This window comes from Henckelia pumila, chromosome 2, assembly GCF_033568475.1.
Source record: "Henckelia pumila isolate YLH828 chromosome 2, ASM3356847v2, whole genome shotgun sequence".
NCBI classification, from domain to species: domain Eukaryota; kingdom Viridiplantae; phylum Streptophyta; class Magnoliopsida; order Lamiales; family Gesneriaceae; genus Henckelia; species Henckelia pumila.
In genome coordinates, this window is record NC_133121.1 from 7,117,116 (window position 1) to 7,178,063 (window position 60,948).

Genomic DNA, 60,948 nt, shown 5'->3' on the forward strand with positions numbered 1-60,948 from the left:
TTTTGGGAAGAAAAACCATGAGTTGAGTAGAAAGAGAGAAAACGTGGAGCAATTTTCTTGAAACGTAGAGCAGAAGAGATGGATAAAATATTAAAGAAATAGAAAATTAATTGTGAAGAAAAAGGTAAAATCGGAAGAAAAGACAGTGTCCTCGCACTATCTGTTTTTATCAGCCTCTCAATTATTATAAAATAGTAAATATATATACTAAAGATTATATATAGTAGAGATAACAACTAAAGTTAGAAGAAAAAAAATTAGTCGAAGAAGAGAATTTTAAATTTTAATTTTCAAATTAAATAGTCCTCAATATTGGGACTCGATTAAACAGAATGGCGTACCCTTCCGATTTGCATTAAAAAAATAAAAATAAAATCTTGCTCTCTAAATTTTAGTATCTTAAGCACGTGATTACCTGTTCATGTCCACTGTTGATGCTCTTGGTTTTGTGTATTTTGAGGAATTAAATCAGCTCGAATTAAATAATTCAGGCATATTATTGGATGATCGAGAATTTCCTTAAGCAAAAAATTCCAAAACAATTAAGAATGCCCAATTTGTTTTTATGTTTTTCACACAAATATGTCCTCTTGCATTTGAATTCCTCAGAGTCATCGCTTTGGTACTAAATTAAAATTCAACTCCCTTGTCTTCACTTGATTCACCCTATATGCTTACTTCAAGATTCTTCTAATTAATATTCATTACATACTCAGAGTTTTAATTAGATTCCTAATTCTTTACAAATTTGGACCATTTATATTAAGGACAAGATGGACAACGAAATAAGTCGAGCTTGATATATATACTACGTACGTTTTAGGACATTTTCAATGAATTAGAGCCATAAAATAAATTGATCATAGAATAATATATCTTGAATTTTAATATAGTTAATATTTACTCAAAATATAGATTTATGATTTATCTTAAAAAATTTCGTTTTTTTTTAAACCATTTTATGTAACGTTTTATATCTTGGTATTTTTGAATTTTAAATTTATTAAACGAATGTGGAACAAACTGAATATGCTGGAGATCGCGTTAGAGTTGTTGTTTTCTCGATGTCCTTAGAAATTAATTTATGGCAAAACTTTCACTATCTTAAATAGTTGTTCGTTTTTGGCAAGTTGTGAATTTGATACACAATTAAAGGGTGCTGGGTAAAGGTTACCCCAAGTGATTGCATATTTTTATGGAAAATTTTAAAATCGTCCCACAAGTTGTTGGCTCAATACAATAAAATGGTTTTCTTTCCCCACTTGTATTCATTTTTCGTAACAATTGTTATTATACACACGATATTACTGAGATGTCCAACGTCATGTCCGTATTCTAACGAAAAAAAAAACTAAAAATACGTCTCGACATACATCATTTTCTTATGAATATGCGCACACACATATATACATGCATGATATTAAAGGGTTTTGGGCTAAGTCCCATATATCGATCGAGTTGTCTATTTTCGAGGTGGGGGTGGAGGGGGCAAACACCATATTTAATATAAAAACTTACGTATCAGTAGATGAAACAAAATAAAATAGAACAAAAGATTAAAAAGAAAAAGGCGAGAGTGTCACATGTGGGAGGTGCGATAAGATCCAAACAGAGAATGATAAAAAATGGATTGCATATGGACCCTTTTGATATGATCCATATTACGGAGTGTGATCTTCACATGTTACTCCACATTTGCAATTCTCTTCCGTCGCTTGCATGCCAGGTTTCTTCCCCCTGTCTCGTGGATATCATTGGATATATATAAAAGTTTTTTATGCACATTTTTGGATACTTGTACTTGGTTGTGTTGCTCGTTACTAGCTATCCTGGATCAAACACACACACACATACAGAGTTTTTTCCTGCTAGAATCGAATTAAAACATGCAAAACTTTGCTCCTATGATGTGTCAAAATTTGGCGTCAATAAATGCAATAAATTGGGATTTTTCCTTTTTATCTCAAGTGCTGACATGCCGTCGGATATGTTATATCAGCTCAAAATCGGATAAATATAAGGTTGAAAGTTTTAAACGAGGTTCAAACCATAATTTTCATCAGTAAATCAGATATATGTATATACATATGTAGTACACTACAAGTGGGAATATTTGTGAATATTAAAAGGAGTATGGAATTCATGAATCAGAGGGCCCGTACTCAATTGTTAAATTGACATGGAAAAAGACCATTCTTTCCTAATGTTGATTGCATGCAGCACAAATATTTGGCTGCGTATTGAGTCATCCGAGGGTCCCTCGATTGTGAAAACCTAACATGCAACTACTCCTTATTTAATTTTACTTCCTCACTCTCATTGTTCTTGGAGATGCAACATTTCTATACAATATTTAATTACTCCATATCATGTCACCTTTAGGGTTCACAAGCTTATCTATTGTCTCAAAGTGTGTACAATTAATGGATCATTAGCTAGACACGTAAAATTTTGTGAGCTAGACACATAAAATTTTGTGAGTTTCTTTTCTTTTCTTTTTTTGCCCCTTCATATCTATGTGTGTGTATATATGTAGCCTACCTACGCTTTGGTACTGTACATATCAATCATTTGCCATGGCGAAACAAAAAAGGCAAATATATATGTTCGCTCACACCATCAAGTAATTTATCAGAAATTTCAATATGTGTTTCCTTTTCTAAAATAAAACTTCAATTTTCGCAACATAAATTTGTTATCTTATTTTTGGAGTGTAAGTCGTTCCTGAGATATTCGAAACTCGATTCGATAAAAACTCGTTCGAACTTGTTTAACGAGGTTTTTTAAGATAAACGAACCAAGCTCATTCTTTATATTTTCGGCTCATTAGCTCGTGAACACACTCATTAGTAGACTTGTGAGTCAGCTCTTAGAAGAAAAAAAATAATATTTTTGATATTTGATTTATAGATTTTATATTTTTACTTTATGACAAATATGTAAAAATGTATTATATTAAAATAAAATTACAAGTTTTAATAAGAATATTGTTAATTTTTTTTTTCTAAATATAGATTTAAGATTTTAATTAATTCAATGAATATTTAAATTTATAATTTATATGTATTAAATTCGTTTATGCTCGATAAAAGTTTGAATAAGTTTTTAAGCCGTTAATATATTTGTTAAATAAAGCTCGAGCTCGATTCGATTATAAACGAGTCAAATTCAAACATTCAAGATCGTACTTTGGCTCAACTTGACTCGATTACATCTCTTACCCTCATAAAAAAAATCTTGAGGTGCCGTTCCTGAATGATTCAAAGGAGTAGTCCGTAGCTAGAATCTACCGCTATACACAATCGATGCATGAGTGGACAAATGAATAAGTATCGATCACACACACAAAATTGCAAGAAATCAAATAAACAAGCTGTCCAATGACAGAAAAATCATAGCCACATCAAAAGAGTATAAATAATGTTGCGATGCTGAAGTACTGTTCAATTAACAATTTGTCCCCACCTCACCCAAAGAATATATGACACAAATATAGAGGAAAAGGGCAATTCTTGAAGTAGGTGTACGCAGTTAACAGCATAAGTTTTGGGATTTTAATATTATTCGTAATCCTCAACAAAAATGATTTGTGCATGATGAGTCTATACATATAGCCCGTGAGTAAGCCAAAGCTTTACTGCATTCAGCCTTTACTGTTACGTGACAAATTACAAGTCCCATATGTTGACAAAAACTCAATAACTCATGCCTGCCCTCCCACCTCACATGTCCCTCGTCCGCCTAGTGGAATTCATCTTGCCTCCTAAAATCAAAATTTTAAATTATATTTATATGATATCTTTTTTCAAAAAGAATGCACATAAATATAAATTTTTTTTATATCTAGTTTTTTTTTAAAAGTAAATCATGGAGTTAGTGAGAGTTTTTAGTGGAGTAGTGGATAAAAAAAAGTAATAATTAAGAAGGAGAAAGGTAAAACGAGAAGAAAAGAAGGTGTCATCATACAGTTAATTTTTATAAGCCTCTCAGGTATTATAAAATAGTAGATATGTGTGTCACTGTGTGTAACTAATATGTATATATATTTAATTGATAAATATAATAGATTGATCAATCAAAGTCTACAAACTTGGGAAAGACGGCTGGATTTTACAAAGATATAAAGGGTGATTGAATTGGAGATATGCCCAATTGATGCTTTTATGTGTAATAATTCTTCTTTTTAAATAATAATTTCAATAAAAAATTCTGATAAAATACTCATTTCATTGATTTTTATTTAATATTTTCACACACATAATGCGTGTATGAAATCGCCAACATAAAATTTCAAAATATCAAAAGAAACAAATTAAAACCCTACTCACAACGACATATATGTTGCGTATTGAGAATGACTTGATCTAGACCATAATTAAATGTAAGTATTTAATTCTAATAATTAGAAAAAAACAAAACTTACATTTTAAAAAGGTAATCTTTTCTTGGCCGCTCCTCCTCCTCCTCCTTTCTCCGTTTGCACCTTCTCCTCTATATTACACCCTTTTCTGATTTCAATCTCCCCCTTTTCTCTGGTTTTTAAATATGCACATACCACTATAGTACTAGCCTTGGAAAAAAAAAGTCTCCACTTTTATTTCTTTGTTTTCTTGAATAAGTCACTTTACAAGTTACAATATATATGTTGAAAAAGTATTAATTTCCCTAAACTTGCTTGATTAAAACCAAGATTCTATCAATTACCCTTTGAAAGATCCCACAAAGAGAAATGATTTGAACCCCTTTTTGGAAAAGTTGAAGAGTCGATTTCCATTTGATTCATTTGCAGAATTTTCCTTCAAAAATAAAAAGAGATAATGGATCGTTTCGCAATTCCCAATTGTCAGGTACCACTTCCAGTCTAGTCCCTTTCTCTCTTTCTGTCCTCCTTTCGGTTCTTGCTGAATTCCCTTTCTTTGTTCCTCCAAATTCCCTTTTCATCAATATATATAAATCTTTCTTTTTTTTCTTGTCATAACAATAATTAATCTTTTTCTGGTTTTTGATCTAATATTCCCAATGGTGCAATTCACCGAAATATTACCCCAAATATTGAACCAAATCCCTCCATTCCCATCTCTTCCGATGAACAAGAACCAGCTGTTCCGTGCCCGGCCCTGGCCGGGATTCCCGACGCCGAAATCCGTCGGAAACTTCGGGGACGCGAATTGCATGGAACAGCTCCTGATTCACTGCGCAAACGCCCTGGAAAACAACGACGCCACTCTCGCTCAACAAATCTTGTGGGTTCTCAACAATATCGCCCCTCCCGACGGGGACTCCAATCAGCGCCTGGCTTGCGGCTTCCTCCGCGCTCTCATCGCACGCGCCGCCAAGATCGGAACTTGCAAACTCCTCACCGCCATGGCTAATGTCCAAGCAAATCATCTCGCCATGAACAATCACAAATTCTCCATCATAGAGCTCGCGGGCTTCGTCGACTTGACTCCGTGGCACAGGTTCGGTTTCACCGCCGCTAACGCGGCGGTTCTTGAAGCCGTCGAAGGGTACTCGGTGGTTCATATCGTTGACTTGAGCTTAACACATTGCATGCAAATCCCCACACTCATTGATTCCATCTCCACGCGGCTCGATCCGCCGCCGCTGATCAAGCTTACGGTAGCCGGGACCATGGAGGATTTCCCACCCATGTTGGATCTCTCTTACGACGAACTGGGCATGAAATTAGTCAATTTCGCAAGATCCCGCAATATCATGATGGACTTTAGAGTCATTCCCTCGAGTTCGAAAGATGGGTTCTCTACTTTGATCGAGGAACTCAAAATGCAACATTTCGTACGTGCCGAAAATGGGGAGGCACTGGTCATAAACTGTCACATGATGCTTCACTACATCCCAGAAGAAACCCTATCATCCAACATTATTAATCCAAATCAACCTCAAATTTCGACCCGAACCTTGTTCCTCGAGTCCATACGCGGTTTGGATCCCACGGTCGTCGTGTTAGTCGACGAAGACGCGGATTTCACGTCGAGCAGCCTGGTGAACAGGTTGAGATCGGCTTACAATTATCTTTGGATACCTTATGATACCATGGACACTTTTCTGCCGCGGGGAAGCAAGCAGAGAGTTTGGTATGAAGCGGACATTTGTTGGAAGATAGAGAACGTGATTTCGAACGAGGGGCCTCAGAGAGTGGAGAGGCTGGAACCGAAGAGCAAATGGGTGCAAAGAATGAGGGATGCGTGCTTTCGAGGCGTCGGATTCAGCGACGATGCGATTATGGAGGTGAAGAGTATGTTGGACGAGCATGCAGCTGGTTGGGGAGTGAAGAAAGAAGAGGAAGATCATGTTGTGCTTACATGGAAAGGACACAATGTAGTTTTTGCTACTGCTTGGTTGCCTGTTTGATAGATGGTCGCCATTAATTGTATTGTTTGAGGAATTTTTATTACAATATTTCCTGCCTAGATGATCAAGATCTTGATTGTTATAATTCTTAATATCATGGATAGAAATTATTCATTTCAGCTAGTTACGACGATCCCCCTCTAGGGGCCGGAAATCTCCGGCAGAGCTTTGGTCGTGCATGGTGTTTGATTGAGCTAAAGTAGGTTTCAAAGCTTGAGTTATTATATTTTCTACTTAAAATTTCGGAAAAATTGCAAATTTGGTTTTGTATGTTTGTTATTTTACGATTTTGGTCATCTATATTTTTATATTTCAGTTTTAGTCCTACATATTTCGATTTTTGGCAATTTCGGTCCTTTTTATTCAAAAATGCTTGCGTGACACTATACACGTCAACTCCACATCAGCACTGAATTTGTGTCACGTCAGTTCCATGTCGAAAAAATGACTAAAATTGCCAAAAAAATAAAGATAGCAGACTAAAACTGAAATCTGAAAATATATAGGACTGAAATCGCAAGTGACAAACATATAGGACCAAAAAACAATTTTTCCTAAACTTTTCATGAAGCACATTTTTAATTTTAGCACCTCATTTACAATAATAAAGAGCATTTCCAAGAAAAAACTTAAATCTCGATAATATAACTGGGTCATTTTTCATTTTTAACTTGGTTTTTATTTCCGATTTTTTAACTCCCGAATCTTTCATCGTAGGGTCGACGTGATACTAAAATATGAGATTCTTAGGCTCTTATAAGCTAGATCTTCTACTCATGGCGAGGTTAACTTGTAAAATAAGAGGGAATCATGTGATATATCTAATGTTTATACACCGTTGGATCCCACGAGAATTTATATATGTGGCTGTATGTTTGATTTGGAAGATGAGATTATTGAATGATAAATAATAATAAAAAAAAAAGATTGATGTATAAATATAATGTAGAATGATAAAAAATATTATGCTTGGCGTGATTTTTGCGTGCAGGATAGATTAAGAGTTTTTTTGTAACTTTGAACCAAAATTACCCTTCATTCATAATAAAATACCAGGTGAGAGAAAATATTATTGGGTAGTTTTTTGGGTGTAGGAAAAGGGATAAAGTTGAAAATAAGAAAATTATTATAAAAGGGATAGATAGTATTAGGTGAGATAAGGTATTATTTTGTATGACTTAATAGAGGCTTATCTTTCGTACACATGATTGAGCCAATTTATTTAAAATTATACCAAACAGATTATTTTGTATGACTTGATAGAGGTTTATCCATCGTGCAGATGATTTGAGTCAATTTATTTAAAATCGTATCAAACACTAGTTTAACCAATGTGACAAATAATAATCCAGTGTAATCCTTTGTACCAAACTGGTTGTTAGCGCTTTGTTTCTTCTCATCTCAGATGTCGCCTTGTGAGGAAAAAAATAAACCAAAACGAACTTGGACCTTTTTCCACAAATGAAACTCGATGCTCAATTCCTTATAATATCCGCGAGACAAAATACGATTACAGTTGAAATATCTCGACATTTGATGTTACACACAAGTATTTTATTTCATATACTAATGTATATGAACGACAGTCGACAATGGAACAAATTTGTAATTTTATTTCTTACAGAATACTATCAATATAAGTATTCAATTATAAATGGTTAATTAAATCTTCCACAATCGAAGCGGATATTTCCGTTCCTCCCAGACTTGACTCCGACCCGGCCCAACTTAGTTATAGCCTCAACAAAAGCATTGTTGAAAGTGAGTGGCCTTTTGGCCCAAGTATTCACGGTTAGCCTGGACCTTCGGTCCGTGAACAAAATCTGGTCCGATGTGAACAGGCCCTTTCCATTTTGAAGGTTTAAGAAGTAGGCGTTGTCAAATTTTCTTGGTGTTGTTGGGTCCATATCAATGGCTATTGTTGGGTCCACTTTTCTTGGGCACATCGACTGTAATTGGGCCGCATATTGTTTGTTGAGAGTTGGGTCCACTGGATTTCGACGGCTGAAACTGTATATTCTGTTGGAAAATTTGCTGCAGTGGGAGAAGCCTACGGTGTGGCATGCTGTAGACGATCAAGAAAATTGGAGTAAGATATTCTCAATTTTTATGATTTTATATTTAAAATCTTATTAGATGATATGTAGCTTAATGTTATTTAATAAAATTGGAGTAAGATATTCTCAAAAAATTTTACACTTGATTTTAAGAAAATAAATATTTTAAAAAAGTTTTCAAAAGGGAATCCATCATATGAAAAATGTGATTGCAATTAAAATGTACCTGAGAGAGCAATCATGTCATTCTGAGTGAGGTTTTGACGGGAGAACATGGCGTTAAGTTGGTTCAAGTTGAAAGTGGGCTGCGGTAAGTTCCCATTTACATCAGCAGCATTGGACCTTAGCCCATCAAGTCTACCCAATTCCACTGCATATGAAGGCCCACCCGCCTGCATCCATCATTTTTTTTATGTATTAATGTTGATTTTTATTTATCTATATCTATATATAATATATAGATACAGACACATCACACACACACATAAAATGCACATGCATTATACACCCTATATTTGATTAATATGTGCGATCGAGGATCTTGATTGATACCACTTTAATGTGTACGAATAAAAAAGTAGCTTTCATGCATGTTTCACTATAATATTTACACACACGAATATAGAAAGTATGCTTTTTTAAAAAAAAATGAAAAAGGAAAAAGAGAAGGTGTGAGTAAATATTAAATTAAGAGTGATGCTACATGTACACGGAAGGTTACACGTTGGGTTACATGTTACACTTGACATTACATAAATATCCTTGATGTATTTTGGAAAGAATTTTTTCAAATAAAGTGAAGGATAATTTTGTAATTTCATGTAGAATGTGTAACCCAATGTGTAACCTTCTATGTACATATAGCATTTTTCTTAAATTAAAGAGAAAAATATACAAACCAGAGCAATGACATCTCGAGTAGCCATTGCAAGAATATCAGCACAAGAAACCCTATTTTTGCAACTTGGAATCTGATCCACTGCTGCTTTGGCTTTGATCACAGTATCAAATCCATCTCCGGCCAACGATAAATTATCTGGATGGTCCTTTTCAGCTTTGTTCCCCGGCGTCGATGCCACTATCACCGATGCATCGCAACCCTTCATTATTTCATACCAACTCATATATATTTTTTTTTTCTAAAAAAAATAAATAAGAATGTATAAATTGATGAAAAAATGTTACGTACTTGAACAAAGCAATCGTGGAAGAAGAGACGAATGACAGACGGGACAGTAACAAAAGTTTGTTGGAATTTTAGGGTGACGGCTTGTCGAACGATGTTCTCCACGTTAGGGCATACGTTTGCGTAGTAATTTTTTTTGAGCTGTGCACTAGTCGAGCTCGAACACGAAAACATAATACATATAAAGAGAGATAATATGGTTAGGGGACGACCCATTTTTAATTTTTGAAGGAAATGTGGTGGAGAAAGATGGAGATTAGCGAGGTTTAGTGAAATTTATATATGTCGACTTTTGAATAAATCATTGACTTTTAAAGATATTAAAAAGATGTGATGTGGTGTGTGATCTAAGTGCCAGTTGGCGGCGAAGAATCAATCTGTGTATATGTACAACGAGGAAAGCATATTATATGTAAAAAGTTTAATGATATATTGGATGATTGAAAGGGACATATTTCGCATCACATGGAATATGATTTGGTGTCTAAATCATACATGTGCACAACTAGGATTTCAGGGGAATGACAATTTCAGATGAGGAATGATTCAATAAATAAATTTAACTAAAGATGATTATCAAAATTATTATTATTATTATTATTAAATTCGAACTTTGAGAGTGTGGAGAAGAGGATTTGATTAAAATATGTAGCTAGTAATAAATATGAAGTCAAACATAATAATAAATAGTACACATACAATAAGACTAATTAAGTATAAATCAAGAGCATCTTCGCTTGGGCCACTCCATGTGAAAATAAGGAGAAGTCTATTCATGAATATTAGAAGCGTGTTCGAGTTGATAATGTATGTGAGTATTTGATTAACAGTTATGATTTCGATTTATGTTACTAGCATCTTTTTTTTTGACTAATTTATTGCATAGAGTTTGTATAACTTGGTTTACGTGATTAACATTATTTGTATGCCATTTCATTAACACGAAATTTTGTCAAGTACACGTCAAAGGATAACATGCACGAAATCCAAATATAACAAAATATAAGAAGAAAAGTCTATATATTCAAAATATAAAAAATATCATTTATATATATATATATATATATATATATATACCAGCAGAAGTACTTGCCTCCTTAAATTGCACTCTAGCTAAAACAATATTTTAGTGAAGTTAGGACGTCTATAATCCGTAAATTTATGGGACGAGTATAAATCTTCTCTGCTTCGAATTTATTCCAAATATACCTATTATTTTTTTACCATTTCCTTTTATTTATATTAATATCTATTTATAAATAAATCAAAATTTCTAGATATTAATTTTTTTTAATTTCTGTAAACAATCATTCTATTATATTTATATTAATTGAGTGTTATGGTAAATGTTATATTATGCATAAATAATCTTAGCATAGTATTAAATACTTCAAAGTTCAAATAATTCCTTATGTGGCTATCGTTTTATTTGGAACATATTTAAATAGTATTTGGGAGAGCTTCTAAGAAACATTTCTCAACTTTTTCTTTGCAAAATTTTGAAATTTGATAAATTTTGAAAAGAAAAAGTTGAGAAGTGTTTCTTAAAACTCTCTCAAATACTACCTTAATTTTATTAACCGTTTTTGTTCTATTAAAATTATTATTGTGCGTCCGCTACGAAATAAAATAATATTTAATTCTATACACAATATGTTTTCGTAAGTTTTCGTTTTCTAAATTTTATCTTGATTAATTAAATTTATGACAGGGCCCATCCATGCTTGATGTTCCAGTCTAGCATTCGATGTAAACATTTGGAAGATTACAGATAACCGGATAGCTAATAAAATTATATTTTTTTAATTGGATTTTATTAATTAGTGGCACGATCACGGCACTCGGACAAATAATGGAAGCCACTCAAAGTTAGTTTTAATTGTTTAATAATGATTGATGTTTGAATTCTAAATTTATTAATTCATAATTTAATTTCTAAGAGTGCCGTTTGGTCACGGAAGCCAACCAAAGAAAATCACTTATTTTTTTAAAAAAGTGTTTTTCTTAAAAATTTAGGTGTTTGGTTACAATAGCAGTTATTAAAAAAAACACTTATTTAAGCCCAAATAAATGCTTTTTTTAAAAGCCGGAAATTTTGACTTTTTGGCTTTGGCTTTGGCTTTGGCTTCTGATTTTATTTAAAAAAATCACTTTTTCAACATTTATCCAAACGCTAAAACATCTTCTGCTTTAAAAAAAAAATAAATAAAAGCACTTTAAAAAGCTGGACTTTTTTAAGTGTTTATTTAAGCCAATGAATTTTGTATCCAAACCAGCCCTAATTAAATTAATAAGATATATTAATACTATATTTCATTTTTCCCCAAATATATAGACTTTTATCATATTTATTATTTTTTTTTTACTATTTTACTAATATACCAATGTCAATTTAATATTGGAAAACGTGTAAGAATTTTATGAATAAATTAAATAAGGATAAAATAAAATTTGTATATGTAAATTTATTTTTTCAATAATTTTTCTTAATATGTTTGTTTATACAATTGAAACGAAAATAATATTGTTTTTTAATGTCATAAAAAGCCTTTTTGTAAACGTTCCACGTGTAAAAGGCCGTTTATTATCAATTAACTCAGTAGGAACCTATCTAGTTAGAGGTGTTATCGGACCAGATTAAACAGGTCCCGAATTGTGGGATATATGAAATTAGACTAATCTTACATGATAAAAGATTGGATTTATCGGATGAAAAATGCAACTCAATTACTTAAAAAAATGTAACTCAATTTGAAGCTAGAATATAATTGAAAAATATTGGGAGGAAATCGTTCAAAAAACTCGATCCAATTCGATATTCGTGTTAGATTTGATTTAAGTAGTGTTTGAGATTGTTTTTAAAAAACACATGAGTTTTTTCTTCATAAAATTTCATAAATTTGGAACCAATTTAATTAGTGTCGGTTGAACCGATTAAATCAAACTATCATGTATTTTGATACCAAATTCAACCGTCCCTATGCCGGGGTAGTAAAATCAATGTCACCACTCACCACTTAACTAGCTAAGGTCTGTCAATTCGGCGCGGGCTGGCCCGAATTGACGGCGAGTTGAAAATACTTCAATTCAACATAACTCAACCTGTCATAGGTTATAGGTTAGACGGGCCAACTTTTCAAAAATAATAAAAAATTCAAAAAAATTCAAAAAAATTAAAAAAATCATACATAAATAATAATAAATGATATACATAATTAAAAACTCATTAAAAATAAATAAAACATTATAAATAATATAAAATTTTAAAATTAAACAATTAAATATAAATTATGATATAAATCATTTATAGCTTTTAATCATTTATAAAATATTTCAAATAATATAAATTGTCCAAAAGTCAAAACTCATCAAACATACATAAAATATTTAAAATATTAATTATAAGATAATTTTAAAAAACAAAATAAAATTGATGGGCTGACAAAATCATGACTCAACTCGTCTTTTTTTAATGACGAAGTGGGTTAACCCGAAAGACCTAACACGAATTGACGGGTCTACATTTAACCCGGAATGGAACACAAAATAGTCACCAAAACGGGTACTAATTAAAGGCATAAGCCCAACTATACTTTCTTGAATTTGGGCTGAACAGCTATGTTGTCACCATCTACGGGTTTTTTTTTTTGCATGAATAGAAGGGCCGGCCCAGAAGTACAATATTGAATCCCAATATTTCCTAGTTATTCGGTATGCTATTTTTTATTTATGAAAACATAAATATTAATCGGTTAACATTGTTATTACTTATTATACAATAAATATGAATTCTAAAGAGTATATATCAACATGGTTTTTTATTTTCTTAAAAAAACAAATCATCCGCACAAATTGCAGTTAAATTCCCCGTTACATTAGTAAATAATTGTCACGTGTTGAGTTTTTATTCATTTCACAATTTTTTAAACATAATAAGGTAGTGTTTGGGAGAGCTTCTAAGAAGCATTTCTCAACTTTTCATTAACAAAATTTTACAAAATTTTAAATTTTTGTTAACGAAAAAGTTGAGAAATGCTTCTAAAAACTCTTCCAAACACTACCTAAATTAGACACATGACAATCCATATACAGCGAGTGAAAATCAATAGTTAATGTAACATAATTGTTGAAGAAGATATTTTCCTCTCTGTACGCTACTTTGGGTGAATTTCGCCATAGATGTTATGGTAAACATTCCGCACGTGAAATCAGATATTAGGACAACCAGACAGATAAGTACACGCCTACATTTTAGGAAAGTGCTATGATCCATCGGGTGAAATACATATAAGTACACGCCTATATTTTAGGGAAGTGTTATGATCCATCGGGTGAATTCACCCGGTGGATCTGGGCCATTCATGGGGCCGGCCCCATGAACGGCCCAAATCCAATTATGTGGGGCCCGGGCTGTTTGGACGATCCATTTCTTCAATAATAGATAGATTTGTGAAATAGGTCGTTCTCGTCATATCTACCATAAAATGTAATATTTTTAGCGTAAAAAAAATGATATTATTAATTGGTCGAACTGAATAAAAGAATCGTCTAGCGAAATTAACTATGAAAACATTTAATATGATTTTTTGTGTTTTTTTAATCGTTAAGATATGAAAATAAAAACACTAAAAGCCATTTCACAATTAAATCAATATTTTTTTTTTCATTTTCGTGGATCAAGAACCTTGTTCGAGCAACTTGCGATAGGGCATGCATCCGTGTCAGCATTTGTCCTTCATGGAAATTTGAAAAGAATTTCAGAAGCTTCAATCATGTGTGTTTGTGTGTGTGTGTGTGTGTTTTTTTTTTTTTTTTTTAATATATCGAGATCATCAATCTTCACAAACAAAACCCCTTTTGGAATCCTTTTTATATTTTATACACTCTTTGTTTTAGGGTTGCCCAGCTTGCATGAATCCCAAGTTTTAGAATTTCAAGTTTAAAATGCAGGAAAAAAAGAAAACAGCATGTTTGCCCCTTTTATAGTATTAATCAGCAGCAAACTCAAGAGAAAATGAATTAAATCAAGAAATGATTAACATAATGGCTGAAGATGAAGGAATTATGTGGTGATTGAGTTCGAAAATGGAGCCATCAGCCACGCCTGTGCTTAAAATTCAGGCTCATCTGCATTGGGAATGTAGCCCCTACCTCCCTAGCTAGCTAGCTAGGGATAAATAAGGAAAACCACAACATATTTAAAGTACTAATAAATTACTTGATGGAGAATGATCATGCACTTGTTGAAAGTTAATTTTAATTAGATGATACAATACTATATTGTATTTTTTTTAGTATATAGAACCATATTAATTGATCAAACAATGTTTATAATATAAATCGCATTAGGCATACCTAAGACTATATGACTGCATCATCATAGTAGATAACTAGATACCATTTGGAAACAAACATATATATGATTTATTTTTCTCTAGTAAATGTATAAAATGGTATGAAAAAATATCCTTAAATTATTTTTAAATATTCAATAGTCATCGTATAAGACATGACAATGATATATCTGTTATGGATTATGCCGAAATGATCATGACGATAATAATAATTGCGGAATAAAACAATCAACAAGAACACCAAGATTTACGTGGTTCACCCAATATAGGCTACGTCCACGGAGCTGCTGCAATATTTATGACCGGAGAAATATTACAAGTGTATACAAAACACTATATCTCTCACTATCCCACTCGCCGAGTATTACCGAGAAATAATTCTCTAACTCACACAAGAAAGAACACTCAAGAAACTCTTTGTTTCTTTTCCTCACTTGCTATTTGCTTCTCTCGAATTTGGGATGATAGAAACAGAGAATGGGGAGCTCTATTTATAGAGCTCCCAAACCGTGTGAATTAAATGCATCACCTCCCCACTTCCCAACTACTAGCTCCTATCTGTCAACCTCCACCAATTAGCTGCCACCTAACAAATCTCCCACTTGAAGACTTGATTTCAATCATGGCTTCACACAATCAATGCAGCAACTCATGTTTTCTCTTTCATACTTGCAGTCCGACTGAAGTCGAGCATAACTTCAGTTTGTCAGTGGTCACCGCCTTTGTGAACATATCAGCTGGATTTTTACTTCCAGGAATCTTCTCAAGCATCAAGATTCCATCTTCCAGAACAGATCTGATGAAATGGTACCGAACCTGTATATGTTTCGTCCTAGCATGATAAACAGGATTCTTTGCCAAATGAATAGCACTCTGACTGTCACAATGTAATGTGCTATCCTCAAGCTTCTGACCCAATTCCTCAAGGAATGATCTCAACCATATCATCTCCTTGCTAGCTTCTGTCACTGCAACATACTCAGCTTCAGTGGTCGAAAGTGCAACAATCTTTTGCAACTTGGACACCCAGCTTACTGCCGTACCACCTAATGTGAACACATATCCAGTAGTACTCTTCCTGCCGTCTAAGTCACCACCCATGTCGGAATCTACAAAACCCTGTAAGCCTGAATTTGACTTTCTGAAGCACAGAGATGAACTAACAGTACCTTTCAAATATCTGAGAATCCACTTCACTGCTTCCCAATGTTGTTTCCCTGGATTGCTCATAAACCTGCTCACAACTCCCACTGCATGTGCTATGTCTGATCTGGTGCACACCATTGCATACATGAGGCTTCCGACAGCAGATGCATAAGGAACCTTATTCATATAAGCATGCTCCTGCTCCGTCGATGGTGATTGGGCTTTGGTTAGTTTGAAATGACTAGCCAAAGGAGTACTCACAGGTTTAGCTTCATCCATGTTGAATTTGCTAAGCACCTTTTTCACGTACTCTGCCTGAGATAGCTTCAAGACTCCGTTCACCCTATCTCTCAAGATCCTCATACCAAGAATTTGTTTTGCAGCTCCCAAATCCTTCATATCAAATTCTTTTGATAACTCTCTCTTGAGCTTATCAATCTCCTCCAGACACGCTCCTGCTATTAACATGTCATCCACATATAGCAGTAGAATGATATATGAACCATCAATCTTCTTCACATAACAACAGTGATCTGCCTGGCACCTCAGGAAACCGTTGTTATTCATGAATCCGTCAAACTTCTTGTACCACTGTCTTGGAGCTTGTTTGAGACCGTACAAGCTCTTCTGAAGTTTGCATACCATTTTCTCCTTCCCTCGTACTTCAAATCCCTGTGGCTGCTTCATATAAATTTCTTCATCCAAATCACCATGAAGAAACGCCGTCTTTACATCCAACTGCTCCAGATGTAAATCTTCCTTAGCCACTAGTCCAAGTACTGTTCTGATAGTGGTTAACTTAACCACTGGAGAGAAAATCTCGGTGTAATCAACTCCTTCTCTTTGTTGAAAGCCTTTTACAACAAGTCTTGCTTTGTACCGTTTGCTGCCATCAACTTCTTCTTTGATCCGGTACACCCACTTGTTGTGTAATGCTTTCTTGCCTTCCGGAAGTTTCGTCAACTTCCAAGTATGATTGGATGACAGTGAATCCAACTCATCTTCCATGGCTAACTCCCACTTGGTTGAATCATCATTTTGCATTGCTTCTTCAAAGGTTTCCGGTTCACCTTTATCAGTCAGCAAAATATAGTGAAGTGCAGGGGAGTATTTCTGAGGTGGTCTGATTGTTCTCGACGATCTCCTGAGTTCAATCACCGGAGTTCGTGGATCAGCTTCTTGTGCAGTTTCTTCTTCATGGTTACTATCCTCCGACTCATTCATAGGAATATCTATCAATGGCACTTCATTTGACTTCTGGACTTCAGGACATTTATCTCCTGCTGCAATGTCTGACTTGTCCTTGTACAAAACTTGTTCATTGAAAATGACATCTCTGCTCCGAACGATCTTTCGATTTTGGTCATCCCAGAACCGATAACCAAACTCATTATCTCCATAACCAATAAAGAAACACTTCTTTGATTTCGGATCAAGTTTCGTTCTGTTGGTTGAATCGATGTGAATATATGAGAGACAACCAAACACTTTCAAGAACGAAAGGTTTACTCCTTTGCCGCTCCAGACCTCCTCTGGTATTCTGCAATCAAGTGGTACCGAAGGTCCTCTGTTGATCAGATAAGCTGCAGTGTTAACTGCATCAGCCCAGAATGATTTTGGCAGTCCAGCGTGCAATCTCATGCTCCTGGCACGTTCATTCAGGGTTCTGTTCATTCTTTCAGCCACACCATTCTGTTGAGGAGTACCAGGAATGGTTTTCTCCATCTTGATCCCGTTCTGTGCACAATATTTCTTGAATTTAAAATCTTCATATTCTCCACCATTATCAGACCGTAAACACTTCACTTTCAAGTTGGTCTCATTTTCCACCATGACTTTCCACCTCTTAAAGGTCTCGTAAACATCAGATTTATTTTTCAGAAAATAAACCCAAACCTTCCTGCTCGAATCGTCGATGAATGTGACGTAGTATCTTGAGCCTCCAAGGGATGTCACAGGAGATGGCCCCCACACGTCAGTATGAACCAGCTCCAACTTTGCTGCTTTCGGTTCTCTACCGCCTTTCGAAAAGCTCACTCTTTTCTGCTTTCCAAGAACACAACTTTCACACAGTTTGTGTTCGACATTTTTTAACTCCGGTAGTTTCCCTTTTGACATCAGCATCTTCATTCCTTTCTCACTCATATGTCCAAGTCTACAGTGCCATAGACTTGAGTTAGCTCCAGCATCCACAGCTGCTAACATGTCTCTGCAACTGGAAGTCATGTAGAGGGTTCCAGTTTTCGTTCCTCGAGCAACAATCATGGCTCCTTTGCTCACTTTCCAAGAGCCGTCACCAAAGGTCACTTTATGGCCTTCGTCATCGAGTTGTCCCACTGAGATCAGATTTCGGGTCAACTTTGGTACATGCCTCACTTTGTTGAGCTTCCAGATGGATCCGTTTGACATTTTCAAACTGATATCACCCATACCAGCTATTTCCAACGGTTTTCCATCAGCCAGGAAAACTTTTCCGTAATTACCAACAATGTAATTACTGAATACCTCACGATCACCGGTGGTATGAAATGAAGCTCCTGAATCCATAACCCAAGAATCAACCGGACTTTCCATGGATAGTACTAAGGCATCATGTACATCCTCAGTAACAGCATTTGCATTATTCTTGGGTGATCTGCAGTCCTTTTTCATGTGACCAGTTTCACCACAGCTCCAGCACTTCAATTTCTTTTCGAAGGTATTTTTGTCTTTTCCAGTTCTTGATTTGGATCTGCCACGCCATCTGTTAGAATTCTTTTCAGCACTTCTGCCCCTACTTCTGTTTTCGAGATTTAGGGCAGATCTCGATGATGTTGCTTCTCCCGAATCCCTCCTGCGAACTTCTTCACCAAGGATTCGATCTCTGACATCGTTGAATTGTAACTTTCCCTTTCCAGCAGAATTGCTAACCGCTGCCCGCATCGGCTCCCAAACATTTGGTAAAGACGCCAAAAGAATAAGTGCACGAATCTCATCATCAAACTTGATATCAACCGATGTTAGCTGGGAAACAATCGTGTTGAATTCATTGATGTGTGCCGCCACCGAAGCACCTTCCTCCATCTTCAAGTTGAATAATTTTTTCATGAGGAACACTTTATTATTTGCAGATGGCTTCTCGTACATGTCCGACAAAATGGACATCATCTCCTCCGTGGTTTTTGCCTCCGCCACGTTGTGTGCCACGTTCTTTGTTAGGGTCAATCGTATTACTCCTAACACTTGTCGGTCAAGAAGCTCCCACTCATCATCCTCCATTTTTTCTGGTTTCTCCCCGGATAGAGGTTGATGTAGCTTCTTGCTATACAGATAATCTTTAATCTGTAACCGCCAGAACGTGAAATCTGTACCGTCGAACTTATTGATTCCCGGTCCCGATCCGTCATTTCCGACCATCGCTTCACCTGCCTTAATAAAATTTCAAAAAATCTTTTCTGATGTGGAAGATCAGACAAGGCTGCAACCACAGAGCATACTCAGAATTTTAAGAATATTTTCACCAAGGCTCCCGAACACCGTAACAGCTTTGATACCAGTTGTTATGGATTATGCCGAAATGATCATGACGATAATAATAATTGCGGAATAAAACAATCAACAAGAACACCAAGATTTACGTGGTTCACCCAATATAGGCTACGTCCACGGAGCTGCTGCAATATTTATGACCGGAGAAATATTACAAGTGTATACAAAACACTATATCTCTCACTATCCCACTCGCCGAGTATTACCGAGAAATAATTCTCTAACTCACACAAGAAAGAACACTCAAGAAACTCTTTGTTTCTTTTCCTCACTTGCTATTTGCTTCTCTCGAATTTGGGATGATAGAAACAGAGAATGGGGAGCTCTATTTATAGAGCTCCCAAACCGTGTGAATTAAATGCATCACCTCCCCACTTCCCAACTACTAGCTCCTATCTGTCAACCTCCACCAATTAGCTGCCACCTAACAATATCATATATGAACAGGACTCTTGTGAGATAATCTTATAAATCTATATCCGAGAGACAGATTGATCAGATTCATATCTGCAATGAAAATTAATGATTTTGACATAAATATTGAGTGTAGGTCTCCCGTGAGACCGATCGATCCGATTCATATTCGAATTAAAAATAAATATTTTTTACAAGTCTAATTGTTAGGAGATTTGTATAACAAAATTGTGTTAGAAGATCCATATTTGCAATAAAAAGTAATGATTTTGACATAAATGTTAAGAGTAAATCTTTTATGATACAGATCGATCCGATTTATATTCGAATTAAAAATAAATATTTTTTACGAGTCTAATTGTTAAGAGATTTGTATAACAAAATTGCGTTAGACGCTTTCATACGATGTTTAGTTGTTATATCTGTGTGTGTGAGGACCCACAACCTCGATATTAATTTGCGCTCCGGCAACGCGTGCTTCGTTGTCAACATCTTGAATACAATATTCTTTCTAAATCTACGATTTCAGTCACTGGACTAGAGTCTATATATACATATATACAACATAATATATATATATATATATTATATTTATTATATTATATTATATTATACTATACAGAAGGAATTGAAGATACAAAATGAATTAATTAATATTATCTTGTTTTGGCAAAGAGACGAAACAACGAAGAGACAAGAATGAAAGAGATATTTCATCAACAATAAAATGTGGCATCCCCTTCGCTACATTACATCATTACAACCAGACATATAACATTTCATTTTCATTCATTTCAATCTATATATTAAAGTTTATTCCCTTTGATCTGATTTTCTTTTTTTTTTTATCCGTTTTATTTTATTATAATTTATAAGAAGTTCAGTGTATAAATGTAATTTATTTTTTATAAAATAAAATCATATATATTGGCTATTTTTCAATTTAAAATAAAATCGAGATATATATTGAACTTAAAGTTGGATATATTGAAATTCAAACTAATTAATAAAGTCCTAGACTGCTAGCTAGCTTCTAAAAGTTTTTTTTTTTAAGAAGGAAATTTTTTTTATATATTTTGATGATATATATTTGTTTTTTTTATGATTTTAATAAATTATATGATTATATTGTCATTTGTCAAATTTCAGTGACACAAGTTTGTCAAAGATAACGACAAAATCAATGCATTATAAGGATTTCACATATTTTCATGGGAGACTTGCTCCTTATCTTGCCCGATAATTTGTTTTGTTTTACTAATTTTTAATTATAGGCTTTTTTGATCTGATTAGTGACATGAATACATAATGAACCAAAAATGTAAAACAAGACAAGTTAACGGAACAAAACAATTATTTCCCCAATTAATATAATTATGCAATAACTCATCCCATATCCATTCTTAGTAAATTACAAATTAGTTGTGTTTAATTAGTTTGAATGAATCTATTTATTTTATTTTATTTATTTTATTTATTTTTAACATGGAAACCCGCAGCGGCTACCTTCGGTGCACACTGGGTAAACCCCCGGACTAACGAAATAGCTTTCAAATTACGTTAGCCAGATAAATCACACTAGGCAAACTCGATGTAATAGACTAGTCCAAAAAGATATTGGTAAGAAGAATCAAATTATTTTATTTAGGTTATTTTATTTGATCTTATCTCATCCAGTAACTTATATGTAACTTTCAACTGTGCAAGTACATGTGATTCATTTTGGCATGCTTTGTACTTTCATGTATTTATTTTTTTGGAACTCTTTTTATTTCCCCCTGAAGTGGCCTTTCTGATACAGAACCAACCATAGTACTATATATGATTTTCATAATATTATAATAGTAATAGTAAAGTATGATGCGGCGAATAATATACATAGACAAATTTTATAATAATATTCTGTATATGGTGAGTGGTGGATATGTCTAAGAGGGGGCATCTCTTTCACAAAGGTGGAATCAGATTGGGCAAAGGCACTGGGATTTGTTTGGCATGCCCTCTTTATCATCATCATTCAAACCAAATCCAAACTCCCCATTTGCAACAAACAATTGCTTTGATTTCTGTGTCTCAAATATTAATTTTATTCTATTGATCTTCTCTCTGCCCACAAACATATATCTATCTATCTACATATAATATATATAGCTGAAGCTGAAGATTCATGAGTATGAAATCAAATTAACACACATATATAGATCTGATGTTTTCTTGCTTCTTTGTCTGATCTCCAGATGTGACTGTATTTTGTTAATTAAGGTAAGAAGATCAAATATCTTCTTCTTCTGATTGATTCTTTTACTCCCATTAATTTTGATTGGTAAATAATATCCAAGAGAGCTAGAGAGCATGCATTTGAACATACATGATGTTTAATGGAAACAGTACTGTAGTTGAGAAAAAGACAGGAAACCACGCTTACAGATATTTTCATACGCAAAAATAATGATCGTGGCCCGAAACATTATGACACATAAAATTAAATCAAAGAAGACGTACAAAAAAACATGTGGGTTTTCACTGTCACCAACTTTTTAGCACCATACTTTCTCGCTACTCTTTTATGGTCCATAAATTTTTCTCTGCCTGTTTTCTTGAATGATCCGCAGGTGCTGTCCCCAAGTACAAAATTCGTCTCCTGATATATATTAATTCTAACTTAGATCAGATTCACTTCCGGCCGTAAGTTTGCTGATCAATATTCTGCTATGGAGTCGAGGTTTCTGAATCCATACGACAAGGAATACATGAAAATGGCTATGCTTAAGCACGAGGAAACGTTTCGGGATCAGGTCCGGTTCATTGATTTTTTCTTGGTTGGCTGCAGAATTAATTTAATTATTCTTGGTTGAAATATTTTTTATTTTTTAATTACCAGGTTAATGAGCTGCATCGACTGTATCGAATCCAGAAAATGTTGATGAAGGAGATTGCTAAAAACAGGCACAGGCCGTGGAAACGCCTGGAGATAGAGAATCGGGCCGTGGAGTTGAAGTTTTCTGAACCCGCGGGAGGAAAATCATGTAGGGTTAATTTAGATCAGGTGGAAGATGATCACGAGAATCATGATCTTGAGCTGACTTTGGGCCCGAAGAGTTACAATCATCACAAGAAAATCAAAGCTGCTGAGCAGGCTGTTAATGCATCAGATCTCGGGCCGGGCTTTTCTTCTTCGAAGAGAACAAGAAATTCGACCAGAGATCAAGAATTGTTGCTGAGCCAGCAGAAATGGGCCGGGCTGGAAATGACCACTAATTTATCAAATCAAGAAAGATTGGATAATCCCCATTGGCATTTCAAGGTCTTGAGCTTGAATATGGCTTGAAAAAATGCATTAGGTATGATTTGTATCTGTTAATCATCCACACTGATCATTCTGTGAATGTTGATTAATGTCTCATTTTACTTCTAATGGAAATTAATCATGGCGGTTTTGTCTAATTACAATTCTTCTTAATACTATTTTTACTCTCTCATCTACAACGAATTAATTATTCCGAGAATTTTCGAATTTTTTTTTTCGATTTTTCTAGAGTAGTACTGAATTAACTAAATCTGTGAAACAGATGATCTGTATATTCCATAGACAAGTATCTTGGCTTAATTCAAAAATATCTATGGGAAATCCCAAGAATGTAGCATTGTCCCACATGCGTCACATGCATATAAAGACAATGTATGTCTGGTCTCTTATTAGATTTAACCTATGTGATGAATACCAGAAATGTAATGATAACTGTTACAACTATATATATATCTCATTAAAACATTTCCTAATTAACTTATTAATCATCATATGTGGATATCATATTAAGCATATGAAAGTATAATCCAATAGCTAAAAATTCTGACAAAAAATAAGACAAAAAAAATTAAAGAAAGAATAACCATCAAGACATTTAATTAGTATCGAGATAATGTATCTTGTAATGTTGTGTATTGCACTTTCAAACGAAAGACGACAATATTGAGTTTGTTCGAAATTCATTATAAGTATAATTGATATTGAAGTAGTATTTACAACCTTCAAAAAAGTGATTAGAGCTTGCAAACTCTACCTAAATTGATATGAGATGAATCTGAAATCCCATTAATTTAGTGTTTGGAAATATATTTAAAAAAGTGAATATGTTATATGAGCTTCACTTTACAAAATCTTCAAAATTTTGTAAAGAAATCCCTGAGTTAAAATTATAAAATCATTATAATTTATAATAGAACCATTTTTTTTGGAGATTCTGTCTCCGACCGCTAGCTCGCTGATCACGAAAGCTTTCCAGTCGCAAGAATCAGAAGATCGTGTTTGCAAAACTTGCAATGCTTTTACATTTAATATGTAAGGCCGAAAGGGAATCACAATTCCATTATTGAGAGCCAAATATTGTACTTGTAATTGGAACCTTTTAACATATGATTCCATTGCTCTATTATTATGCAGGAGAGTTACCTCATTAAGGGCCCCATGAATTGTATAATTTCCAAATAATGTTAGTTTTATTCTCCTAATTGAAAAAGATAAAAAAAAAACGGGGAGAATCTCATGTAGATAAACTTGTTCAACTTTTGGTGAAATTAATATTATTATATACCATGAAGAAGTCGGCCATTCATGAAATCTTGATATTTTTTAATCATGCTTTCATTTTGAAACTAGAATATAACAACTTCCCTGAGTAAACAATGATTTGAAGTGTTTTTATGTGTCTGCCATTAAATAAACATAAGATTCCATTTCAAAATTAATTAATGATAAATTATTCACTTCCAAGTCTTGATTGAAAACATGGCCTAGAAACCATATGGTTTAATTATCATCATTAGCTTTTTGTTTATAAAGTATGGCATTCATTAGATCACTTTCCGGCCAGTCAATTTCCTGTCACAGATTCTCCTGGAATACACACACATATTATGACAGTGTTTGGAAGAGAATTTAAGAAACACTTCTCAGCTTTTTCTTAACAAAATTTCAAGATTTTGTTAAGGAGCAAGCTAGCACGGATATTCCAAAATTAATTAATGATAAATTATTCACTCCGAGCAAGCTAGAACGGGTATTCCAAAATTTAAACGATCAGGTATCATGTTCTAGTCCATATATATACCTCATGTCCCAAGGATTGTTATCTCCGGTACTTGTACTTAATCGGTTGGTTTTTGTTTTTGTTTTTGTTTATTTTTATTTTTATTTTTATTTTTATTTTTATAATTTTTTTGCGTAAGCTTATAAGAAGTACTATCGAGAAAAAGCAACATATGGTAAATAGAGAATATTGAAATTTGCCTAAAATTATAGATTTTTTTGTTTGATGAAGAATTTTGTGATTGATTGATTGATGATCTAAGTAGTCAAAGTAAGTTACAACCGTATGGGCTCCAACCCCAACATTCAATTTGTCCTTATTTGGGCCTACATTACTGGACCAAGCTTTAAATTTATTTGAAAATCTGATCATTATTGCCACCCACGGCTGCGTAGTTAGCCTAATGGCACCAAGCTTTGAGAACAGATCCCACTATTCATTCATAAAAAAAAATAAATAAAATTATATCAAAATTATTATTTTCATTATATATATGGATCGAGTCGATTTTATATCAATCAATCGAGTCCATACATCATACAAATCATATCTGTCGTATTGTTTTTTTAAAAAAAAAAAACCAAAAGGTTTTCATGAAGAAAATATCTAGCAGAAACTCAACCTCAAATCCCAATTCAGTAAGAAATCGAATCTCCATCACAGATTCTCAATTAATTGGCACGTTGTGTGCACCAAGCATAACTCATGCATCACCAGACAAAAAGTGTAACTTACACTTTGATTTATTCATAATTCATAGCAACAAATTTACATACATAATCTAGATCATCTTCCTATGCTCAAACCAATACAATCCACACATGTTATTCATTTCGTACCCAAAGTGAATGAATGTGCATTGTCATGATATCGAATGACGCCTAGTTTTACTCGGTTTATCCCTACCTCTGGTGCCTGGTAATAATCCATCAGCCCGGATAAATCTACCGAGCTTCCTTGAAACCGAGCTTATGAACGAATATTTTTGCGACAAAGTAGGCTTATCGGTGGACGTGGCGTGACTGGTCACCACGGGGCTAACAGGTTTTGACAAAGATTTATTCCCTGAAGATTTTTCCAATTCATTCAACTTCTTTTTCATGTCCAGGAGCTCGAGTTTCAACTCGTGATTTTCCCTTTTCAGAGACGAGGTCTCGTCCTGCACCCCAGGGTGAATGCCGACGGACTTGTGATTCAGTTTCCCTGAATGAAGAGAGGACTGGTGATTCAGGCTACTACTGTCCATGACTTCCCTTAAACGTTGCTGCTCGTAGTAAAGTACTTGAATGACACTTTGAACCGGTAGCCTATCGTTCTGAGCTGCGTGCGCACAAGCCTCTCGGGAGAGCTTTTGACAGTTCATGACACTGCAAAGTTTCTTTCTCTCCGTGTCACTCAAACAAGGATGAGCCTGCATATGCATTCATGAAATGAAATAGGATATATTATAGCAAAAGGGAAATGTTTTTATGTATAAGATAGAATATTGACGCAGCGCATGTGCAGAAAGTTGTAGCTGATGATAACGACAATTGACAAACTGAGTCATTTTCGACTAAGATTCACTAGATGTCTTGGCCATTAGAATAGACCAATGAAAAGAAAACATGCTAAGTACAAGCCTTATAATATGAAAATCTCACAAGAAAATAGTAACTTATTGTGAGTTTGATTTCGACATGTAGTGAAATTGTATGACTGAGTACGTATGCTGTCATATTGAAGGTTGTAACTAGCAGAACGACAGCTTAAGTGGCACGTTTCGACTATGGATCTATTTTTGCCTGGATCAGAAGAATCAATCAATGTATAAGAGAATGTGCAAAAGCACAAACCTTCAAATAGATGTCGATGGCTCTGTACATTCCATCTTCTGTTACTCTTGGCTGTTCAGGGATAAGTTCTGCAAGATCAACAAACTTAGTAACCGATAGATTACGATCAGAAGCGATTTCCGATACATAATTCTCCAACAATTTTGCCACTCTCTCCATATCATTTGCTGAAGGGGAATGATAATCTTCAGCTGCATCATAATTATACCCTATTTTATTCATCTCCCTTTCACATTCAAAGAAATTTTTTGTGATTCGCAGCACGGCTTCAACATCGAACAACGTATCACCCGTGAAGGAATAAGACGGGATCAAAAGATCATCTAGCGCGGCCTGTGCAAGTTGGGAGGCCACTCTCCTCTCCAAATCAAGCCTACAAGCAGCTGTTGTTTCTAAGTATATCGAAGCTCGGAGAAGCATCGATAGAAAGCTAACTGAGATCAAGTTTTTCACTCTTGGTAAGAGGCTAACTATTGTTTCTAACACGACCCTTTTCTCGTGTTCTTGTCTTGGTTCTATTTTCTTCCGTCCCTTTCCAAATATCTCCTAAAGCAAGAAAAAATACATTAAATAGACTATTCATCATATATGATCAGGAACTAAAAGTCTCTAGGGGTAAGTCCTCACCAAACCTCTAAGCGATTTTTGTGCATATAGCATAACTATTTGAGCAAGATCGTGTTGCTTAAATCCTCTTGCTATCATTGCAATGAGAGCCCTTTGGAACATATCGATTCGTAGGACGGCCAAATCCTCGCCCCACCAATCGACAACTCGCTTCGAGCTATCCTGGCACATCATGATCGATATGGCGTCGATGCTTCTGCTCACCAACCGAACTTCCTCAGCCATAGGGAGAAGGTTTTCCGATGACTGCAAAATCGATACAGCCCCGGACACGGTCTTTAATGCGACTTCGTTTAAATACGACTCGGTTCGTTGGATCAAATTTCCTGTGGCGTAGTCCTCTGTCATTTCAAGAAACTCTGCTGCACATCTAAGTGTGACGATGTTCTCAGAGGTGATTTCGAAGTCCATACCATAGCAGAACTTTGCTGCAAGTTCAAATGCCTCCGCCCCACCCGGGACGTCGGGGATTTCGATCATGGATTTGGCGGTACCAGTGGCTTCTGAGAGTTTTTTGCTTATGTATCCACTTTTTGAGACTAGAGGAAACTGTGTGGATGCAGGAAAATACATGAAGAAAATAACAAATCGAGAATTCACCTTCCCCTTGGGATATCAATCAAGAAACTATAATCTATCATCATTCTTTCGGAAAATTTTGTGAGTAATGCTACATATAACGGAGAGCTACATGTTACACATTGCACTTAAAATTACATGATTATCCATGCATTTTATTTAGAAAAAAATCTTCCAAAAATGCATTACATATAGCATTATCCAAATTTTGTTTGTCATTACTAACATATACTCGGTTGACTTCGAACACTGTAAGAAATCACTTTCATTTTGAAATATTATTCGAGAAAACTAAAATTGAACACCATGAATAACCTACAAGTGTGATACCTTGTGCAAACAAAAGGTAGCTCCTCCAGCGGTAACTGTTACATCACTTGGAATTTCATGCGAGAAAACCCTGTTCAACACAAATAAAACTCTGAACAATTCCCCATTTTCATTCCCATTAAAACGAAATTCAAACAAAGAATACGAACACTTGCGAATATGATAAAAATCCCAGTACAGTAAGCAACAAGAAAGACGAGAAAACAAAGAAACCAAACCATTGGCCGGTCCTCTTCATGGCACAAGAAAGAAGCTCCTTTTTCTTGGCAGACATGTTTGCAGCGCAGGAAGGTGAACTCTGCTCCTTTTCAAGATCCATAATCTCAATCGGGAGTAGTGTTTTTATAAAACCAGAAAGTCGAAATTTTAAATCAGTTGCTTGAAAGAAACGAAGGGATTCTTGCGGGAAATTTCGATCGGGTGAGTAATAAATGACGATCCTTGTCTTTTTTGCTGACAAACACAGAGTGGGCAGAAGAAAAAGACTGAATCAGGGATTCTGAGATTGCACAATCATGGTTTCCTTTCGTGGTCTTATATTGGTTTATTTTATCGGTCATTCAGATTCACAAAGATCATTTGTAGTACTTTTGAGAATTCCATTTTCACCTAGAAATGGGTGAATGTGGTTATGAAATTCTGTCCATCGAATCATAATCCTACATAAATTGAATTTTTTTTTAAAAAAAAAAATTACAGCCCTTGTTAAAATTACGTAATTTTTTTTTAAAAAAAATTTGAAAATATTATAACTTTGGTCATGTGATTTTAAGTTTTTTATATAATCGGACATTCTTGGACTAGCTTGTTGCATTGAGTTTGCCCAGTATGGTTTATCTAACTAGCGTAGTTTGCAGGCTATTATGTTAGTCCGAAAGTTTATCCAGAACACACCCAGGGACGGAACTATATGGGGGCTAGGCTGGGCTATTATTATTATTATTATTATTATTATTATTATTATTATATATATGAGTTTTATTTAAGTTATTTAGGCTTCTAAATTTTGTGTTTATATTAGACCATTTCACGGAACATTCAATATATTGAATATATGCTATTGAGTACAAAATAACATCATAAATTCAAAGTAAATCTATAATTATGTGCATTATCAAATTCAAAAAATTATACTTTATAAAATATAAAACAATTATTCAACTTATTTTAAATTTAAATTTTTTTGATTCATGAGCCCATCAAATTTTCAAATTTTTTTTATAAAATATAATTTAATTATTGAAATACATTCACTGTTGAATATATAAACATTTATAAAGATATTGATATATTAAAATTTTGTGTCATTACTAGAATGATTGATATTAATTTTTTTTAAATCATAAACAAGTTGAAAGATATATATAAATAATAAATTATTAACATAAATCCAATATGTATATTGATCCTATGAGTTTTATTCATATTTTTTTTATATAAAATTAGCCCCCCTACGGCAAAATCCTGGTTACGTCCATGAACACATCGAAAGGTAACGGCTGCAGGTTTCCACGTTACAAAAAAATAAAAAAATAAAAAATAATAAACTTATAAATCTAAAAATGTAAATTTATCTTTAACGAAATAAAATTTTTAAAAATATGATTACAAGACCAAAAATATAATCATTCTCGTTATTACGAGGTAGGCCAGAAGTTGGCAAATAAAAGACTTTTCGAAAAATATACATAGTCGCAACTCGCAAACATGAGATGAGTGTTTTAAGTCAAAGATATAAATTATATTTTTTTTAAAAAAAAAGATTTGTGACCACGAACAAATGCCCGGATTCTATAAATTCGTCTGGTTATAATTTTGTTTGATTTATGATCTTCTTCGATTTTTAATATACATTACCTTCATATGGATACCACATGTAGGAATTATGATTGTGTTTATAATTAAAAGGGGGAAATTTGGCCAATAACTCTTCATAAATCATACATATCAATTCTAAACAATGCTGACTTGGCCAAAATAGACATCGCACCTCAAGCTTTTTTTTTTCTTTTTTTTGAAAGACGCACCTCAAGCTTTAAATCTTGTGTTTTTATCCAAGTCTAAAAAATGGCCAGGCTTTGGAAAAATATTAACATTGGTCATATTTCTAATTTACCCTCGGAACATAGTTGTAAAAAACGACTTCCTATATAAATATGGATCCAAAATATCATTCTAGAATGATCATTGATACCCTGGAAAAGTCAGGGGTATCAGCCTATCAAGGCTTGTCCTCAGGACAAGGAGGGAGCAAGAGCCTCAAGATCCCGGGGAGACAGGGATGCGGAGGTTTACTCCTTGCAGACAGTAAGTGAGAATGAAGGAGGTAGAGATATCAGGGTTGACCTTCGGGACAGTAAGCAGGGCTCTAGCCCGACTATTTTAGGGAGGAGTGGTGATATTCCGGGAAAGGCAGGAGTATCAGGGCTTGTCCTCAGGACAAGAAGGTAGCAAGAGCCTCAAGATCCCGGAGAGACAGGGATGCGAAGGTTTACTCCTTGCAGACAGTAAGTGAGAATGAAGGACGTGAGATTGGTAGCTCGGGGTTAAGAAAGTTGCACCCGTCCCGGGTGGAGGCAGAAGATTGGAAAGACCAATTCTTCATGACCCAGTCCACGTTTGTTTTGCAGGGGCACAATCCCCACGTTGCCGTAATCCCAGTCCTCCTGGCTTGATCGTGTGGAACAGGTAGACGTGGACAGGTCCTATACCCACGACCCAGATCGTGGCCACTACCCTGAAATTGCGGAGCCACGCTCTCATTCTGAAGCCTATAAATACCTTGCATTGGTACTGGTAAAGGTATGTTAATCTAAAATCCTAAAATCACTATACTAATTTTGTCTAAAAAGCCCACTCTATTTCTAACCCTGACTTAAGCATCGGAGTGGCCCCGCCGAAAACCCTTCCGGCGTTCCACTAACGTGTTTTTATTTCCCTGCCCCTATTTGCAGATCATCTTGGTCAGGGAAGGACAACTTACATACAAGTCTGGCATCTCATCAGGCCCACCTTACTACCCTGATAGTTCGGATACTCGTTTTAGTGAAACATCATCAATCATATTTCTAATTAACCCCGAAATATAGAAAATAAAACAAGTAAAATTATTTTGGACAACTCTAGCTAAGAATGTGGGTGGAAGACAAGGATGTGAAATATATAAAGTTCTATAGTCCGAAGTGGATATTCTTCGGTCTTCCTTTCCCCGAAAATACATATGATCATACATATATATATATATATATATGAGTTGTCGACCCCGCCACACTGACGGTGTTTTTTTGTTTAAAAAATCATAATAATAATAACAGTAAATTTATTACATTTGTCCTTTTAGGTTTTCAAAGTTAATTTGGAGCCTGGAGGGAAGAAAAACATATTAATAATTGTATAATATATATTTTGTGTCTCTAAAAAAAAAGATATATTTTTTGTGTTTTATTTTTTTTATAACATGAGAACCCGCAGCCGCTATTTTTGATGCGCACTGAGTAAACCCCGGACTAACGCAATAGCCTGCAAACTACGTTAGTCATGTAAGTCACACTAAGCAAGCTTTGTGTGACAGGTTAATTCAAGAAAGTGTTGGTAGGAGAAATCAAACTTCTAACCTCTAACTAAAAGTTCACCTGCTCTACCCAATTGGACACTTTACGGACTTTTGTGATCTATTGTTCATACAGGCTGTGCCACTAAAGCCATGCCCCACTCTTCTTCCAATTCTTTATAATACGAATTTTGCGAGGGTATGTAGGGTCTACACTACCCATGTCAAATCCAAGAAGCATTCTCGATGACAAAAATTAACAGTAATATACATATATGGAATTTTTTTTTTTGAGGTTTATTAAGTTTTCCTTTTGTTCCATTTTTTTTTTTAAAAAAAACATATTTTTATGCATTACATAAATTAAATATTATACAAAGATCATATGATCATTATATCTAAGTGCCTCGAGTGTAATTTCACTACGCGATCCAAGCGATGTCTCGGTGACGAAAATTATGGTACGTAAGTGAATCGAAGTAGAAGACAGTCATAGTTTGTTAGTTGCTTGTCTATTTATTGAGGTGGACTGTGGAATTTATGGTCTCTTGCTTTCATACTCAGTAGAGGTGTATCATATGTTAACATCCTATTCTACATATATCACTATACTATATAGTTTGCACCGAATCATCCCCACTAGGATCCAAATTTTGAATTAATATTTAAATTTTACACGATTTTTTTTTAAAAAAAATATTTTAGAACTTTATTTTGGGTACATGTAGTTTCACATCAAGATTTTGTGGTCGAAACTTTTCGTCTCTTTGGTAAAAGGTCCCTACCAAGAAGATCGATCATCCATTATTTGAAAATAAATTCGGTGGATATATATATTATATATATCACAGCACAAGAAAAACTTAATTGTGACCTTCAAATTCAACAAATATCAATGAAAAAAACAAGACTTATCATAGGCAAATAATAATACAGTGGACCAGTGACCCACCCTTTATCCTCTATATATTAAAAATACCTATACGTATATATGAAAGGGAAATCAACACCTAACATATAAAGGAGAGGGCCAAAATTATATAGATATCAAGTCCTGAGTCTATACTCCGGAGATTGTATAAAGATAAAGAAGAAGGTGGGAAGAGGGCCCATGTTAAAATTTCTGGGTAATAACTCGAGCCACAAATTTTTGTAAGCGATATGGTCAAATGACGTGAGAAGCTGAATTACATTCAATGTAGTGAATTTTTGTTATTAATAACTGTAGAATCTGTAGATAGATCATAGATGTTCGAAAAGTTTTATATATGAAACTGTTTCACATGTTAATTTTGTGACACAGATCTCATTATATTCAATTAATAAAAAAAATTTACTTTTATGTTAAAAATTTTACTTTTTTTCAGTGTTCTAAAAATTTCTTTTAAGAGACGCTTAATCTTGCTCAAGCTTTAATATGCTTAAGCTCGATTAAGCGACTGGTTTTTAGAACGGATGATTTCATTTATTTTTTAAAATAAAAATATTTTTATAAATATGTATATTTATAGTTTAGAACTTGAATTATCTATTAAATCATAATTTTATGGTTAATCTAACATTTTATTTGATGTTTGTCTTAAAATAATTAAAATTATAGTAAAAATTGAAAACGCTTTTTCACGCTTAAGTTCGCTTAAACTTAAAAAGTTTGAAGCTTGACCTCCACACTTCCAAGGGCGGAGGCACGCTTAGTGCCCGGATGGCCCATTTTCAAATTTTTTTTTAATGTATTATATATATTTTTTGAAATATTTTTTTGTATTGTTTTTGGACCAATGTTAAATTAGCCCGGGTAGACAAATTTAAAAAATTAAATAGCCCACGTAAAAAATATTAAATAGCCCATATGTATCAAAATTGGGATTTTTCGTCTTTGTCATCTTGATTAGATTTGATTAAATTTAACTTTCATCTATGTCAATTTTCGTCTTTTAAATAATATTTCAACTTCTATAATGTAGATTTCTTTTTGTTGAGTAATTTTTTTATGCTTTGTGATATTGCTTTATTTTAAAATTGATTGCATTGCAATAAAATTTTTTTTATAATTGCAATTTTTGATTTCATAAAAAAGTTTAATGGTTTGTTCGGTTCAAGTTTCTATTTATATTGCATTATGCATCGCGCTGATCATATATTGCTGATATGATGTCATATTAAAAGCAAATTTGAATTGTGATATCAGTCAAAAAATTTTAAATCTTAAATACGATTCCATAAAAAATTATCCAATATTTTATTAATGAAAAACTTTTTAAGGCTACAATGAACAAGTATCTTATTCATCGTTTTAATTCTTATGCATTATTTTTTGTTCCTCGTTAAAAATTTTAGTTCGGGTGAATTTCAGATCCTGGCTCCGCCATTGCACACTTCGACGCGCTTCACGCTTTTTAAAACGTTTTTTTTTTTCCGATTCATCTCAAGAATCAAGATACTTAATATTCAAATTCAAGAACTGTGTTCCTCACTTATAGGATCACGGACGTATCTTTTTTCGCAACAAAACTACTATCTTCATTGGATTAAAATTTTAAATTTAACAAAGCATAAATCTCGGCCCATTTAATTAAATAAAACAGACAAACTATTAGAACCTATTATTGTAGATAGCCATTAACACTTTAATCAATTTGTTGTCAACAAGATTATTGATATATTCTAATGACGCTAGTTTCATTCCTAAAACTCACCAATTTACAAATATTCCATTAGATAAATATTGTAAATCTCAAATTTTAATTTTGGACTTCGTATTTTAATTTATTTGGACTATAGAAAACCCATAAAATTAATGGAATATAAGGTCGTAATAAGATAATAGCCCATATCTAGTTTCCCCCATGGTTCTTTGGATTCTCTAAGGCGAAAATTATATATATTTCTCTCTTTAATTAATAATTAATTAATCATCTCATTTGGCTAAATTCATGTCCTCTTGAATCCAAATCACTTTCATTCGGAGTAAGGCAGGACAGGCCTACGGTGGTACAAGTAGGCCCATTAAGGTTTACATACATACCAAAAATGGGTTGGGCTTCATTTTGGGAACGATCCAATTTTGGTCCAACCCGAACCTAGTTACTCAAACTCCATAGTCCATAGACCCGGATCCTATCAATCTCTCAATACGAATGCGCTTTTACAAATCGCATTTGGGAATAGCTAACAATTATACCCGTTGGCGTTGCTTCTCGCCAGAATCCAGTTACACCTTATCCCTGCCACTTCCCCCAATCTGTGTTGCAAAACCCTGCAAAAACCTCCTTCAATGGCTGCCGTAATGGAGAATATTTCACTGTAAAACCCTCATTTTCAATCGTTGTTCCAATCCCCACCAGAAGATTCTGTAATTTAATGTTCTCAATGGAGCTATTTTCGTCTTTCAAACTCCAATCCACACCAGACTTATCCTTTTCTTCTTCTTTCTCGTCCTTCCCTTTTCAAACCCACCTCAAATCCCTTAAAAACCAATCAAAGTTCCATGTTTTGGCAGTAGCAGTCGACTCAAAAGAGCTGCCTCAAAACAGCCCTAAGAGGCTCTTGAAAGAGCTGGCAGAGCGCAAGAAAGTGGTGTCGCCCAAGAAGAGGCCACCCCCGAGAAGATTCATCCTCAAGCCCCCACTAGATGATGCGAGATTGGCTGAAAGATTCCTCAACAGCCCACAGTTGTCGTTGAAAGCTTTCCCTTTATTGAGTTCTTGCATGCCTTCTATGCGGTTAAACAATGCGGACCGAACCTGGATGGACGAATATTTGCTGGAGGTGAAGCAAGCTTTAGGATACCCATTGGAGCCTTCAGATAATTACGGAGATGATAACCCGGCTAAGCAGTTGGATACATTGTTGTATTTGGCATTTCAGCACCCCCATTGCGACAGGACTAATGCGCGGCATGTAAGATCGGGGCATTCACGGTTGGGCTTCTTGGGGGAGTATGTGTTGGAGTTGGCCTTGTGTGAGTTTTTCTTGCAGAGATATCCAAGGGAATCCCCGGGGCCAATGAGGGAGAGGGTCTATGCTCTGATTGGGAAAAGGTTTTTGCCTAAGTGGATCAAAGCTGCTAGCTTGCAGAATTTGATTTTTCCTTATGATGATATGGATAAGTTGATTCGAAAAGATAGAGAACCTCCGGTCAAGTATGTTGCTTTTCTTGTCTTTTCTTTTCAAGTTTGCTTACTTATTTACTCAATGGGCTATGGTATTTTAACTTGCGTTTGGTACTTAACTGTATACATTTTGATTACTAGTCTAGATTCCTTTATCGGATGTGCTTCGAGATGTAATATCTCAAGGCTGTGCTTGGTGGAAGATGAGAGAGATTACATTTCAGTCAAGGTTATTCAAAATTTAATTGGAACGTAGTCTTTAAAAGCTCACAAGATATGCACCTAGGCTCAAGTCTCGATGAGACTCAGTGCACCTTGACAGGAGCCCTGGCTCTGCCCTAAAATGAAGCGCTCGCTTAAGCCCTGAATTTGGTGCGCTTTAAAGGCTGAGGGCGCATTTTTAGTGATATTTAAATGTAGGGATAATAAATTCAGGGTGTGTTGAATGTATATGTAGGGATGATAAATTAAGTTGAAACTCCAGAAGATGATGGTTATTCATTTTCACTCATTAACGAGTGAGTGTTTATGTCAGTGTCAGTCAATTGTTTGTTAGGTATATACTTGGTTATAAATTTATAATAAGAAACTTTCTCCAAATTTTTTACTCGTGTCGTTTTATTTCATACTGCGGCTCATTTTAACAAGATCAATGCTTACCTTGCACTATGTACCTTATGCTCTAGGCAGTTTTTACACCATAGGGCGTCTTGTGCCTCTAATAAATATAAACCGACAAAATATAAGAGATACTGTAAGTCAAGTGTCTATTATATATTTCAACTATATGAATGTCATTACATATGTGGGTTGTGGCTATTCTAAGGTAGTGTTTGGGAGAGCTTCTAAAGCTTTTCATTAACAAAATTTCACAAAATTTCAAAATTTTGTTAGGAAAAATCTGAGAAATGCTTCATGGAAGCTTTCCCAAACACTACGTAAGTCGTAGAGTCAATAATGCTGTGTTTCATCAGTTATGCTAAAGTTAGTTTTTGAGTTGGATGATTCATAACATTTTGAATTCATATACATGATATCGGCAGAGCTTGCGAAATAATAAAATATGCATCCTTTACAGACAACAGTATGAACTTCCAATCCTTGAGGAAAATTTAACGATTTCAAACACGAAACAACATATTTGGCTGTGTATTCCTTGCCCACAATTCTTGTCTTTTTATTAAATTGGCTTAGTATGATTTACTCTCATTGTATATGTTCGCGGCAGATCTGTATTCTGGGCCTTGTTTGGTGCGATATATTTGTGCTATGGCATGCCAGAAGTGTATAGAGTTCTTTTTGAGGTGTTTGGTATGGATCTTGAGGCTGAAGATTGTCAGCCTAAAGAGAGGAGACAGCGTGAGGATGTAGATTATGTATCTGTCGAATTCGAAAGTCAAAAGTTGAATTGGCAAGATGTAGCTGCTTATAAGGCAAGCATTAGTTTCATCCATCTCTATTCTTTTTCTTTGAATTGATTTACTATTAAAAGATATGACCTTTTATTTCTTACATTCTTGTATTAAAATGGTGTTTCTATTATTCCATTTATTAAGAAGATGGATTGTCAGCTAATTGGTGTCTTAATGTTTGACAGCCCCCGGAAGACGCCCTTTTTACTCACCCTAGACTTTTCAGGGCATGTGTTCCACCTGGAATGCATCGATTCCGAGGCAACATTTGGGATTACGATTGTAGACCTCAAGTCATGCGAAAACTAGGATACCCGTTAATGAGGACTGATAGGATTCGTGAGATAACAGATGCCAGGAATATTGAACTTGGACTTGGATTACAGGTGATCCTTTCTGCTTGATCTGGAACGCATATATTGATTGATTCCGTTACTTTAAGAAGACGGTGCTCTAGGCATAAACCAAAAATTTAATGGGGCTGCCAAAAAATACAAAATGGAACTCAATGTGCAACACTCTCAAAACTTTGAAAAATGAAAGAGACTTTTCAGTTGAGTATAAAGCGAAAATGATATAGATCATTGTTGCAGCTCCTATAACTCAATGTGTGCATCTATCAAACCTGATATTCTGTTTGTCCTTGCATCTAAAAGAATAACATGGTATAACCTTTACATATCTTTGTCATGAGATTAGGTGATATTGTGTTGTTACATTGTTACCTCGTAATATTGCTTTTATATATATTTTCATGATATTTGGCAATAGTGCTTTGTTACATTGTTATCTTGTTGTGCTTAAATTATGGTCAAGCATCATTTTTTCCTGGAAATTTTTACGGTTTCTAACAAATCTTGCCTATATTGAAATACAGCTTTGTTTCATTCACCCGTCCAAGTACAAAATGGATCACCCACGCTTCTGCTTCGAACGACTGGAATACCTTGGTCAAAAAATCCAGGTATGTACACCATAAATTTGTAGCGTTCGATTTATCAATATACTAGCTTTCTTTTTGACTTTGTAATGCTCCTGTTCCACGTCGGTTTCTGGGAAGAGTTTGCGGTGATTTACCTAGTTCTGCCAACTCAGAATAATCATTGAGTGAAAGCATGTATACAAAGTAACTACTTGCAAAACTCTTCTTTACAGTCTTGTTTGTGCTGGCCCGTCCGTGATCACAGGGCGAAACTATCTTGAACTTAAAATCTTCTACAAACTTTCACTGCATGCTTGGCACAAACTCAACCTAATTTCCCGACATTGTGCAGGATCTTGTGATGGCCGAAAGGCTGCTCATGAAGCATATAGATGCCCCCGGAAGATGGTTACAAGAAAAACATCGTTGCATTTTAATGAACAAATTTTGCGGGAGATACTTGCGGGAGAAACATCTGCATCCTTTTATAATTTACAGTGAGGAAGTGCAAGATGAATACGAAAACAACCGAAGGCGTAGAAATCCTGCTTCAACTTCAGTTCAACAAGCCCTTCATGGGCTCGCTTATGCTGTATATGGAAAGCCAGAGGTTAGACGTCTCATGTTCGAAGTTTTCGATTTTGAGCAGATTCAACCCAAGGCCGTATCATGAGAAATGAAATAAGTTTGTGCTTTGTCTTGAACGAACGGAGCATTCGTCGTTCGATTAAACTGCTCACAGTCTATTAAATATGAGCTATGCTTCATGTATAGTGAAACTCACGGTATTTATACGTTACCTTTAAATTTCAAAATTATATCGCATGCACTCAATCACTCATGGAGGTAACTTCAAAATATTGTGTAATTCAAGTGTGAGAAGGAACATGTATATAACATTTTTTTCTAAATCCACACTCTTTCAGTCGCACTCATTTAGACTACATTTCAAATATATAGACTAGTTTTTATATTTAATGTTATATGTCTTATTTTTTTTATCAATTTATCTCTATTAAATTGATATCATTAACTACTTGTACAATTATTTTATTTTATTAAAATCTTCATTAAATAAGATTAAAATGAGAAATTGTTTTTAAAAATTTATTTTTCCAAATATTTTACTTAATCCGTGTGTGAAAATATAAATATACAAGTGCTTCTATCATTGAGACGGATTCATTAGACTATTTTTTTTCACTAATCTCAAATATATAATCTAGTTTTCATATTTAATGTTATATCTCTTACTCTTTTACAAATTTATATCTATTAACAAATTTATATCTATTAAATTGATATAATTAACTACTTGTACAATTATTTTATTTTATTAGAATCTTCGTTAAATAGAAGTAAAATGAGAAATTATTTTTAAAAATTTAATTTCTCAAATATTTTACTTAATATGTGTAAAAATATACAATTGCTTGTATCAATGGGACGGTAGGAGTATTAAATCTTTTTTTTTTAATGGAATTCATGTATCATGCGTACTCTCCAGCCACCGCGTGATTAACTCCTAAAAGAAAATGGGCCCTATTCGGGCTGTGTAATCTAACCAACCACAAATATATGTCAAGCAAACATTGATTATTGGGCAAAAGTCTGGTCCTCTATTAAATGTAAATGTATCTTTAATTATTTTTCCTATTAACTTCGATGCATTTATAAATAATAATAATAATAATAATAATAATAATAATAATAATAATAATAATAAGGGAAAACTGCAAATTTAATTATGGATGCTTGTCACTTTGCGATTTTGGTCCTCTATGTTTTCATATTTTAATTTTAGTCATGCATGTTTCGATTTTTGGCAATTTCGGTTCTTTTTATTCGAAAATGCTTACGTGGCACTGTACCCGTCAGCTCCACATCAGCACTGAATTGGTGCCACGTCAGCGGCACGTCGAAAAAAAAACTAAAATTGCCAAAAAAAATAAAGATAGCAGACTAAAACTGAAATCTGAAAATATAAAGAAATGAAATCGCAAAATGACAAACATACATGATCAAAAAAACAATTTTCCCTAATAATAATAATAATAATAATAATAATAATAATAAGAACAACAACAAAGAACTATGATATATTGATAATAATGGCGAGGCAGACACGTATTTTTATTAATTACAATGAATAATATTACCTTGAGTTATTATCAGATTGCATAGAAGATAAGATGATGCCCAAAGAAGATTGCTTGAGAGCGCATTCAAAAGTGAATAATTTGCAATACATAAACGTTCACGTTTTATTCAGTAAACCTCATACGTGAGGAAAAACATACATCTTTAGACGTATCAGTGGGTATCATTATGGTGAAATTTTATAATTGCACGTTTGTACTTTTTCAAAAAAGTAAATATACATTAATTTCATACGTGTTTCGTGCAAGATAGATAGATAGATGCAATCAATGGTGGTGATCTAATTTCTTATCAGCTTATGTCATCGCATTAACTCGGTTTAATCTGCCTGGAAGGTGACCAATATGCATACAACTTGTGATTCTGTGTCATGCACCTATTAATTTCAAGTAAACACAACAGGAAAAGGTTTGAAATTCATCAATTTTGATTATAATTTTATTGCTTTTAATGAAATAATATTTCAAAATTTAAATTCAGATTTTATCTATTTACACAATGATAATATAAAGTAGAATATATTGCAAACTGACATTATTATCAGATGAACTTAAAATTTATTTTAATTAACATAAAATATTATATAAACATATAAGAGATTAATTTGAAGTCTATGTCGTAATTTTTTAAAATTTAAACAATAAAAATTATATACCTTTGAAATAGATGGATCGAACCCGACCTTTAGCCAAATAACGTGACTAGGATTGATAGGAACAATCGTCTCGCGAGGGGGCCAACGATGAGACTTCCATTGTAACACCCGGTATTTTTAATTACATAAATCCGCCTGCATAATTAGGATATTTAATTATTTAAATTTATGATTTATGGGTTAAATAATTATGTGAATTATTTGTGCATGATTTAATTTATTTTTAAGCATTTAACCCATAATTAGTGATTTTTATGATTTTTAGTATTTTTATTATTTGATCGCGTAGACGGGACCGTGGACGGACGAGATGACAACTTTCGAGCCAAATTATTTTATGAGCCTTTTTGGAGCCTTAAAATATTATTTTGAGTTTTATTATCTCAAAATTTTAAGTATTTAATTTTATATAATTTTAGGAGTCCATTTTATTCAAAATTAGCCATAATATTGACTTTTTAGTATTTTTAAAATTTCCCTAAATTAATATTTCGAGATTTTATTTATGTTATCAGATTTTTAAATGTTTAATTAAGAGTTTAAGTGGTATATTTAATATTTAAAACTTTTTATCCTTATTTATTTAACCTATATTTTAATTAACACAAAAATTAAACCTAATCTACCCCAAACCCCTTAGCCGATCGTTCACCCCCTTAGCCGCCTCCATTCTCCATCTTCATCTTCTTCCTCAAGCCTAGGAGGTTCCATAGCTCAAATCTTTTAAAGCTTCGAAGGTGTGTTCGCCCCGTCGTCCCGGAAACGTCCTACGTGCGTTCTAATCAACTCCTACGGTGAAAGGCATGATTTTCTTCTTGTTTTTAACATCATATCAGTATATATTATGTAGGTTAAGGTAGGCATGGAAATTCTTTTAGAAACTTTTCAGAAAATCGTTTGAAGTTTGTTGTTGGTGCATTGCCTTCGAATTTCATAGCATGTTCACGTCTTCTTCCTATCCATGCATGGTTCGGCTGATGGCTAGGTCTCCGGGGGGTGTGGGAACGTGGTCTGGGCTCGAGTGGCTCGAGTGGTTCGAGCCAAACGAGCCCAGGTGGTCACCTTGTTCAGCAAAGGGTTCGGCCGAGTAGCAGTTAGGGTTTTGGGTTTGAGGGGCTTCGGTTCGATGTAGGGTAAGCATGGGGTTGGGACCTTGGTATGGTTCGAACCGGCAGGACCCTGGGGAGGTCCTGCCGGCGGCGCTCCGGCCGGTCGTGGCCGGAGCAGGGCGGCAGCAGGCGTTGAAGGCCTGCTGCCCAAGCTTCGGCGGCCGAGAGAGGTAAGTAGACTAGGGTTTCGGTTCTAGGGTTTCTAGTGGGTTCCGGGTCGGGTCTTGGGTCCGGGTCGGGTCTAAAATAATATGGGTTAAGTTAAGTGGGTCCGGGTCCGGGTTATTTTAGTTGGGCTCGGGTATTTTTATTTTTAAGTTTTTAAGTTAATTAGGAATTAAATGGGCTAATTAAATTCCCAAAAATTTAATTAGTATCATTTAATTTATTTGGAGTCCATTAAATTATTTTGGGTCATGTGACGCCCGGGGCTGAAGAGGCAGGGAGTGATCGCCGGTGCCAAGAGGTTGCACGGACAATGAGCGGCTCCTGAAAGGCTTCTAGGCGGAGGGAGACATGAATGAACCGATCCCGTGCCGGAATGAGAGGGGATTCTGAGACTGTGTAGGTATGGGACTACATAGTTGAGGAGGGTTTAAAAGATTTCATATGTACTACCCATATCAAGAAGGTGCATCTTCTTTTCGGAAGCTCATCATATAAAACTCTAAAGTTAAGCGTGCTTGACTTGGGGCAATTATAGGATGGGTGACCCCCTGGGAAGTTTCTCAGGGTGCGTGTGAGTGAGGACAAAAGCACGCTGAAAAGACCCGTCTTGATATAGTGGGTCGTTATAAATGGTATCAGAGCCGACCTCTCTTAGTACGGTATGGTTCGGGGACGAACCAAGCGGAAGCTGGTGGGCATGTGACGCCCGGGGCTGAAGAGGCAGGGAGTGATCGCCGGTGCCAAGAGGTTGCACGGACAATGAGCGGCTCCTGAAAGGCTTCTAGGCGGAGGGAGACATGAATGAACCGATCCCGTGCCGGAATGAGAGGGGATTCTGAGACTGTGTAGGTATGGGACTACATAGTTGAGGAGGGTTTAAAAGATTTCATATGTACTACCCATATCAAGAAGGTGCATCTTCTTTTCGGGAGCTCATCATATAAAACTCTAAAGTTAAGCGTGCTTGACTTGGGGCAATTATAGGATGGGTGACCCCCTGGGAAGTTTCTCAGGGTGCGTGTGAGTGAGGACAAAAGCACGCTGAAAAGACCCGTCTTGATATAGTGGGTCGTTATAGTGAGGACACATATTTTTATTTTTAAGTTTTTAAGTTAATTAGGAATTAAATGGGCTAATTAAATTCCCAAAAATTTAATTAGTACCATTTAATTTATTTGGAGTCCATTAAATTATTTTGGGTTATTTTATTTATTTTTGGGCCCATTGGGCCAGGGATAGTGCTATTGGGCCTAAGCTAGTGTTAATGGGCTTGAGTGTAGGGCCAGCAGTCCAGAACCATCCATGAGAAAATTTGCATGTGTCCTGATTATATATTTAATTATTTTTATGCATTTGAGTTATTTTAATATTTATATGTTAATAAGAAATTAAATTAAATATATATGATGGACACACATTTTATTCAAGTACATGCATTCATGAAATAATATTTTATGCATGATTTAATGTTTAAGTTGAGCAATAAAAATATTTTATGTTGGAAGTTGAAGTAGTGTGACAATTTAAGGGGGATTCGTCCCCATATGATTGAAGGGCAGTTTACTGCCAATTTAAGAGGTGATTCGTCACCGGCCACGTACGTAGGTTTCCACGCTGATCAGTATTTAATGTATGATTTAAGGTTACACTACGGATACAACCATGCTATGTTAGAAAATAAATTGCTCAATATTGTTATGTATTATGTTATGTATTATGTTTATTTAAGTAAGTCATGTTATGTAATTTTTTTAAGCATGCTCATTCATGTATATGTATGTATTAGTATTAAATTGGTTTAAATTATTTTAAACCCTTGTTATGTTAGCATGTTGGGCCTCTAGGCTCACTACACTGGTATGGTGCAGGTGAGTACGTTGAGGATGACATTGTACCCACCGGAGGCGAGGACGTATGAGCATGCATGCAGTGGCCCCGTGACCGTGAAATATTCTGAGTCGCTATGCATGTTATTGTTCTTGTCAGCATGATACATTTTTATTATTTTCAGTGATTGAGGGTCTAGAATATTTATTTAATATTTTCAGTGCATGCAAACTTTTATTTACTTATGCAGTATATTTTTAATTAATGTTTGACTCAGATATTTATTATATTTTTAAGAATGCATTTTTATTTAAGTATTTAATTGTTTATTCATTTTTAAATATTTTTATTCTGTACATATTTTATTTAGTAAGTATAAAAAAAAAAAAAAAAATTTCCGCATATTTATTTATTATAGAGTTAGGGTCGTTTCAGTTGGTATCAAAGCACGGTCCTCGGAGGGGTCCTCACTGCTATGCGAGCTCAGAAATCCACGCTACCGGTCTGTAAGTTTTAAATGTTTATAGCATGATTTAATTTCTAGAATTTAAGTTAGCATTAATTTTAAAACACTTAGTTATGCATGGCGATTTACGTAAATAAATATGTGGTGGTGCAGAATGCCTCCCAGACAGGTGAATCGACGTGGGAGACCTCCACATCCACCTCCACCTCCACCGCCACCTCAGCAGCACCCCATGACAGCACTGGAGCAGGCCAGTGCCACGATGATGGCGGGTATTACTGCCTTGCTGGAGCAGCAGGCAGCCCGGCCCAGACTGTCCCACGAGGAGGACGTCGCCGAGAGGTTCCAGAAGAAGGGGCCTAAGGAGTTTCTGGGGACCACCGATCCGTTGGTGGCTGAGGGATGGATTCGATCTTTGGAGTCCATTTTTGACTATATGGGGATCACAGACGCCGACAGGGTGAGCTGTGCTACATACATGATGCGAGGCGATGCAGCCTCATGGTGGGAGGGTGCAGTACGAGGAGTCCATCTACCTACTCTGACATGGGCTGAGTTCAGGCGTATCTTCTACGCCAAATATTTCACTGAGGATGTGCGCAGTCGCATGATCCGAGAGTTCATGAGTCTCCGTCAGGGGGACAGATCTGTGGTGGAGTACATAAGCCAGTTTGAGAGGGGCTGTCGTTTTGTGCCCATGATTGCTGATAGTCCGCAGGAGAAGCTGCGACAGTTTGTTGAGGGCCTGAAGGCTGAGATCAGGCATGACGTGCGCATGGCAGACGTGTTTACATATGAGTCTGCAGTCAGCAGGGCCTTGCGTTCTGAGGAGGGTCGGAGAGCGATCCAGAGAGAGCAGGGCAAGAGGCAGTTTGTACAGACAGGATATCAGCGACCATCTTCGCAGCCACCTGCGAAGAAGCAGTATACAGGGCCGGCTAAGGGCCCGAATCAGCAGCAGAGGCCACAGCAGAGGCCGCAGCAGCAGCAGAGGGGCGGGGCCCCTAATGCCATAGCTCATCCCACTTGCCCGAAGTGCCAGAAGATGCATTCGGGACCTTGCCTATTGGGAGCAGGAGTTTGCTTCCACTGCAGAGAGCCGGGGCATCAGATTGCTAACTGCCCCAGGAAGAAGAACACCGCTGGTAGGGTGTTCGTGATGCAGGCTGAGGAGGTCGATCCAGACACCTCCTTGATCACCGGTACATCCTATCCCTAGTATTTTCATAAATTCTCCTTTGGTTAAAGATTTAGTATTTAATTTGAAATTCTTGTTATTTGGGTCATTTAACTGCATGTTAGAATAGGAAGCATGTTTTACTTGTGATTAGAATTAAGAACTTGTAGTGACTCGTTTGGAAAAAATTAGAAGTGGTATGAAACTGTTGGGAATTTTCTGCGTGCAGGGAGAATTCTAGTTGGAGGCAACTCCACGTTTGCGTTGCTAGATTCAGGGGCTACGCATTCGTTTATCTCCCTGGAGTTTATCAGGCGGGTAGGCATCACACCTGAGAGTAGTGACAGCGGGTATGATGTTACTATGCCGTCAGGGCAGATTATGTCTACCTCGAAGGTTATTCGAGGACTGGAGTTAGAGCTGCAGGGACACTCCATTCGAGCAGATGTAGTAGTCTTGCCTTTGAGTGGTTTTGATCTTATTTTGGGTATGGATTGGTTGACAGTCAATGGAGCTTCGATTGATTTTCGTCGGAGATCAGTGTCAGTGAGACCTACAGGGGGCGACCCGTTCACTTTTTATGCATCTCAGAGCAGTGATATTCCTCAGGTGATATCCTATATTCAGGCGAGGAAGTTGTTGAGACGGGGTTGCCAGGGGTTTCTAGCGAGTATTGTCACGACTTCAGAGCCATCTAGCAGATCATTATCAGAGTTAGAGGTGGTTCGTGACTTTCCGGATGTCTTTCCGGAGGATGTGGCAGGAATTCCACCAGTGAGAGAGGTGGAGTTCAGTATTGACTTAGTGCCAGACACCGTGCCTATCTCTAAGGCACCGTACAGGCTTGCTCCTACCGAGATGAAAGAGTTGAAGGAGCAGATACAGGAGTTGTTAGAGAAAGGCTTTGTTCGACCTAGCTTTTCTCCTTGGGGAGCTCCGGTGTTGTTTGTGAAGAAGAAGGATGGCAGTATGAGACTGTGCATCGATTACCGAGAGCTTAACAGAGTCACAGTGAAGAACAAGTATCCACTGCCGAGGATAGAGGACTTGTTTGACCAGTTGCAGGGAGCTTCAGTGTTCTCCAAGATCGATCTGCGATCTGGTTACCATCAGTTGCGTGTTAGGGATGCAGATGTGTCCAAGACTGCTTTCAGGACACGATATGGGCATTACGAATTCTTAGTGATGCCATTTGGGTTGACCAATGCTCCAGCGGTTTTCATGGATCTCATGAACCGAGTCTTTCAGCCGTATTTAGATCAGTTCATCATAGTCTTTATTGATGATATTTTGATCTATTCTAGGAGCATCGAGGAGCATAGACAGCATCTTCAGACCGCATTGCAGACTTTGAGGGAGCATCGGTTGTATGCCAAGTTCAGCAAGTGCGAGTTTTGGCTTGAGCAGGTGGCATTTCTTGGCCACATTATTTCAAGAGATGGAGTTGCAGTCGATCAGTCTAAGGTGGAGGCAGTGCAGAATTGGGGTATTCCGAAGAATGCTTCAGAGATTCGCAGTTTCTTGGGTTTGGCAGGGTATTACAGGAAGTTCATCAAGGGTTTTTCCTCTATCGCAGTACCCTTGACTTCCTTGACCAAGAAGAATGCGAAGTTTATCTGGAGTTCAGACTGTCAGAGGAGCTTCGATCAGCTGAAGGAAGCACTCACTACAGCACCAGTGTTAGCGATGACAGTACCACATGAGGAGTTAGTGGTTTACACCGACGCGTCTAAACTTGGTTTAGGCGCAGTGCTTATGCAGTGTGGTAAGGTTATTGCGTATGCGTCGAGACAGTTGAAGATTCATGAGCAGAACTACCCGACGCATGACTTGGAGTTGGCAGCAGTGGTCTTCGCTTTGAAAATCTGGAGGCACTATCTTTACGGCGAGAAGTGCAAGATTTTCACCGATCACAAGAGCCTCAAGTACTTCTTCACCCAGAAGGAGTTGAACATGAGACAGCGCAGATGGTTGGAGTTGGTGAAGGACTATGATTGTGACATTAGCTACCATCCGGGTAAGGCTAATGTAGTGGCAGATGCTTTGAGTCGGAAGTCGTCAGTGGTATCATGTTTGACTGTGCAGTTACCACTACAGACCGAGATTCAGAGATTTGGTTTGGAGTGCTATCCGAGCGGCCATGCACCGAGCTTGTCAGTGTTGACGGTGCAGCCAGTTTTGAGAGATCGGATTAGAGAGGGACAGTCCACTGATGAGGAGTTACAGTGATGGAGACAGAGAGATGAGGCTAGAGGTAATCTCTTGTATACAGTGGAGGATGGCATCGTTCAGTACCGTGGTAGGATGTGGGTACCGAACGTCGATCAGTTGCGAGCTGAGATTTTGACAGAGGCTCACGCATCTCCGTACTCCATTCACCCCGGAAGTACGAAGATGTACAAAGACTTGCAGCTATTGTATTGGTGGCCCGGTATGAAGAGTGACATCGGGAGAGTGGTGTCAGAGTGCTTGACTTGTCAGCAAGTCAAAGCAGAGCATCAGCGTCCAGCAGGACTTCTTAGACCTCTCCCTATTCCGGAATGGAAATGGGAGAATATTACGATGGACTTTGTGGTTGGCTTACCGAGGAGTGCCAGAGGGTGTACAGCGATTTGGGTGATTGTGGATAGACTCACCAAGTCAGCTCATTTCTTGCCGGTGAGGACTAACTATACTTTGACACAGTATGCAGAGCTTTACATTAGAGAGATTGTTAGACTGCATGGCATACCAGTGTCTATTGTGTCAGACAGAGATCCGAGATTCACATCTGCGTTTTGGAAGAGTCTGCACACGGCTATGGGGACTAGGCTTCTGTTCAGTACAGCATTTCATCCCCAGACAGATGGTCAGTCTGAGAGAGTGATCCAGGTTCTCGAGGATCTTCTGAGAGCTTGTGTCATTGATTTTCGGGGCTCTTGGGAGACTAGACTGCCATTGGTGGAGTTTACCTATAACAACAGCTTTCAGTCGTCTATAGGTATGGCTCCATATGCAGCACTTTATGGGAGGAGATGCAGATCTCCGGTGCATTGGGATGAGGTTGGTGAGCGGATTTTGTTGGGTCCGGAGATTGTGCAGCAGACAGCTGACATCGTGACGCAGATTCGAGACAAGATGAGGACTGCGCAGAGTCGGCAGAAGAGTTATGCGGATGCCAGACGACGCGATTTGGAGTTCGCGGTAGGTGATCACGTATTCTTGAAGGTGTCACCTATGAAGGGAGTAGCGCGTTTTGGGCGGAGAGGCAAGCTTAATCCGAGATACATAGGGCCATTCGAGATCTTGGAGCGAGTTGGCACGTTGGCCTATCGTTTAGCTCTACCTCCAGGGCTAGCGGCAGTGCACAACGTTTTCCATGTATCCATGCTTCGGAGATATGTCTCCAATCCGTCGCATGTGTTGGATTTTGAGCCCTTACAGTTGCCACCAGATCTTGTTTACGAGGAGAGACCAGTGCGGATTTTGGCTAGAGAGGAGCGGAGGCTTAGGACGCGGGTCATACCGATGGTCAGAGTCCAGTGGCTGAATCACTCGGAGGAGGAAGCTACTTGGGAGACCGAGGCTGACATGAGGACTCGCTACCCGGAGTTGTTCGGGTAAGTACTTTAATTTCGAGGACGAAATTCAATTTAAGGGGGGGAGAATTGTAACACCCGGTATTTTTAATTACATAAATCCGCCTGCATAATTAGGATATTTAATTATTTAAATTTATGATTTATGGGTTAAATAATTATGTGAATTATTTGTGCATGATTTAATTTATTTTTAAGCATTTAACCCATAATTAGTGATTTTTATGATTTTTAGTATTTTTATTATTTGATCGCGTAGACGGGACCGTGGACGGACGAGATGACAACTTTCGAGCCAAATTATTTTATGAGCCTTTTTGGAGCCTTTAAATATTATTTTGAGTTTTATTATCTCAAAATTTTAAGTATTTAATTTTATATAATTTTAGGAGTCCATTTTATTCAAAATTAGCCATAATATTGACTTTTTAGTATTTTTAAAATTTCCCTAAATTAATATTTCGAGATTTTATTTATGTTATCAGATTTTTAAATGTTTAATTAAGAGTTTAAGTGGTATATTTAATATTTAAAACTTTTTATCCTTATTTATTTAACCTATATTTTAATTAACACAAAAATTAAACCTAATCTACCCCAAACCCCTTAGCCGATCGTTCACCCCCTTAGCCGCCTCCATTCTCCATCTTCATCTTCTTCCTCAAGCCTAGGAGGTTCCATAGCTCAAATCTTTTAAAGCTTCGAAGGTGTGTTCGCCCCGTCGTCCCGGAAACGTCCTACGTGCGTTCTAATCAACTCCTACGGTGAAAGGCATGATTTTCTTCTTGTTTTTAACATCATATCAGTATATATTATGTAGGTTAAGGTAGGCATGGAAATTCTTTTAGAAACTTTTCAGAAAATCGTTTGAAGTTTGTTGTTGGTGCATTGCCTTCGAATTTCATAGCATGTTCACGTCTTCTTCCTATCCATGCATGGTTCGGCTGATGGCTAGGTCTCCGGGGGGTGTGGGAACGTGGTCTGGGCTCGAGTGGCTCGAGTGGTTCGAGCCAAACGAGCCCAGGTGGTCACCTTGTTCAGCAAAGGGTTCGGCCGAGTAGCAGTTAGGGTTTTGGGTTTGAGGGGCTTCGGTTCGATGTAGGGTAAGCATGGGGTTGGGACCTTGGTATGGTTCGAACCGGCAGGACCCTGGGGAGGTCCTGCCGGCGGCGCTCCGGCCGGTCGTGGCCGGAGCAGGGCGGCAGCAGGCGTTGAAGGCCTGCTGCCCAAGCTTCGGCGGCCGAGAGAGGTAAGTAGACTAGGGTTTCGGTTCTAGGGTTTCTAGTGGGTTCCGGGTCGGGTCTTGGGTCCGGGTCGGGTCTAAAATAATATGGGTTAAGTTAAGTGGGTCCGGGTCCGGGTTATTTTAGTTGGGCTCGGGTATTTTTATTTTTAAGTTTTTAAGTTAATTAGGAATTAAATGGGCTAATTAAATTCCCAAAAATTTAATTAGTACCATTTAATTTATTTGGAGTCCATTAAATTATTTTGGGTTATTTTATTTATTTTTGGGCCCATTGGGCCAGGGATAGTGCTATTGGGCCTAAGCTAGTGTTAATGGGCTTGAGTGTAGGGCCAGCAGTCCAGAACCATCCATGAGAAAATTTGCATGTGTCCTGATTATATATTTAATTATTTTTATGCATTTGAGTTATTTTAATATTTATATGTTAATAAGAAATTAAATTAAATATATATGATGGACACACATTTTATTCAAGTACATGCATTCATGAAATAATATTTTATGCATGATTTAATGTTTAAGTTGAGCAATAAAAATATTTTATGTTGGAAGTTGAAGTAGTGTGACAATTTAAGGGGGATTCGTCCCCATATGATTGAAGGGCAGTTTACTGCCAATTTAAGAGGTGATTCGTCACCGGCCACGTACGTAGGTTTCCACGCTGATCAGTATTTAATGTATGATTTAAGGTTACACTACGGATACAACCATGCTATGTTAGAAAATAAATTGCTCAATATTGTTATGTATTATGTTATGTATTATGTTTATTTAAGTAAGTCATGTTATGTAATTTTTTTAAGCATGCTCATTCATGTATATGTATGTATTAGTATTAAATTGGTTTAAATTATTTTAAACCCTTGTTATGTTAGCATGTTGGGCCTCTAGGCTCACTACACTGGTATGGTGCAGGTGAGTACGTTGAGGATGACATTGTACCCACCGGAGGCGAGGACGTATGAGCATGCATGCAGTGGCCCCGTGACCGTGAAATATTCTGAGTCGCTATGCATGTTATTGTTCTTGTCAGCATGATACATTTTTATTATTTTCAGTGATTGAGGGTCTAGAATATTTATTTAATATTTTCAGTGCATGCAAACTTTTATTTACTTATGCAGTATATTTTTAATTAATGTTTGACTCAGATATTTATTATATTTTTAAGAATGCATTTTTATTTAAGTATTTAATTGTTTATTCATTTTTAAATATTTTTATTCTGTACATATTTTATTTAGTAAGTATAAAAAAAAAAAAAAAAAAATTCCGCATATTTATTTATTATAGAGTTAGGGTCGTTTCATCCATCAACGCAGGCTTCGATGCTACAAAGAGACAGAAAACTGAGTTAATTATCGGATTATATAAATACAAAAATTAATTAGCGGACCCTTTGTCCCCGCTTAAAGTGCATCACGTGACCCCTAACCTTTGTCTTCATTTCACTTTCGACATCATGAATTTTGGTCCACTTTATATTTATTTCAATTTATATTAAAAGAATATCTTATTCTATTTTCACCGCCATAAATAATGATATTATATAATATATTAATATGCTCATCCATTGTTATATTTTTTCATTAGCAAACAAATTGGTGCGCGATTAGCGTAAATATCTATCATTATGTGACTAACACAATAAATTAATACATGAAATTAGACTAGAGTAGGCAGTAGCTCGAGTAAGTCAAATTCGAATTCTATTTGGTTTGTCTCGAGTTATATTTTTTAACATTATCTAAAGTGTATGTGTAAATTCGACTGGATTATTATTTATTATACTATTACAAATACTTCTTATAATAAACTTGTATTATTGAATTTCGATATGGATATATTTCGGTTTTTTTTAGGTATTGCTTGATTAATGATAACCAATGTTTGGTTTGATTGTTTTGTAACGGAAAATCTGGGTTGGGATGGGTTTCTCCATAAATGAACCAAACAGGGGATTTAATTATTAAAACAAAACATTAAAATATAATCTAGGATGACGAATTTTTGTAGACTATTTATTTTAACATCTTATAAGATAATATTTAAAATATATTTTTCATACTCATTTTCAGAACTTGAAAATGTTTATATATAATATATTTGTTAATAAATACATTGAGCATTTCAAAATCCATCACATTAAAGTAGTGTACATAACTTCTCCATTTCCCCATAAAGATTTTAAATGCCCTCACGCTTCTTCCATTGAACGTACACTATTTTTTTTTTCAAGCCTACAAACGAACGGCATTAATAAAAGCATTGTTTGTAATAATAACTGTGAGGAAAGAAAAGTGTTTTTTTTTTAATAAAAAAATTATGGTTGGAAGTTACACGTTGAAAGGTATTCCATATCTAGTCTCCACCCACCACCCAACTCCATGGAATAAATTTCAAATACTTGCAGTAATGGAAAGAGATTTCGATGATGTTACATTCTCTATCGATTTAACCAAATGCAATATTTTGATTAATGGAAGAGAGCTGTCAAAATGATCTTTTGAATTGACATATTTTGGATTTCGACTATATATGAAGAAGTAGTTAAAATTGAGTTTAGATCGCATAAATTTGTTGGTTCTTTGTTATTAGTCGCTCATTCATATTATTGGTATGACTTTAAATTCGTATGTATTTTTCGATATCATACATCTGTTTTTTCATACATAATGTCAGTATTGTTACGAAATATGATTAAAGAAAAAGGCTATTGCAAACACTAACTAAGAAAACTTAGAGAATAATTAATTTGTTTATTCGATAGCTCTATCATATAGAGTCATAAACCAGCTCGATGAACCCTATTTGAATTTAAAAATTTGTAATTCTAAAAAAAATGTTAATTACTTTTTATAAAATAAAATAAAATTTACACCTCTATCCGCGTGGGCCTACTTCTCATAATTTTCAGCAGACTTTGCTCATGCGACATGTTTACAAGGCTTTGAACTGAGTCGGAATTTGTTCTATTATAATAGTTTTTGTGTAAGATCATTTATATAATTTAGGAAGTGTTTGCAATAGATTGTGATTTTATTGAAGTGATTAATTTATAAATTATAAAAAATTTAAAAAAAATCAAAAGTTGATAGTGTTTGAAAACAAATGTGAAAATCTAAAAATCAAAGTTGGGTAATGTTTGATAAATAAGTGATTAGAGTGATTTTAGCAATGACCTTCTTATTAAAATCACTTTTGGAGAATCATAATCATCACATGACTAGCTTTTGGATTTCAATTAAGTTAAGCATAAACTAACACATAATCTAGATTTAAGAAAAATACAAAAATAATTTTTTTAAACCAAAAGCTAATAATTATTTTTTTTAATAATCGCAAACACTCCCTTAATCTCTAGTATAATCCGTCTCTATGCATGGTTAAAAAATTTCCGTTGTATATACATGTGTCACCGTCATAAAGCATTTGCCATTTGAATTGATATTATATGAAATACGAATTTATTTGATGAGGATTGTATTTAAACTTGTAGATATAGAAATTTGGTTAGAAGTCCCACATCTTAAGAGATCAATTTTCGTCAGATGAAAATACTATAAATAATATGATTCCGTCAGGAGAACAAAATCGATTCTCTAAGTTTGATTTTGGATCTTACTTATGGAGTGATTTATGGAGTGTTAGTAATCACTTAAATGATTGTTAATTTTTGGCTTAAAAAAGTTATTTTTGTGCGTTTTTTAAACCCAGATTATGTGTTAGCTTGTTTAACTTAATTGAAATTCAAAATTTAATCATGTGGTGATTATGATTTTCCAAAAGTGATTTTAATAAGAAAACCATTGTTAAAATCATTCTCTTAGATTTAAATGGATGTGATGAACTATGTATAATGAAGTATTTATCGTTTTATAGAAGATAAGATGTAATTGAAAATGTCAAAAGTATAAACACATCAATTAATCCAAACGTCACATTACAATCGATCCTGATCAAATACTTGTTATTTCACCATAACAATATGGTGAAGCTAAAATGCCAAACATTTAGGGAGTGTTTGGTAGAGCTTTTATAAAATGCTTCTTAATTTCTAGCTGCATAGAAGTGCTTTTGAGTGAGCTGCATAGAAGTGCTTTTGAGTGTTTGTGAATAAATTCTGTTTTAGCTTCTACAACTTTTTCCCAAAAACAAGATGCTAAAATTTGATGTTTTTTTTTTGCTTTTATTTTTTATTTAAGGTATAAAATTACAAGTTGACACATATATCCTTAATAAACTTATCATATTACATATGTTTTATTATTATTTTTTAAATATTTTTTTAAAATTTTAGATTGTTATTACAAGTATTTTTTTTAAAAAAAATATTTTTTAATTTAAATTATTATTACAAGCATTTTTTAAAAAGATATTTTTTAAAATTTTACATTATTATTACAAGCATTTATTTAAATATATATATATATATATAATATATTGAATTTTCATACATTTTTGTACGTATCTTGTATATTTATACAATTTTTTTCATTTTTTATATTTTTATTTTTATTAATCTTATATATTTTTTCAAGTATTCATCTTATAAAAAATAAAATATTTTGATAAAAAAAATTCATAATGCAAAATAATATATAAACTCGTTTTTTATAGTATGAGTATCAAAAATTAAAAATCAAATAAGTGTATGGTTGTCATTTAATTAAAAAATTAAGGTTGAAAGCAATTATTTTTCAAACACTAAACTTTAGCTTGTATTATTTTTCAACTTCTATTTTCAAACACTCATTACTTTAGCTTCTCACCAACTTCAAAATAATCTCTGATAGAATCACTTTTAAATAAGTAAAAGCTCTCCAAAACACTTACACAACCTGAATTTCTACCACTTTATTTCCACAAATTTGGATAGTCTGATCAAGAAAAATCGATGTATATGGTCAATCACTTATTATTTTACTAAAATACAAAGATTTGTATTTTTATTTTTATTTTAAAAAAAAAGATTAATAGTCCAAACAAGAGGCAGCCCGTGAGTGAGTAAACGTAATGTTGAAGATAAGATTTGTGTTCCCGATTAGCGGCTGCAGTGAATTGCAGTGCGGTTCGTGAATTGCGCCACTCTATTGACCAACGGTGCTTGTGTGAACAACAAGAAATACTTGTACTGTAGCCCAGGTTTCCTGTTTTATTTTATTTTTTTCTTTTATTTTTATTATAAAGAGAATAATTTGTGAGATTAAAGCCTGAGTACACGTGATCAAAGGTAAATAACTCGAATATATTCCACTTTCACCCGACCATATTTATTTTATTATTTTTCGTGTTTGATTTGGAAGAAATTAAATTGTAGTGATCATTGTTTTATCCTTTTTTAGAAAATCATGAGTTATGGGGTTAGGGTCTTAGGGATTGCCCATTAGGGCGGTGGGATAGACTTCAAATTGATTTTATCTTTCTCCAAATTAAAATCGAATTGATTGAAATTTTTTTAATAAAAAATGAATAAAATTAGGTATAAGGCCATAAATAATTCCAAAGAAAAGTTTAAGAAAATTTAAAGATAACAAATAAAATAGTAAACCGATTGTTTTTTGAAGTCTTTTTCCAAAACAAGGGCCTAAATCTAGTTACCCAAACTTTCCTACATCCGTGACTTCGATTTTGATATCCATGATCGAAATGCTTTCTATATGATGATGATCATCGCATTCCAGTCTTCTTCTATCTTTGGTCATTCATCCATCTGATATGTATCTTCTATCTTCCTATGCTATAGATAAAATAAGTAAATGATGGGTAATAAATATGATAAAATAGGGATGAATGAATATATAGAGATTAATAATATTGTTTGATATAGTTTTAAGTTGTATGATATTGTTTATGACTATTTTATAATATCTTAAATACTTTTGCAAAATCAAAACTAATCGTGATCGTCAACTAACATAATTGAAGTTTCATCATGTCATGTTCATTATATGAGTGTAAAAGAGTTGTTTAATACAACCCACATATAGCATCATTATGCCCCAATAGATAAAAATAGGAAGACCACAAATTAGACAAAGAACATAAAATTGCTCAAACTCAATTCATCTTTGAATCAAGAATTGGACAAATTTTGTTTATTATCGACTGAAAGTTATCGCGACGATTTTAGTAGTCAATAAAAGAGGTTGCATGTAAAGTATTAATCAGAGTGGTATTGATCAGAGTGTTTCGAACATCATGAAGTTCGGCACAGTGAACCATATATATAAACGACGTTGATATTTTATAAATTATATCAATTCAAGACGGGAGAGAGAATGAATCAACAATTACGTATTTTGTTTCGATTATATAATTTTATTTTTTTTACATGGATTAAAAAAAATTATTGGTAAAACAAATTTTATATAAAACTTCTTATTTTATCTTTATTTAATGTAAATTATTGCATAATTTTTAAGGTTTAGTTAATATAAATATATTAGTAAAAAAAAATATTATTTATGGTATATGACTATATATTTAAGACAAAAAAATATGTAATATATAATTGAGACGGTGGAAATATATTTTTTGATATTTTTATAAATTGTCTCAATTCAAGACGGAAGAGAGAATGAATTAACAACTATGTTTAATAAAAAAAATATATTAACATTTTTTTAGAAGAATTAATTATTTTAAAAAAAAAATCAACATACCAAAATATTTCTCTCCGACTATATTTTTATTTGATAAAAGATTACATTATGTTTACCGATTATTTAAAAAATGAAAATGTTGATCGATTAATTGACAACGCACTCTCTTTCTACCTATCTGTCTTCCTTTTTCCTCCTTTTGTTGCAACGCAATCATTCACATACAGGACAAACTACAAGTGTCCCCACTTCACTCACTCACCTCTCCATGGTTTCCCACACACACTTCGTCTTCTTCAAGCCTCCAGCTCCAGCTGTATTTTTATCCAGCACTATTTAGCCCAGACCCGTTCCTCCCTACGAATTACACCAACATAATGGCCAAAAGATTTGATCTTTACGTGTTTTGGATTCTGGCTTTCATTCTGCTTGCGTGTTCTTGCCATGTTTCTGTCGCTGTTACGGGGACGAGAACTTACATTATCCACATGGCGAAATCCAGAATGCCTGCCGTTTTTGAGGACCATTCTCGTTGGTACGACTCGTCTCTGAAATCGGTGTCGGGCTCGGCGGAGATTCTGTATACGTACGATAATGCGATTCACGGATTCTCGGCCCGGATGACGCCGGAGGAGGCTGAGTCGCTGGAGAATCGGCCTGGGATTGTCTCTGTTATGCCGGAACTGAGGTATGAGCTTCACACGACTCGGACGCCGTCGTTTTTAGGATTGGATCAGAATTCTGCTATGTTCCCGGAATCGGAGTCTGCTAGTGATGTTGTTGTCGGTGTTTTGGACACTGGTGTGTGGCCCGAAAGCCCGAGCTATGTTGACACTGGCCTCGGGCCGGTTCCGAGTTTCTGGAAGGGGGAATGTGAAGTTGGAACGAATTTCACTAAATCCAACTGTAATAGGAAGTTGGTTGGAGCCAGGTTTTTCTCTAAAGGTTACGAGGCAACTCTAGGCCCGATTGATCAGTCCAAGGAATCAAAATCTCCGCGTGATGATGATGGCCATGGCACGCACACCTCTTCCACCGCAGCTGGATCGGTTGTCACCGGCGCTAGCTTGTTTGGGTACGCAGCCGGGACTGCGCGTGGGATGGCACCTCGTGCTCGGGTTGCTGTGTACAAAGTCTGCTGGGTCGGCGGATGTTTTAGTTCCGACATTTTGGCGGCAATCGAGAAGGCCATAGACGACAATGTTAATGTTCTGTCGATGTCTCTCGGCGGCGGCGTCTCCGATTACTTCAGGGATAGCGTTGCGTCGGGGACCTTTTCCGCCATGGAGAAGGGTATTTTGATTTCTTGCTCCGCTGGTAACGCCGGCCCGGGTCCCTACAGTTTGTCCAATGTAGCACCCTGGATAACCACCGTCGGTGCCGGCACTCTTGATCGTGACTTTCCGGCATATGTCAGCCTCGGAAATGGGAAAAACTACTCCGGCGTTTCGCTTTACAAAGGCGACCCATTGCCTGGAAAAATGCTTCCTTTGATTTACGCCGGAAACGCAACCAATGCCACCAATGGTAATCTCTGCATGACGGGTACACTTATTCCTGAAAAAGTCGCCGGAAAAATCGTGCTCTGCGACCGTGGGGTGAACCCAAGAGTTCAAAAGGGCTCCGTCGTCAAATCTGCTGGCGGCGCAGGGATGGTTTTAACCAACACCGTGGCAAACGGGGAGGAGCTGGTGGCAGACGCCCATCTTCTTCCAGCCACGGCGGTGGGGCAAACCACCGGTGAAACGATCAAATCATATATATTCTCCGATTCCAACCCAACCGCCACAATTTTCTTCGAAGGCACCAAAGTCGGAATCCAACCGTCGCCCGTGGTGGCCGCTTTCAGCTCCAGGGGACCAAACCCCATCACCGCACATATTCTGAAACCCGACATGATAGCACCAGGTGTCAACATCCTAGCAGGATGGTCCGGGGCCGTGGGGCCCACAGGCCTCGCAGAAGACAGCAGGCGCGTGGAATTCAACATCATCTCCGGCACCTCCATGTCCTGCCCCCACGTCAGCGGCCTAGCGGCACTGCTCAAAGGCGCGCACCCCGACTGGAGCCCGGCCGCGATACGGTCGGCGTTGATGACCACGGCCAAAGTCGTCGACAAAAACGGCAAATTAATCGAAGACGTCTCCACAGGGAAACCATCCACGGCGTTCGACCACGGCGCCGGCCACGTGGATCCCGTCTCCGCGCTCAATCCCGGCCTCGTTTACGACCTAGACGTGGACGATTACCTAAACTTCCTCTGCGCGCTCAATTACACCGCCGACGAAATCAACGGCCTGGCCAAGAAGAACTTCACCTGCGACTCCAGCAAGAGCTACAGCGTAAACGACTTCAATTATCCTTCATTCGCGGTTTCCCTTGGGGATGCTACTACCCTGGGAAGCGAAGTTGGTAACTCTTCCAAGACAGTGAAGCACACAAGAACGTTAACAAACGTGGGATCACCTGGAACGTACAAGGTTTCGATTTCGAGCAGTGATGCCTTCAAGGTATCAGTGGATCCTGATGCTTTGACATTTAGTCAAAGCAACGAGAAAAAATCTTACACGGCGACGTTCACCGCGGTTTTGCAAGAGCCGGCGGATGCTGAAGAGTTTGGGAGGATCGAATGGTCGGACGGGAAACACGTCGTTGGGAGTCCGATCGCTGTGAGTTGGACATAGGCTGCTCTACCGAAGGGAAGAGTTTAATTTACATTATATTTTAGTTGCTTTTCAGTAAGTATTCTGTTTAAATCGTGTTCCGTTGATTACATTATCAAAGGATTCCATCATCAATCTATTTAAAGATTAGTATGTTGTTTTTACTCATCGGATAGGCAAAGTGTGAATCGAAAACATATTGGTAAATGCAATGAAACCGTACGTTTAATGCACATTTCCATTGTAACTTTGTAGTTTGTAGACCATGGTGAAACGAGTTTTGTTTCGTTGGCCCCAAAAAGACATGCTACAATGGATCATCACCTGCGCTCCTAACTTGAGAAATAATTCCACATTTTTCATAGTCAATCAACTTGATTTGATGTATCATTTCATTTGCCAAAATCTTGAAACTCGATTTTAGTCACCCTAAAGTGGTGAAGGAATAATGCTTTTAAAGCTAGCATGAGTTTAACGTAAATTTTTTTTTTATGTAGCGGACTTAATTTTGGGGTTAAGAGAATCACAAAATGTTTTTATTCGTATTCGATTCATTAAAAAATATTATTTATATATAAGTTGAGTCGATCCATTTCATAATCACATATCGTTTATTTGTGAAACTGTCTCATAAAACACGAGCTCTAGAAAAATTACAAGACAAACGTCATTTTCGTGATGCATGTGTCATTGCTTGGTGAGATGAAATCATTACAAGAAATGAAAGTAAGTGTTTGTGGGTGTAGAAGTCTAATATCGCTAAACCAACCATTTAGATGTTCA

General features: G+C 35.7%; 6 protein-coding genes across 6 annotated transcripts; 4 read left to right on the forward strand and 2 right to left on the reverse strand.

The window, feature by feature from the left end:
- Positions 1-4,259: 4,259 nt before the first annotated feature.
- Positions 4,260-6,643, forward strand: LOC140883971 (scarecrow-like protein 32). The gene has a single exon (XM_073290606.1). It carries the CDS (start codon positions 5,020-5,022, stop codon positions 6,370-6,372), a length of 1,353 nt encoding a protein of 450 aa, XP_073146707.1. The 5' UTR covers positions 4,260-5,019; the 3' UTR covers positions 6,373-6,643.
- A 1,191-nt stretch (positions 6,644-7,834) lies between these two features.
- LOC140883434 (peroxidase 73-like) lies at positions 7,835-9,869 on the reverse strand. Its single transcript, XM_073289890.1, has 4 exons — positions 9,619-9,869; positions 9,329-9,529; positions 8,656-8,821; positions 7,835-8,437 (listed from the first exon to the last, which is right to left on the reverse strand). Exons 1-4 carry the CDS (start codon positions 9,829-9,831, stop codon positions 8,031-8,033), a joined length of 987 nt encoding a protein of 328 aa, XP_073145991.1. The 5' UTR covers positions 9,832-9,869; the 3' UTR covers positions 7,835-8,030.
- A 12,044-nt stretch (positions 9,870-21,913) lies between these two features.
- LOC140884814 (uncharacterized) lies at positions 21,914-23,528 on the forward strand. The gene is made up of 3 exons (XM_073291678.1): positions 21,914-22,319; positions 22,670-22,852; positions 22,939-23,528. Exons 2-3 carry the CDS (start codon positions 22,769-22,771, stop codon positions 23,383-23,385), a joined length of 531 nt encoding a protein of 176 aa, XP_073147779.1. The 5' UTR covers positions 21,914-22,319; positions 22,670-22,768; the 3' UTR covers positions 23,386-23,528.
- Positions 23,529-25,869: 2,341 nt separating this feature from the next.
- On the reverse strand, positions 25,870-29,129 carry LOC140882530 (BTB/POZ domain-containing protein SR1IP1-like). The gene is made up of 5 exons (XM_073288591.1): positions 28,734-29,129; positions 28,516-28,585; positions 27,607-28,155; positions 26,980-27,525; positions 25,870-26,555 (listed from the first exon to the last, which is right to left on the reverse strand). Exons 1-5 carry the CDS (start codon positions 28,832-28,834, stop codon positions 26,007-26,009), a joined length of 1,815 nt encoding a protein of 604 aa, XP_073144692.1. The 5' UTR covers positions 28,835-29,129; the 3' UTR covers positions 25,870-26,006.
- A 6,126-nt stretch (positions 29,130-35,255) lies between these two features.
- Positions 35,256-39,442, forward strand: LOC140882237 (ribonuclease III domain-containing protein RNC1, chloroplastic). Its single transcript, XM_073288104.1, has 5 exons — positions 35,256-36,207; positions 37,406-37,610; positions 37,775-37,975; positions 38,467-38,553; positions 38,864-39,442. Exons 1-5 carry the CDS (start codon positions 35,426-35,428, stop codon positions 39,182-39,184), a joined length of 1,596 nt encoding a protein of 531 aa, XP_073144205.1. The 5' UTR covers positions 35,256-35,425; the 3' UTR covers positions 39,185-39,442.
- Positions 39,443-57,680: 18,238 nt separating this feature from the next.
- Positions 57,681-60,313, forward strand: LOC140879840 (subtilisin-like protease SBT1.7). The gene has a single exon (XM_073283764.1). The coding sequence runs from the start codon at positions 57,880-57,882 to the stop codon at positions 60,184-60,186; it is 2,307 nt and encodes a 768-aa protein (XP_073139865.1). The 5' UTR covers positions 57,681-57,879; the 3' UTR covers positions 60,187-60,313.
- The last annotated feature ends 635 nt before the right edge of the window (positions 60,314-60,948 follow it).

What these genes read in the sequence shown, in the direction of transcription:
- LOC140882530 (XM_073288591.1), bottom strand. Translation starts at nt 28,834, where the DNA reads ATGGATCTTGAAAAGGAGCAGAGTTCACCTTCCTGCGCTGCAAACATG. An exon ending in CTACCTTTTGTTTGCACAAG is followed by an intron (nt 28,156 to 28,515) that starts GTATCACACTTG and finishes GCATCCACACAG; the next exon opens with TTTCCTCTAGTCTCAAAAAG. An exon ending in AAAAATCGCTTAGAGGTTTG is followed by an intron (nt 27,526 to 27,606) that starts GTGAGGACTTAC and finishes TTCTTGCTTTAG; the next exon opens with GAGATATTTGGAAAGGGACG.
- LOC140884814 (XM_073291678.1), top strand. Translation starts at nt 22,769, where the DNA reads ATGGAGTCGAGGTTTCTGAATCCATACGACAAGGAATACATGAAAATG. An exon ending in AGGAAACGTTTCGGGATCAG is followed by an intron (nt 22,853 to 22,938) that starts GTCCGGTTCATT and finishes TTTAATTACCAG; the next exon opens with GTTAATGAGCTGCATCGACT.
- LOC140883971 (XM_073290606.1), top strand. Translation starts at nt 5,020, where the DNA reads ATGGTGCAATTCACCGAAATATTACCCCAAATATTGAACCAAATCCCT.
- LOC140882237 (XM_073288104.1), top strand. Translation starts at nt 35,426, where the DNA reads ATGTTCTCAATGGAGCTATTTTCGTCTTTCAAACTCCAATCCACACCA. An exon ending in GATAGAGAACCTCCGGTCAA is followed by an intron (nt 36,208 to 37,405) that starts GTATGTTGCTTT and finishes TGTTCGCGGCAG; the next exon opens with ATCTGTATTCTGGGCCTTGT. An exon ending in AAGATGTAGCTGCTTATAAG is followed by an intron (nt 37,611 to 37,774) that starts GCAAGCATTAGT and finishes AATGTTTGACAG; the next exon opens with CCCCCGGAAGACGCCCTTTT.
- LOC140879840 (XM_073283764.1), top strand. Translation starts at nt 57,880, where the DNA reads ATGGCCAAAAGATTTGATCTTTACGTGTTTTGGATTCTGGCTTTCATT.
- LOC140883434 (XM_073289890.1), bottom strand. Translation starts at nt 9,831, where the DNA reads ATGGGTCGTCCCCTAACCATATTATCTCTCTTTATATGTATTATGTTT. An exon ending in TCCACGATTGCTTTGTTCAA is followed by an intron (nt 9,530 to 9,618) that starts GTACGTAACATT and finishes GAAATAATGAAG; the next exon opens with GGTTGCGATGCATCGGTGAT. An exon ending in TGACATGATTGCTCTCTCAG is followed by an intron (nt 8,438 to 8,655) that starts GTACATTTTAAT and finishes GATCGTCTACAG; the next exon opens with CATGCCACACCGTAGGCTTC.